Source organism: Cyclopterus lumpus, chromosome 8 (assembly GCF_009769545.1).
Source record: "Cyclopterus lumpus isolate fCycLum1 chromosome 8, fCycLum1.pri, whole genome shotgun sequence".
In the NCBI taxonomy this organism is placed as follows: domain Eukaryota; kingdom Metazoa; phylum Chordata; class Actinopteri; order Perciformes; family Cyclopteridae; genus Cyclopterus; species Cyclopterus lumpus.
This window is the reverse complement of record NC_046973.1, coordinates 18,848,673-18,920,047: the sequence shown is the minus strand read 5'-3', so window position 1 is coordinate 18,920,047 and position 71,375 is coordinate 18,848,673. Positions and strand designations below refer to the sequence as shown.

General features: G+C 45.7%; 2 protein-coding genes across 2 annotated transcripts; both read left to right on the top strand.

Moving 5' to 3' along the window:
- Positions 1–14,036: 14,036 nt before the first annotated feature.
- LOC117735010 (protein sidekick-2-like) lies at positions 14,037–48,336 on the top strand. The gene is made up of 44 exons (XM_034539396.1): positions 14,037–14,116; positions 15,696–15,802; positions 16,069–16,216; positions 18,221–18,354; positions 21,810–21,921; positions 22,330–22,520; positions 22,776–22,859; positions 23,003–23,197; positions 23,670–23,786; positions 24,054–24,221; positions 24,671–24,773; positions 25,602–25,778; positions 26,083–26,219; positions 26,877–27,024; positions 28,225–28,365; positions 28,712–28,893; positions 31,183–31,298; positions 31,538–31,733; positions 31,818–31,916; positions 32,034–32,225; positions 32,570–32,691; positions 32,843–32,952; positions 33,280–33,430; positions 34,531–34,768; positions 34,864–34,979; positions 35,110–35,299; positions 35,476–35,574; positions 35,728–35,922; positions 36,169–36,370; positions 36,487–36,590; positions 36,904–36,974; positions 37,067–37,202; positions 37,336–37,392; positions 37,607–37,708; positions 37,831–37,946; positions 38,053–38,239; positions 39,650–39,787; positions 40,430–40,591; positions 40,714–40,839; positions 40,924–41,088; positions 41,167–41,307; positions 42,447–42,591; positions 44,962–45,091; positions 46,387–48,336. Exons 1-44 carry the CDS (start codon positions 14,037–14,039, stop codon positions 46,789–46,791), a joined length of 6,435 nt encoding a protein of 2,144 aa, XP_034395287.1. The 3' UTR covers positions 46,792–48,336.
- A 14,387-nt stretch (positions 48,337–62,723) lies between these two features.
- LOC117735601 (cdc42 effector protein 4-like) lies at positions 62,724–67,558 on the top strand. Its single transcript, XM_034540309.1, is given in 11 exon segments — positions 62,724–62,917; positions 62,919–63,070; positions 63,073–63,114; positions 63,117–63,295; positions 63,298–63,363; positions 63,366–63,422; positions 63,424–63,474; positions 63,476–63,602; positions 63,605–64,847; positions 65,704–65,909; positions 67,325–67,558. Coding segments are annotated over 9 exon segments (1,038 nt in total). The 5' UTR covers positions 62,724–62,828; the 3' UTR covers positions 63,880–64,847; positions 65,704–65,909; positions 67,325–67,558.
- The last annotated feature ends 3,817 nt before the right edge of the window (positions 67,559–71,375 follow it).

Below are 71,375 nucleotides of genomic sequence, written 5' to 3'. Positions count from 1 at the left end.
CCGGAAAGATATCCGTGTTTGCTGCTATGTACCTTTCCTCGTCTATCTAATGCATCACTCTGAAGGCAACTGGTTTGAGGTTTTTTTTGCAATAAGGAAGGCAGGTTAGCATCAATACGATCATTTTGATATGCACAACAGCGCCTTGGACAGCTATTTGAAGGAAGTGCTGAAAAACACTAATAAACTTGAAGCCACGCTCTCAATAATTAAAGCTGATTTTCTCTGAGAGAAAATATTTTTGAAGGAGCTGGTGAGGTTGAAGGCTTTGATACAGCCCAGAAGCTTTCATAAAAGTTTTAGATGTAGAGAGAGTAATTGACATTTTTCACAAGTTGGCAGTCGGAACCACAAGCGCTTTGCCAAGTGGGGCCTTCAAGTTTGTCTGGTCAGTCTCTCTCTCTCTCTCCCTTATTTTCTCTCCCTCTTACACACACACACACACACACACACATGCACACGCACATTTTCTGCCTCGTGCATTTTCAGTTTGATATGTTTTATGGATTTCTCTCACAACTCAGTTGAAAAATAATTCAATTAATTGAGCCGTGCTGTGAAATATCTATCAGATCCGGATACAGTCGTTTTTTTCAGAGTGTGGACCATGCAGTATTCATATGTGCATGATGCATTGAGTGCAACACACAAGCCATAATGGAACAGCTGATTTATACACATATCTGCCTGATTTATCTGCTGTTAACCGCACGCATTGAGTCTGGCACTTTAGGTGATGAAGCAGTGGACCAGGTTCTAGGTTTTTGAGCCCTGGGCCAGTGGAATGCAACAAAAAAAAAAACAACACTTGTTGTACGCTCTTGCGAAGCCACTTTTATACGCTGCTATAGCCTTCAAGCTGTTTTAGAATAGTCTGCTTATGCTAAAGCTGCCCACCTCGGGGTGGTTGCGTGGCTATTTTACACACACCGGTTGTTGTTTTTTTTCCCTCTTCTTCCCCACATGTATGTTCCCGCAGAGGGGAAAGGTGGAGTTATGAGAGACACTGATAGCCTCTGGCAGAGGTTGTAACTGCGTCTGATCGTTCTCTCTAGGAGCCCCCGTGCGTGAGAGAGCAAAAACACAGCGAGTGGCATCAGAGAGAGAGAGCGAGAGAGAGAGAGCGAGCGAGCGCCTCTTTCTGCTCCGTTCATCCTTCCCCTCCAACTACCTGCTCATTAGGCTGGAGAGCGGCGAGGTGTGCGCGTGCCGAAACAGAGAAAAGCCTGACATTATCGCCTATTTATCAGAAGTTGCTGAACTCGTCAATGCACTACCAGGCATCAATAAATCAGAGATCACCATGGGCGGTCTTGACTTCTAATAGCCTTCTGCCGCCCTGACACACTTTTATATACTCCGTTTTATTCACTTTCTATGTGCTAGGTTGATGTATTTTATCGAGCTAGTTACTACAGAACATAAACTAGGGATTACAACCAAAAAGAAAGAAAAGAAAGTCAGCCCCCTGAGAGACAATGGAAGCCATCTGTTTTTAATATACTCCACTTTTTATTCTTTGCACTGCTTCCACCCTTCGCTTTCAGTCACTCAGTTTGCCGTCCTTGCTGGGAATGTTTGCATGGTACTGAGTAACATTGTTATTATATCTTATTATCTAGAGAATTTGCCTGGGCTCTCACCTCTACACACTTTACCTGTTAAGACTTCCAGAAGCAGATGCTGTTATCTCCCGGCTTTCAACAGCCTGTCACATCCACTAGCTTCTGCCTTCTTCAAAAGCTGTCTCCCACTACCTTGCTGGGTGCACTCCTTGCGGTTGCAGAGACCTGCTGGGAGGCGCAGCCAGAGATGTCAAATTTCTGCGGGCACCAGGGGGGGTGGGGGGTGGGGGGGTGTGGTACTAAAACAAGGGTCAGAATGATGGAAGGAAAGAGAGTGTATAAGTGAAAGACTAAGGGGTGTCTCGGCAATAGGTTTTATTTTGTTCTTTCTCTTTCCAAAGCTGACGTTATGGATTTTTTCCAACCTGAAACACGGCCACAGTAGAACCTTCCATCGTCCTATAGATTGGAATTGATTGCCTTGAGGCTCTCTTGTCCTGTAAATATTTGCAAGTCTTTATTGATTCCATTAGTGGCTGGCTGCTATTTGTGACAATGGTATGGATGCTTGCTTTTGGTAACACTATACCTGAATGCTGGGAGGCCGGCCATTTTTTTCTCTTTTTTTTTTTTTTGCAGCACATTAACATCTCGTTTCACGCGTGTACTCTTGTTTACGACCTGTCCTCGCAGCCATTACGAAGCAAATGGTCACCTACTTGATTTGTGTGGCACCTTTTGAAAGCAAGCTATTCAGGTTGACGACATTATAGCTCACAGACATTACTCCATTTATTTATCTTCAAAAAAAGGCATCGATACTCCTTTTTTGCTGCCAGATTTGTCCCTTTTTATAAAGCCGTACACTGAGCGGGACAGTGAGGGGTTTAGAGGCTGACCTTGGGTGTGCACCTCGCTAGCCCACTACATTAAAAGAGCTGTCGTGCCACGCTCGTAAAGCATGGACACAAGGCTCATATAGGGGCTAATGATGTAATGACTGTGGGTGTTTCATCTAATCTGAGGAAGCGAGATGCCGGGAGAGTGCTGCTTAAGAGTACAGGGGAGAACGAGGTGGACCACGCACTGCTGCTCTGTTAACCCGCATCTCTTCAATACCCCCCCCCCCCAACTCCTGCATATTCTACTGTTGTCTCAGGAACACAAAGACTATTTTCAGGCAGCCAATCCACAGAGTGGGAAACTGCAGCCCAGCATGCTCCTAAAAGCCTTCATGACTTTTTAATCGGTGGCTTAGGGCTCTGCGTCCAGCGGTTGGAGAGTGGACCCCGCCGCCAGAGCTCCACTCCGCGGAGGGATCAAATCCTCCCCGCTTGGATCTGGGGCCTGTCAAAGCAGTCAGGCATGCAGGCGGTGGATGGATGGCATCTGAAGGTGAGAGAGGGAGGTAGAGAGACGGGAGTTGGCAGTGGAAAAGAGCAGTTTGCGGTTGAGAAGGGTTGATGGTAGAAGTCAGCCAGAAGGGAATGTTTGTAAAGGGAGAAAGAATGTATGTGAAACTGCTGAGAGAAGGAATAGCCCTGCACCGAAATAGCAATTTATAAGGTGGGAAAGAGTTTGTTCAGTGAAGTTGTAAAGAGAAAAGTGTTGTGTGTGTGTGTGTGTGTGTTTGTGCATGGTACCCCTACCATGCACACACAACACATTTAGAAGTGATGGATTGTTACAGCATACCAAACGGAGTAGGAAAGGTGGGTGGTGGATTTTATTGGAGAGCTTGGAAAGGTTTTGTGATGAATAATAGTCATGAGTGAATTGGTCATTGTCAGAACCCTCCAGAGCCTATTGAATCAGCGATGCTGGGGGCTTTACAATGAGCTTCAGCCATGAAGATCAGCCTGTTGGGTCGTAATAGATGGAAAGTGAGTTGATGGAGGCAGGAGGTACAATAGATGAGGCTTGCTCTCACCGCTGGAGCAGCATTTGTCTGTGGGGGAAATGGGCCACGGGAGAGACCTCCGTCCCTCCCACACACTGTGCGCAGAGATCAGAGAGCGAAACAGATGCATTTGATGATGGCGTACAGGCATGTGCACCCACACAGATGCACGGGTGCACGCACGCACACACACACACACACACAATGTGGCTCGGGGAAGAGTAAACATGCTGCACGGGTAGCGTGCTGACTAATGATGCCCCGTTGACCCATCGCTAATGATCCCCCTCAACTCAGCCAGGAACATGATGGGCTTTGATCTGTCTGTCATTAAGGGACTGTGGAGCACATGCACATCTCTTTAATTCAAATACACCCGGATCCACTGGAGAGACGCGTACAGAATGCACCCCATGAATATGCATACTGTACATGCACACTTACATGGGAAGACACGCGTAAACAACTCGCACACTTCTGCATTTACTGTATATAATGGCCAGGTATGCAGACGCTTTCATTTTACACACACACACACACACACACACAGTATATGCAGGAACGCATAAAAAGCCCTTGAATCCATGACAGAGATTAAACATGTAATTTACTTGCCATGGTTAAAGAGTACTAAATAAAATAGATGATTTATTAATATCCCAACTTGTAATCCATTGCATTATACGTGTATTAAACCACATTACTTAGCATTGCATGGTGGGCGCTAAAGTGCTTCTAATAAAATTCTTAAGTGCCTACAGGCATTTTAAAGCAGTGGCAGATCTCTGAGCAGTATCTCTTCAGTGTCTCTCTAATGGGACTGATGTAAATATGTTCATTTGTGAATCTTCCCTCCAATTTAGTGCTGCTCACATTGTAGATGAAGATTATCCAGGGATTATGAGGCTTGAAAAAAACGCTATTTGATGTGTATTTATGCACGGCTTATAGATGTAGTAATATGGAATTAGGTCCCAGTCTGGGTGGAAAATACAAAACGTAAAAACATTTTTTTTTTAAAAAGTGTCACTCCCACCTCCCCCATCTGGCTCCCTGTCAGGTTGTCATTTAGTGATATTCATTTCCAAAAGTGGAAATGTACCGGACATTTATAATGTGAATTACAGGCTATAAATCTATGTGGTGTGGAAGGACCGCATTAAGCCTTCAAATCACTCATCCCGTTGCTTGGGCGCCAGCAACATTATCCCTATCCGCTTGATCGTTCACATATTTCAACGGGTGATTGCAGCCAACAACAGTCGATGCCTCCGCTTTGTAGGTCGTTAGAGGCGGAGAAAGTTCAGAGAATTACCACCAAAAAAAAAAAAAGTCCACACATTGGTGCGTTAAGAGCGGAGATGGGAGCATTTCAAGAACATGGCGGGGATGAGCTGCTCTCTGAATACATTAACCTGATGGAAGATGGTGTTCCTATTTAAATTTCTGTAATTTCTAACGATAACCTCCAGGATATATGTGACATTGTGTGAAGACTAAAATTGGCTGTGGTTGGAATTCGTTTTTTAAAAAAAAATATATATATATAAAGAGCTCTTGCATAAGACCGTTTCAAAAAGAGCGCTAACCTTGGTTACTTTCACACATTTTTGTGACTCTCTCGCATTTAAAATGGTCACGTTGGTTTCTAGTGAGTTAAACATTCGAGTCCAGGGTGGATTTCCCATTAAGCAAAAGTTTTAAGCTTAACCCTCAACACAAGTGGAATAAAACAACACTTGCCAACAACACTGCAAGCAATGTTAGCTTGAGTGCAGGCTCCCGAATATAATTAGAAAAACATCATCAACCTCATATATTAGATAGCAATGTTGGCACAGGGCTCCGAGCTGTAGCTTATGCCAGGGTTGTGATAACTACCAAGGGGTATGGTTTGTTTTTTCTTGTCAGACAGCTTGTAATTCTGGGATTGCCATGACACACTCTTTGCAAGTGGAATTGTGGGCTTGTTACTGTACATTCATCATCACATGAACAGATGACGGGCATTTCAGAGGGGGAAGTACGCCTGTGAGTTTGATTGAATGCATAAAACAACTATAATTTAATTTGAATGGACAGATCTGCTACTTTTTATATCTAAAATGGTTTATTTAGATAATCAAGAGGCATACGCACATCTGTATTGTTCTATTGCGGTTTGTCAGAATTAGCATCAAGTCATTCTCAAGCGTGCATAATTTTAAAGGATTCACATAGGAGGTTATTAAACGTGTCTTTCTCGCACTAAAGGATCATGTGGAGAGAGTACAACAATTAGTATCTCCGACTGAGACGTTTTTCATGCTTTGTTCGAGTTGCATGCTTCTCACTCGGCATCCGTTACTGTATCTGATAATTGAGATGAGCAATGTGGTGTGAAGTCATGTAAGAGCCAGCCAAACGCCTCCATTAGCATAATGTCAGGGCGCTCAGATCTGCTGTCTGCCTGCTGGCGTAGAGCTGGCTGCCTGTCTTCACACAATGCCACAGAGTTGTGTTCAGCCTTTCTCTGTCTTTCCTCTGGCTTGGAGGGGGGGGGGCATGTGCACTTCAGAGACAGGAACTGGCAAAGAGGCCTCAGAGGTCAGAGATGTGGCCTGCTGCGATGTCGGTGAGGAGGCTGGCAGCTTTGAGGTTCCATCTGAAGGAAGTGATTTTAGGGAGTGGTGGTGGAGCTCTCACACATCACAGAGAAAGACTCGGTGCTCCAGCAATGGATGATGGGAGAAAGTAGTGGTCAGAGGGCCACTGTAATGCGCCGGTGAGTGAGGCGGTGATGTGACGAGCCCCATTCTGTTAGCTCTCACACTCCAGAGGTCTCAATTAGGAGCAGGGACTCTCACAGGCTGCCCTGCTCACATCACATAGGTCATAATCCGGCTATGCATCACCGCAGACACTCCACCGAAATTAGAAAAGATGGAAATCACATCGATGCCCAATGTTGCTCTCGCGCGATCGGGTGTGACGCATTTTTAAATGTAAAAAAAAGGCTTCCCGAGTTTCCTGCAAAACGTGTAAATGTAGCATTGCCGACACTGATGGCTGTCCACTTCTGGGCTCAGAGGAAGGAAAGTGAGACAGATAGGCATGTTTTGTAAATGTAATGAAGGGAGATAATAATTATTTTCTCCGTCAGCTGCTCTCTGCCATTAGCATTTACTGCCAGCGCCTGCCACTCACTGCTTGTCGCCTATGCACTCACTGCCACAATGAAAACAATCCCATAATCACCAGCCGTTCCACGCGCATACATTACAATGGCAAGCACCCTAAAAATCTCGCACCTAGCAAAACACTATTAGCGTGCCCGTTGTATCGCCGCAATTCAGAGATTCAAAGAGATCGGCTGGGGAGAAAAGCACTGATGGGACATGGCAGTTTGAGTCCATACCTTTTGCTTGATAATATTCCGGTGTCTGTATCTTTTTAAAGACGCACAGTAACAAACACACACGGATGATACGTACTCACGCACCCGCACACACACACACACACACATAGTACGGCCGTGAGGGACAAAGGAGAGCAGACAGGTTGTCATAATGTCAAGCGCAAAGATGACTCTCCTCCAAAAAAAGGTATTAATCTATCTATATGTTAATGGTGGGAGGGAAAGATCCAGATTCTGTCTGGTGCATCAAGGAATTAGATCAAGACCTGTCTGATGTCTTTACGGAGATCCCCACAGAGCTCCCCACGCCGGACAGGAAGCATGGCGTTACAGGTGCATCGGATCATCTTCACCTCCAGTGCGTGTGAAATAATACCGTCTACTAATTAGGATCTAATTATCCAAGCTAGTGTAAACAATCACGGCAGATGGCATAGCGTGCAGTATTAACTCTAATGACCCAGGGCCCTGTGGAATTCACATTTCAGCGCGTTTGTTTATTTTCCTCCATTAGTCTTTGCCCTACTTTCTAAATTCACTTAGGCCTATTTCCAACCTTTCTCATGCCTTGAGAAAAAAAAGCCGCCCGCCTCCTCTTCCCGATGCAGCTCTCGTTGTTTTTCTGTTGGTTTTTTTAGTTTTTTTTTTTTTTTGGTGCTATTTCTTCCACTTACTGTCGTTTATCTGCTTTGTGTTGCTTTCTCTTGTTGTTGTTTTTGTTTTAGTTTTATTCAAACATTGTCAATTAGCTCTCACAAAGATCAAGGGAACATTTGTACCTATCCCCCACCACCTTCCCCCCCCCCCCCCCCTTCTCCCTGGTGAAAAGAGGCGAGTCGGAGAAAGATGTGTAAAAAAAAAAACCTTTACTACTTCTCCCAAACCGAAGGAGCCACCTGTCTCACCTGGGAAACAATACTGTGATGTCAGTCACACACGCACCAGAACACGGGCGGCAAATGTGGATCATTTACCATTTTGTTCTACTCAGACGAGCTCTCCAAACCTCACTTTCTTAGGAGAAAAACAACGTGATATATCTTTGAAAGAAAGAAAGTGTCTGGTTACATTTCTAAGTTGAGACATTGATCTGTTGGCTCCAGAAATATGTTCACAGCTCGCTGCTACAACACATACATCTGGTTTCGAGTGCCACAAAGGCAGACAATAATCCATGCTTTCTCTTTTGCAAAGCTTGGACTCTCCCTTGGTGATCAAAAACATAACTTTCCTACATCTCGCTGCAGTTGTTCATTTGTGGTTCCCCCCCCCCCCCCCCCCCACCCCACCCCCAGTGTTCGTCGTACGAGGCTGAGCTGACTAGAGACGTGATGCTGCAGAGGGCGTGTAATGGTGGCTGTGGGTGTGTGAGGTCTCATTAATTGACGCTGGGCCTTGTGCCTGTGCTCCTCTGCGTGCCGTGTTCTCTGCCAGGAGCTGGACTTGGTAATTAGGCTCCTGGATATCGCAGACACGTCCCTCGGTACGCCGTACAATATCGTGACTCAGAAGGTGCTAAAGAGGAAAAGAGCAGGGCGAGGGGATGGAGGGAGACAGAGACTATAAGGAGCGATGCAGCGAGAGGAGAAAAAGATGGCGAGGCGTCTCGGCAGAGTGCTCATTTGGAAGGGAAGTGGAGAGAAAGGCGCAAGAGATGACAACTGATGAGAGCGCAACGAGAAAGAGTATGAACACGACTGCGTTGGGAGAGATCGTGGCAGGAAAGAGAATGTGCCACAGCGCACCGAGAGGAAACTGATGTTTTGGAGAGGAAAAAAAGGAGAAAGAGGAGAAACAAGAGAGGGTGGAATCAGAAAAGAAAAAGACAGTTTGAGATGGGAGGAGCATATAGCGGAGAGGTAAAGAGGCACTCAAAGGAGCAGCGAGGCAAACAAGGGAAAAGTCCAAATAGAAAGTGTGTGTGTGTGTGTGTGTGTGTGTGTGAGTGAGTGAGAATTTATCTGCGCTGCCCGCTAGTGTGTGTGTGTGTGTGTGTGTGTGTGTCCAGATAATGCAATCTGCTGCCCATTGACTCGCCTCCCGCTCCGTCTTCTTTCCTAATTAAATCTCCATTTGTTGGCTGGATGCTAGCGCTTCTAATTGTGATGCCGTAGCATCTGATAGGCACACCTAGACACACACACACACACACACACACACACACATCGGCCCCGCAGCGATGTGGGATCCCAGACACGTCACCGCGCTACATTACACCTCAATTAATCACATCAATTATGCATCAATTAACCCGTGGAGATCCGCCCGAACACAGCTGCGACGCGGATCGCCATTTCATCTGCGACGACCTGAGGACTTTCTCTGCGACATCAAAGCAAACTCATCATCAGGAAGAAAAAAATCACTTTTACGCCTCTCAACATGAAATCAATTCCCCTAACTGCATCTCTTTCCTCTGAGCAGCGAGCATGATGTTTTGTATGAGTTTTTTTTTTTTTTTTTTTTTAAAAAGCATGTCACTTGTGGGCCGTGAAACCCGTATTGCCACAGCATGGAGACCGGAGAGATGCACACACATCTTCCTCGGCTATGAATAACAAAGGGGGTAGGGAGATGTTGAGCTGTGATGGACTGGCACACGCATGCGGCATGCGGATGCTGATCCATGGGCCATTTCTTTAAATGAGTTGCCGGGTTAGATTGAGGCTCTCTATATCCCATCTCTGTCTTTCGGGCCTGGCCTGCTTGTTTGGCTGCGGCTGTAATGGGTCGCTTCACCTTGCTGCCTGGCATTGGAGGACACCCTCCTCTGCTCTCATTTCACATGCTCCCCCTCTCATCCCTCACCTCACCCCGCCTCGACTTCACTTCTCGATCTCTCTCTTTTTGTCATTAAGCCCTGCATTTCTCCCGCCATCTGTTTCACCGTCACTCTCTCTGTCTTTTCCTGTTCGCTCTCTTTTCCAAATCCCTCCCTTCGTGTCAGCCTGTTTTTCTGACTCACCTAAGTGATGGAGTGTAAATCGGTGGGGTGCCTGTTGTCATGGTGACAACAGTTGGTGACAGAGTGACAGTTCAGCTTGACCTTCAGGATGGATCGTGTTTTTGCGTGGGGGGGGGGCAGTTAAGGAGGCGGGGATATGTTGTGTATCTATGTGTTTCATAAAAGAGCCGCATGTCCTGGACCATCATCTCAACTTGTAAAGCAAAATAAACGTGCGTGTGTTGTGCATGTGTGTATCCATAAGGGAGGTGTCTCAACAGCTTTTAAGATGCTTTTAACCCCTCTCCACCAGCCCAATGGCCCACACCCTCTCACAAACCCATTACTAGGCCAAGGTCACTGCCATGACTGTTGCATAACCCCCATCAGAGAGGCTAACCATGACCCATCTCGCATGTTAAAGTCCAATTGGAGAGGCTAAATGACAGCTCTAAATGTTCCTTGATGACATGATGTGCCACGAGGTGGAGTGGAGGTGGTCGATGGAGCAGGGGAGTTATGTGCATATGTGTATGCGCGTGTCGAGGAAGAGAAAGAGAGGTGGAGAGGAAGCGATGGCGAGGTGGAGTGAGTAGGAAATGTAGAAAGAGTATGCAACATAATAAGGCAGTAGACCTCCAAATGTCTTAGCAGGCAGCGGCTCCACTTTATCGCTGCATCTCGGTGATACAGTTGTGCCGAGGGCCAGCTAGGATGTGGTTACCTAGCCTGGAACACAGGTGCCTGAGGATTAAACGGAGGGCAGAAAGAGCTCCCTGCTGCTGGAGTGGAGCAGGGGTAAGCAGGTCAGGCCCAAAATAAGCCAGAGAAAGACTACAAGACAAAAGCAGAATGCGAACGCCGTCCGTGTGATTGCATGCCAGCATGACGCAAGGGGAGAGCACAATGGGCCTTGGTTTATAAAGCTGCCCTGGTGCCTGTGGTCTTTGTCTCACAGCCATTAAAATTCTGTGTATGCAGCAAGAGACCTGGCTGGAGCCGTGCCACCATTCAACCTCAGCTGTCAGGTCGGAAAAAGGTATTTTCATATCTTTGGTGAATGGGCTGGCGGTGCAGCTTGACTGGTGGGGCAGCTGCTTTGCACAGCAGCCACATTAAAGCCCTCCCGGTCTCGTCCCATGCCAGCTTTTCGTCTTGCCTAGATCTACCGACCCGTTTCAGTTGTTTTTTTTTATCTGCGCTCATAGTGCTACAGGAATTCATGGTCCAGAAGGAGACCTGCCAAAGCCATAACTGTCCCTTCAGTCATCACTGGAAGGGAGGAGGCCACAGTTCTTCCTGTCCATTTCTCTTCAGTTTCTCCATCAACCCTCCTTGTCTCTTCCGGAAAATATGTCAGTTTTACCTTGACACAGTGAAGCCAGACAGCTGCAGTCACATGGACTAATGTCCTCCAATCACCGAAGTTGATTCTATAATCCCCTCCATTCATGTGTGTCTGTAGACATGAGACATGTACTATGCATTGTGAACAGCACGCTAAAACGAGATGACACCCGAGACAAATTATGGATCAGCTCGGCAGTGATGATGCAACAGTGGAGCCCAACACGTCCACCCACTTCCACAGTGAGCCGTCAGACTGTACTTATTAAAAAAAGCTTTGTCTTGATGATGTTCCCACAACAGACTCGTATGCACATATATTTACAGTATTTGTGCACAGTGGCTGACACTCACAGAGAGCACAAGAAACAGAAAACACACTTAAAACACTTGCGGTGTCCAACACAGGCACAAACGCGTATCAGCACTTTTTTGACCCTCGGTGGGTTCACGGCGAAGATCAAAAGCACACCGATGAAGAGAAAGGGGAGCATGTGGGTCAGACAAGAGGCTCTCTGTTGGAAACTCATTAGATGCAGAGGAATTGGTCCTATCCTCCTTCAGCAGAACCCGTTAGCGCTCGGCGGACATTTAAGTTCTCGCAGTGTCTTGAAGGGAAGATCACTTACATGGTGAGCGATCTTTTCCTTGTTATCTTCAACAGTGACTTTTCTCTCTCCCCCGTCTGGCTTTGTTCCTGGAGATATACACTTTGCTCTAAATGTGAAATTGGTCAATAGCGCCACAGATAGCCATTGTTCAGGGATTCATTATCAGGGCTCAAGTGAATGGGTCATTTGAGGCATAAACTGATTGTGAACACGTGAATGGCACTAAAAACGGGTAACCAGATGACTGTGCACTCAATTCCCCGTTAACAGTAAATTGGTATTAAGACAGTTCTTTGCCTTTTGGCATGTGCAGGTCTCCAATAGTGGCTTGTGGATGTATCCACATTGCTAAGTGCATGCAACCGGCTGGAAGTGGTTGGGTGTTGCCTTGGTGCGTTTGTTCAGGCGTGAGTGAATGTTATGGGAGTGTGTGTGTGTGTGTGTGTGTATGTGTTAAATATAAGAAAAAAGAATGCATTTATCAGTTGATGGAATTACATCAAAAACCACCACTCTGCTCCCGGGGAGAAACAATAGGGACGGCTCTTACATTTAGGGTCGGGAAAGGAATCAGTTTCCAAAGGTCTGTTGGGTTTGACAGTGTTTGTTTTTGGAGAAGTCCATGCAGATGGTAAAAAGATTAACCATGTGGTGTGTTTTTGGTTCCCAAAAGGGAAAAAAGAATTGAGAGGCACGTTTTTTTCGGAGCAGAAAGCGTCGAGGTGGCTGTTTGTTTGACTTCGTAAGTGGTCTCTTTTAGGGGTAATAGAAGAGAGTAAGCTGCCGCTTTCAGAGATGTATTGTGTGTGTGTGTGTGTGTGTGTGTGTGCGCCGCTGTGTATGTGTGTGTCCTGGTATGTGTGTATGTATAGCCGGCAGTGTGTGCATGGCCGCCTGTGCCGAAACATAGAGGTGCACACTCACACTTTTACTTACAATTTCAATCAGAGTCAATTTTCTGTTTCCTCTTCCCTGCTTGGCGAAGGCCACCCTCACATCCAACCCAGTTCCACCACACCGTCCTCTGCATACGCCACCGTAGATATTGGGTGTTAACCTGCTTGTGGAGAGAGAGAGAGAGAGAGAGAGAGAGAGAGAGAGAGAGAGAGAGAGAGAGAGAGAGAAGCAATCGGGAGTGACTCACTAGTGTGGTAGAGCCAGGCGTGCTCCAGGCCGTTGGCGGCTTACTGCGACTATTAATACAGACTTTAATTAGCCCGCCACAAACACTGGCACAATCGGCTCAGTGTCGCCCGTGGCTGGCGAGGCGAGGCAGACAGATCAATAGGTCTGATCATGCCTTTTTTTCATCAGCTCAAATAAAAGCACTTTGTCTCCCAGCTCAGCCCTGGACATGGCGTATCACCTTAAAGGCTTTCTGTGGCTGCACTGGCTGTGTGCAGTGTTGCGGCTGAGGCCTGTATAATCTGGCTGCATTAGGGAACTATAAAGATAAATGAAGGGAGGCACAGAGCATAACTCATCCTGTCAGAGAATATGGTTTAAGGCTGGGAAACTTTGTGTTTTCTAAAGCAGCCCCTATACCACTCCCACCCCCCACAGCTTCCTAGTTTTGCACTCTCTCTCTTCCTCCTACTTGCTGGCGTTCTATTTTTTTTCAAATTTTTTTTTTGTGTGTACAATCTCTGCTGTATTTTTCTCCATCTGCTTTCTGTCTATTCCCCTTTCCCTCCTCTCTCCGTCTCCCTCTCCCTCCCCGTCTCTCTCCCCATCCTCTTTCACTGATCTGGAGGTATGGAAGAGTTCATTTACACTTCCTCTGCTGTGCACAAATTGCTCCTCTACCTCTTTGCCAGCACATTTCGGTTTGAAATAAAAGAGTAAGCTGCTTTTGCGGCGACAACTTATTTCATGTGCTTTTTGGCAGGCTTTTCTGTTGACCTTCAAGTTCCCAATCAGTGCGGAAGAGAAATGCAAATAGCTTGTTCCGAGTCCTCATTTCCTGTGAATTTCTCAAATTGTGTTGTGGTGTCCGCACACAGAGGTGACTGAATCACCGAACCACTACGTTTATTTTATTTTTTTACCAACTAACCCCTCCGACGCCGTCACTTTATTTATTTATTTCCTTTGCTATCTTGTGTCTTTGTTGTTTGTTTTTACATCACTCTCACTTTGTTCCTTACTTTCTTTTCTTCTCTTTTCTTTTCTCCCCCCCCCCCCCACAGTAGATGACGTTGCACCTTATTTTAAGATGGAGCCTCCTCAAACCCAGGTTCACCTGGAGGGGAACCGCCTGGTCCTAACCTGCATGGCAGAGGGCAGCTGGCCCCTGGAATTCAAATGGATCTACAATGGTAGCGAGCTGACGCGTTTCTCCTTGGAATACAGGTAAGGAATCCAGCCTTGCCTGCCTCAGCTGATTCTATTATCTTTCTCTTTTCTTTTTTTTTATTCATCATTTATAATTAGCTTACTACATGAGGACATTTTAGCAGCATTTAATTGTAACTAATAGCTCAATTGCTCATTTTTATTCATATTCCAGTCTCATTTCTATGGATTTATTCAGGACTGATTTAGCTGCACGTCTCCCCTGAGACATAACATTTTGTGTTCAGGGGATTGTCAGATTTTTTTTCCTCCGATTTGTATCTCGCACAGTATTCACGATGCAGAGATGGTGCGAGCTGATAACTCTTCTTTTCTCTCTCGCTGTTTGTCGAAACTATCATTGCTGTAACAGAATCTAACAATGCATATGTTCCATCAGATTGTGCCGTGTGGGCGTAGCTACTTTGCTCCGTCAGCACTGTGATGCCGTTTCACTGACCGTGGAGTTCTTCTGGGCACTTTTTTTTGTTGTTGTTTATTGCACTTAGACTTCAGCCTCGCAACACAATGCTGAGGAATTCTACTAACGACGCAGAGTGTGGCAAGAGAAAGCTTCAGCCTGTGCTAACAAGGCCTTTTTGTGTGTGCAATGCATCATGCACCATTTGTCCACGGACACTAAGCTTGTGTGCCGGCATGTGTGTGTGTGTTCACAGTGGGAGTGCACAGTGAAAGTCAGTTTCTATCTAATTCGATCCCTGTTTTCTTCACTCTCGACTCGCAGTCTGCTCAGTCCAGTCCCCTAGACATGGACAGACTCTCTCAGGTGGCATTGTGTGATTGCTATCACTGGCTACGCCCCCCCTCCCCCCTCCCCCCTCTCTTCTCCCCCTCGTCTTCTTCTTCGTTCCCCGTCTTTTCCTCAGTATTTGGCTGTGCTCTCACGTGGCTTAGTCTCTGGGCCAGCCCTCTGCTTGTTATTCTTCACCAGCCCTGATCAAAGAGGAGAACTGGAATCTATTTAATCAGAACCCTCACACACACACACACACACACACACACACACACACACACACACACTCACACCCATTCTTACCATGAATTGCAGTGCAGGGGGAACATGGTAAGGGTGGACTCCAAACTCCTAAGTGTATGTCGCAAACCAATTAAAGGGGACTCGGCTTCTGGGGTTATCCACCGAGCACACACACACACACACACACACACCATTTAACACAAATGCACATCAGGGGAGGGACAGATTTATGGGCGCCAAGGACTAACAGGTGAAAGGTGCTCATATGATTTGATTCTACCGACTGGAGATACAGGATAACAATGGGGGTTTTGTCAGTCCTGTCAGTCAGCCAGAAACTCTTTCAGCTGTTCACTCCACGGCTGGACTTAAGATAACATTCTTCTTTCTTTAGATTGCCATCTACTGTCAATCTGCAAATCACCTCTGAATCACACTTAAGCATCTATGTCTCACGGCTAAGTGTAATGCCATTCAAGCCGCGTTTCAGGCGCCCAATTAAACCTCTCGATAAATGTGTGGGGGAAGCTAAAAAAAAATCTGTCTGCCATGCTGATGATGACTCATGGCATTCTGTGTGGTGTGTGTGTGCCCATTAAGGTATCTGATCCCCTCGTTGGACCGATCGCACGCTGGCCACTACCGCTGCATTGTGAGAAATCGAGTGGGAGCTATAATGCAATGCAGCACTGAAGTGCAGGTTGCCTGTAAGTGCAGACTTCTTACCACACATCTGACAGAGTAAGGGGAGGACACTGTTTTTGTTAAAGGTTTGTCAGGCACAGTGTGCCGATACGTCACTCCGCGTAAAGGAGCTTAGCTTTAAGGTACATAATGTGGTAATTATGACGGTTCTTCTTTTTCATCTTGCATTTAGGACATTTTCTCTTCTAGTATTCATTTTCCTCTTTCGCTCACTTTTCTTTGTCTCCCCCTGTTTTTTTTTGTTACACTCTTCTCTGTATGCCTCGAGATATGGGTGCTTTTGTGGAGGGTGAAAGGTCCCAAACGGTATCCCAGGGCGAGGGCGCTCTGATGCGGGCACCGCGGATACACAGCTTCCCCAGGCCTCAGATCACCTGGTTCAGAGACGGTCGTAAGATTCCCTCCAGCAGCCGCATGTGAGTCCGATTTGGTTTGAGTTGGAAAGAGAGTGTGTGTGTGTGTGTGTGTGTGTGTGTGTGTGTGTGTGTGTGTGTGTGTGCATGCGAGTTTTGTGTGTTTCGGCTTGTGTCTTAGCACCCGTAGAGGAGCTGGTGGTGAACGCTGAGATATCTTTCACTTCAGAGACCTCCAAGAAGTTCAATACTGCTCCCCCCCACCACACACACACACACACACACACACACACACACACACACACACACCACGAGTTGAGCTGAGTAGTTGATGAACAAATGTTGGCGCAGGTCGTGTTCATCATTGACTCACCTCTCAATGATAAAGCGGGTTATTATATCGCCCCTATTGACTTTGCAGGCGGAATAATTGGAGGGTAGAGATGGAGCAGGCAGCAGGGGAACCAATTAGACAACATTGGACAAAAGGCCTCAATTGATGATATCTTTGACTGACAGCTCCTCACCCCTTGGTGGATGTGTGTGTGTGTGTGTGTGTGTGTGTGTGGTGAGCCTCTTTTTCTTGACTAAACTCATGACTGTTCAGGTATGCAATTTTCCTGAAGAGACACTGTGAAGATAATCGCCTGAGATTAATTTTGCCAATCAGACAAACAGAGGTAGGCAGTCCACAACGCCTCATCGTGTTTTATTCAACAGCGAGCTCTACCACGTCGGACCTGACACGAGGACTTTCATCCAGAGTCGCGTGCTCTCTCTCTCTCTTTAAAGGACGGATTGGGTGCGTTTACCGTCTGCCTGCAGGGCTCCGAAAAAAAAGAAGACAAAAAAAAACACAGCACAAGCACAGAGGGAAATTATGAGAAAGAAATCTCAGCCCCTTCCATGAATGTTCCAGAGCAATTCCAGAGCCGGTTACTATGCGGCTGACTCTTAAGTGAAGCGGTGGAGCTTTACACCGTGACAATGAGAGCCACCGGCGGGACACTCTGCATTTACCGCCTGTTTGCTTGCTTTGTGTCAGGCCACGTTGATATTCACATATCGGTGTTTGTGCGTTCGCGTACGTGTGTGTTGAGTCGGTGAGCGCCACGGCTCCTAATTGTCCTGGAGTGTGTCCTGTGTATCCTGCACCCATCAGTCAGATGCTGGCAGATACCGAGAGAATAATCTGTCCGCGTGCTTAGCGTCAGCTCTCATTTAATGGGCCCCTCTCTCAAACGCTTGAGCCCCGTCAGCGACGTTCAGCCATGGCACGAAAAGGATTTTTAAAAGGAAAAAGGGTTTGTTCAAGCCAGCTGCTAGTTTTTTTTTTTACAATCATCCATCCATTTTTCCTCTATTCTGTGTCGCTTGTCATAATTACTGTAAAAGCAATTACTGCGGGACAAATCAAAAATCCATCTTAATCCCAGAAGACACTTCAACCAAGGTAACATGAAGCTAATCCAACTCATTATATTAAATGTACAGCATTTAAAGAAATGTGTCTTGCTGACTCTCCTTCATGTCTACACGGGAGGGCAGGTGGCACAACGATGGGCTTTGGCTGTGACTCACAGCTCACAAATAACTATGTGGACTTCTGAATTCATCCGTTGCTCAAAGCTGTTGAAGGACCAATTCATTTGTCTGGATCTTGTAATTACATAACCAGACCAGCCTCACTTATATTAACCCCCCTAGGATATTACAGCGAGTACTACTTTGTAAAAATACCCAAGAACTGCAGTACGTAGAAGAACAAGAGACACTGTGAGCTATCCATTGAAGACACTGCAGCTCCTTGGAGATGGAAGTGTTTCTGTGTGTTTATTCTTTGGATTTATTGACTGTAAGAAACAGCTTCTCTGTGGTTTAATGATACAAGTGTGTCTGTGCTTGAACTGCATCCTACGCCACCTAAAGCCTGTTTGAGTCTTTTAATAGGCTGATGTTTAGCATAAGTGAGTGCCATGGTGTCAAGTAATGCTAAACCGTGTGTGTGTGTGTGTGTGTGTGTGTGTGTGTGTGTGTGTGTGTGTGTGTGTGTGCATACCTCCTCAGTGCCATCACCCTGGATAACACGCTGGTCATCCTGTCCACCGTGGCACCCGATGCGGGCAGTTACTACGCTCAGGCAGTCAATGACAAGAATGGGGAGAACAAAACCAGTCAGCCAATCACGCTCACCGTGGAGAGTAAGTACACGTGCACGTGCACGTGCGCCCACGCACATTTAGGCACACGACAGGCTTCCTCGTCCACGCGGCGAAACACACACACACACACACACACACACACACACACACACACATCGCTAGCAGATTGTGCCGTAAGCAGATTGCATTGCAACAGGTTGTTGCGAGTAAAAAAAAAAACGTACTCCTCATTATTTTTCAGCTCAGCACACATCTTCATTCAGCACAGCAGCCTCACAACAGGTGGCTCAGCCAACGGATGAAGCGCCCTCTACTGGCTTCATCACTCGGTTCTTCTCTCTCCCCAACAGACGTAATCGTACCCATTATACCTGCAACAGTCGTGTCTTGTATTGTAGTCCTCCGATGACCTCAGTGAGTTACGGGCGTCACTTCTCTGACCGCCTGGATGCCCGGGCCCATAAAGCGGACCTTCACTTTAACCGTTCCTCACAAAAAAAAAGCTGATTTATGAAAATGACACTGGGCAAAACGGGGGGGGGGGGGGAATGATTAAAGATGCTCACGCACACATCAGGGAAAGAAGGTCGACTGCACTTATAAATGCTCACGACTTCAAATCAAGTTTGGGGTGGTTACCTGTCATATCATTAGTGTTTAGCTGACACCTGATGCTTCCTCGTCCTCCCACCGACGTTCACCTTCTTTCACCTGAAATCCTTCCGCTCACTGAGACCTACTTTCATCCCAAATCAGTGGTTCTCATCGCCTTAAGGTGGACACTAAATGTAACTGGCTCTGAAGATATATTTGTGATAATATTTTATGAAACGCGTATAATACAGCCTTTTGATCCAATATATCACAGAGTCGCCTGTGATCTACGTTATTTATCTAGCGGGTGGTTTTGACTATCATGATTTCAACCTTCTCCGCATGCAGAGCTGCACATCAGCTTTTCGCTCGCTCTGGCATCTGCTCATCATCTTGTTAATACGGTGTTTGCAATTCAGTGCTCAAATACGCATGGTTCGGCAATCTGTGGGGACCAGATATCACCGAGCATCACTTAATCCGACCTTGCGGGTCGCACGACCGTAGTTTGCCTTTTTGAAAGTCCACAGTTGTTTTCTTTCGGCTGCATTTGTTCATAATATTGAGGAATAATTATTTGGAGAAAAAGACAAAGATACGCATGTAGAGGGAGCGCGTCGATCCTGAGGGAGCATACGAATGAGACGGAGCTGAGTCTGATAGTCAAAAGCAAACTGACATTGGCTAATGCTGTTCCGCTGTGTAACAATCACTGCAGCTTGGTGGGGTCTTTGTCTTTAGGATTGCTATGCAGGTCACCGTGTTGTTTACTTTGACCATTTGTATTAGAAGATTACACAATTGAGGTATTCTCAACATTTTGAGTTTGTGAACTGCAACACATTAATTAGTCTCTTCTGAGGAACCAATCATGTCTTATAACTTATTTGACTAATGGATCCACTGTTTTCATTGTGTCATTGGCAAACGTAGACGGCGTTCTCAGCCAACTATTAAGGAATGTAACTTTAATTTGACAAGCGTGTTTATTTTGTATATGTATACACATCTGTAGCCCATTTGAAAAACCTTTGATGGGCATTAAAGTGTAAAGCACTGAATTTGAAGGGGACCATTTCAGCTTCAACACGACAACTACAATTAATGAATCATGCATGGTTTATATATTATATATTATTATTATTGTTGACAGTATGTACTGTTTATACCACTATTTTCTGACTTTCTTTTTCTTGCTCTTCTTGGTAGAAGTTAAATATTAGTGCTGATACAGTTATTCTTCTTCCCTCTCCATAAATCACTTTTCCTCCTCCTCCTCCTCCTCCTCCTCCTCCTCCTCCTCCTCCTCCTCCTCATACCATGTACCAGGAGATCAGAGACCATAAGACCCACACCAATCAAACGTTCCACATTATCTCACAAAACTCGTAGGAAACAAAAATGGCATAAACCAGCCTGTGATGTTACTTCTGACTCAAGTCATTTATATTTTTCCTCATAAATCCTATGGAACTACTTTACTTGTGTGTACTCTTCTGATGACTTGACAGCAGGCCATTCTACATGGATTGATGGGCCTATGCAAATGAATGATAACGTCAATAACGTCCTCAAGGTGACACTCGTACCATCACAATAAAAATGTATTCAAAAATATTTCTGTCAGGTGCAGTATTGCAAAATGTATCTATTTACTAGTTAATCAATAGCTCGATCATTTTGAATATGAAAAATTTAGCTTTTCTTTGGGTTTTGAAGCTAGCAGTCTGACAATGAGTTTGTTGTCCAGCAAACATCCCTCTGTTGTACCATGCTGCCTAAGGATTATCATTTCAATGTGTGCTCAGGTATGCTTTGAGGTCATTTCATCTGTCTTCATTTTGAAATGTCCTATGTGCATTCTTTGAATGTGAAAGCAAAACGTCAACTGCAGCTAGTGTGAGTTTGTTCTTCTTTTCGTTCCAGCTGCTTGTGCTTGAAGCTTTAAAATCATAGTTGACAGCGTCTGGATCAGCTAAAACCTCACTTTTAAACACTGTATGCATCTGATTGTAACCAGAAACATGAAACGTAAAGCTCAGCTCCCACAGTAGGTGAACAAGAATGTAAAATGTAAAATCACATGGTACATTTTTACTAAACTGGGTTTTTTTAAATGTTAATTTAATTTATTTAAAACTGTACAGCTGGAGAGCAACGGAGCAATCAACTGGGGAGCAGAATCAAACAGCAATAACCCGTCCGGCTGTGTTTGTAGAGGAAGCTTTGTCATTACGCTGCTGAGATTTCCACATAAATGGGTCGTGGTACGGGTGTGATATATATATAATGAGGTGGCACAAAATAACAATAATGATAATAAAAAAAAAAAAGAAAGTTGATTAGGGGACTTATTAACCTGTGGTAGCCCTGAAAGAACACAAACACGCAGTGCACACAGTGCACACAGTGTAAATATGCTTTAAACGCGCAATCGCTCAAACACATACGAGCGCAAAGGCCCGAAGCCGTACTCCAGGGAGGTTAGGGGGAAAATGAGATCAGATTCAGAGAGAGATCACTGATTGAGGGCAGTGAATCGATGGTTGGCTGGAGGCTCAGTGAAACCCGTGAGTGATGGCGCTGCATTTAATCGCCTTTTGTGTTTGTCTCAATTATGCTACATAATGGCTTCTAACACCTGGGCTAACACCGTGCTCAGGAAATGCTGTGTGCACTAGAAAAAGGATCTAAAGTAAAGACAGGGGTGTTAATAGTCGGCGACTGCGTGCCCGGCTTCCTGCTGGTGATGGTGACAGACAGTCGGTCTCTGTGTGAGAGTCTAGCCGCGCTCAGGTGGCTCTATCAGACAGATGGATGCACATATTTAATCTGAGCTCTGCATATGGTTTATCGATTTGTTTCACCTTGTTCTACTTCTATGTGTTTCTGTGTGATAGATGTGGGAGGACCCGCAGACCCCATCGCCCCCTCCATCATCATCCCCCCCAAGAACACCAGTGTAACCATGGGGAGGAACGAAGCTATCATGGAGTGTGTAGCTAACGCAAGGTACATTTTAACGTGGATACGGAGGAGGATACAAAATACTCGTACGGATTATCAAAACCCCTCCTCTCACCTCCGCATCTGATATTTTGTGATTTCAAATGAAACCTTTTTGTTTGGACATGACAGAAAAGTATTATGCACGTCTTTTGTACCTCTTTGGTTCGTCTCTTTTTATGCAAGGCTTCACTCTGTTCCCCCTATCTCGCGCAATCCTGAATTCTGACTATTGTCTCCAATTCAAAGACTTAATCAGAATGACGGATGCATCCCATTGCTCCTCCGTCAATGCTCTGTAACCTTGAAACAGAATATAAATCTGCATTAAAAACCCAAACTGCGCTCCCGTTCTTTTGCTCTCTTTTTTTTTTTTTTTTTGTGCTTCTTTTCATCTTTTTTTTCCTCTTCCAGGCCCCTCGTCAAAATGAGTATTACTTGGAGGAAAAACGGGGTAGTGGTCAACACGGGGATCCGAGATTTCGGCCGTCGATTGGTCATCAGTTTGCCCTCAGTCAGTGATAGCGGCTACTATGAGTGTGAGGCGTCACTCCGCAGCAGCAGCGTCCCCTCAGTCACCGCTGGGGCCTTCCTGCACGTTCTAGGTAAATAACCCAGCTTAACGTTTTAAACTTGCACCGATCAGCTGAGCCTAAATACTCAAAATATTGCATCAGCGTGATAACCCCCATGTCGAGAGAACATTTTGTTGCCATTTTATACTTCAATGGAGTTGATGCCGTTATCTAGAGGGTTGCAAACTCTAGCTCACCAGCGAAGGGTCAAGATGAGAAAGCGCAGATGATTTGTGAGTTGTTATTAAAGGCTTTAATGCCGCAATGTTTTCTTCTTTGAAACAGAATACCCTCTGTTTGTAAAAGAGCCGCCAACCCACATCAGTGCAGAGATGGAGAAGGTGGTGGATATCCCCTGCCAGGCACGAGGTCAGACCGCGGTGCTTGTTTTTGTTTTTGTTTTTTTACTGTGCTATGTGTGGGAAAGAATAAGAAAATATGAAAACAAATAGAAATGAGAAAAGGGTCACAGTGACAAGGGAAACAAAAATAATCCTCTCCTTCCTCTGCAGGCACGCCGCAGACAGACATAGTGTGGTATAAAGACGCAGTGCCCATCAGCCCGGTAAAGATCCCCAGGTACCGGGTGTTGGTGGGAGGCAGTCTACAGATCAACGGGCTCCTGCCAGATGACACGGGGATGTTTCAGTGCTTTGCTCGCAATCTCGCAGGAGAGATCCAGACAAACACCTACCTAGCTGTTACGAGTATGTCCCCTTAAAGCTATCTGCACCACTGCTGCTTAATTCTGCTCATCTTTTCCCCTCTCGGATTCCCTTCCCCTGTTTTTATTCTTAAATCCCCCCTCCTCTGTTCTCGTCTCTAATCCTCTTTACTCTCTATCGCCGTCTTGCCTCCTACACCCATCTATCTATATACTGTATCTCTTCACGTCGACCGAATTGTCTACTTGGATGCTCGGGCAACTATTGGCTGTTTTTTTGAGTCCGAGGACGTGCAGGAGAAGCTGAGCGGTGGAAGCGGCCTGTCAGAGTCTCAGAGCTGTTCCCTGAGAATGAGACCTGACAGCCAAGTCAAGTCAAGTCTATTAAGCTCTCAGCGGGCGTGTGCGTGATTAGGGAGGAAGCTGTTTATGTCTCTCGTTATCACCTCCGTCTCACCCGATTGTGTTTGTTTGTGTGCTCTTGTGTGTGTGTGGCTGACCCCTCCCCCCGTCAGGTATTGCTCCCAACATCACCGCCGGCCCCTCTGACAGCGCCGTGATTGACAGCATGTCAGTCATTCTGCATTGTGAGACCTCGGGAGCCCCGCGGCCAGCCATCACCTGGCAGAAAGGTGGGTGGGCTAACAACACGAGGTTCTTGAGGTGGTGTGTTCATTACGCCGCATTTGGACTTGTCAAAGGAGACGAGAGCTATGGAAATATGGATTTTCTCTAAACAAGATTCACTCGTTTAACTTTTTCGCCGCACTGTTTTTCCCTCCTGTTTTGTTTTCCTGGACATTTTTCTCCAATATCCTAATCGCTCTTTGTCCCTCGTTACCCCTTTGTGTCCGTCCTCCTCCCCCCATGCCATCAATCACTTCCACCCTCGCCTGCAGGTGAACGTGTCTTGGCCAGCGGCTCGGTCCAGCTGCCCAGGTTCACCCTGCTGGAGTCGGGCAGCCTGCTAATCAGTCCCTCTCACCTGTCCGACGCTGGTACCTACACCTGCATGGCCAGTAACTCCAGGGGCATCGATGAAGCTTCATCCGACCTTGTGGTCTGGGGTAAGCGCGACAGGAACTGAACAGTCTCTGTACATCGCTCGTATACCCCTGTGTCCTCATTTTCCCACTTTGTACTTGAGTTTATCTTAAAACTATGAGTTTTAAGATAAACCTCTGCAAAATATAACAAAATAACTTTTAATCCGTGACTTATTTACTTGTAGATGCAGTAAGCACCTGGTTGCTGGAGGTCATTGTCAGGATGGGTTTAACATATTCTCTAATGACTCATGCGTGTATGTGCATAAATCCACATATCAGTCCCTTGAAAGCCTCTCGACTCCACCGGTTGGAAAACACGGTGTGATTCACCCGGTTTCAGACAGACGTTGAGTGAAAGATGTCCAGTGAGTTCTGTTCAATCCGCTGTTCAAACACAGTCTCTGAATAACAAGCTCTCTGTGTGTGTGTGTGTGTGTGTGTGTGCGTGTGTGTGTGTGTGTTCGCAGCGCGTACCCGCATCAATAAGCCGCCACAAGACCAGAGTGTCATCAAAGGGACCAAAGCTGTTATGACCTGTGGCGTGACCCATGACCCCAGTGTCACCGTGAGGTAGCGACAACGTTCAATTGCAACATCTCTTGGAATTGCGTCTAATTTCTTGTCATTTTCTTAAACCGCATACAATTGTTGTAAATGTCAGACTTCTTTTTTTTTTTTGCAGCTGTTTATTGATGCCACTCGCGTTTAGAAAACAAGCTTGTATATTAATGTTGTACTTAATTAGTTTATGAAATCTGCAAGAGCTCTTGCAGTGTTTATCTACCCATAAGACCTCCTATGGGAAGATTTTTGAAACTCTGAGAGTGTGATTGTGGAATTAGTCCATCGCTTCTCCCCATTCTTCAGACAGTCTTGATCATGATAGAGTGTGTGCACATGCATCTGTCTCAGAGGGGGTGAAGTGATGTCTGTGGAGCCCAGTGATTAGAGTGCCTGTCACCTGTGGGCCCACGGCATTGATCAGATCGTGGGGTAAACAGATGAATATGTAAACAGAGTAATAACTTCAGACAGCGCCTTTAATTAAACGCAACACAGAGGAGATTAGCTGGAAAGCCAGAACAGTCGCAATTAATCACAGGAGCTCCTGGAGTGTATGTGAGTGTAAGGGGGGGGGCATATGTGCGGTTGGGTCTATGATAAGGAGAGAAGTGCATGGAGGAGAGGTTCTGTACTGTATGTCTGACAGAGAGAGATGGTTTTAAGATTTAAATTCCTTTCCCCATCAGCCTCACAGGGCTTTTTATCAGTGTCAGCGCCTTCTGTGTTTTGCTGTATGAACTGACGCAAAGCAAGCAGATTTACTGTCACAACACTCAGAAACAGAGTGTTATAGTGTGTGTGTGTGTGTGTGTGTGTGTGTGTGCGAACCTCCAGGCACGTGTGGGAGAAGAGCGGCTCTGTGATTGACGTGAGCACGTCGCCGCGCCTGCGGCTGGATCCCGACGGGACCTTACACATCTCCCAAACATGGTCGGGTGACATCGGAACATACACCTGCAGGGTGACCTCAGTGGGTGGCAATGACTCCCGCAATGCCCACCTCAGAGTCAGGTCTGCACGTTTGCCTATTGTCTCCCTTGTCTTATCTCGATGTGTGTGGTTTTTTTTTCCTTCTTCTTCTCATATTTATTTCTGACCGGGTGACGTGATGGATGGATGTTTTCCCCACAGTTGTGTTTTATCGCCGCTCGTCTCTCTATTCCATGAAATGCTCTAATATTTACAATGCAAGGCTCTCGCCTGGGCTGTTTAATGCTGTTATTTGCTGCCTCTCTTGTCTGATTCTATTTCTCTTCATCACTTTGTCTCTCTCACACACACACACACACACACACACACACACACGTACAAACAGGCAACTGCCCCATGCTCCAGAAAACCCAATAGCGGTTCTGAGCACCACAGAGAAGAGGGCTATCAACCTCACATGGGCCCAGCCCTTTGACGGCAACAGCCCCCTGATCCGCTACATCCTGGAGGTCTCGGAAAACAGTGAGTGGTTCAGTGTGCTTCTCCATCGCTAAGGCAACAGTGTCCCCATTAACAGTGCATGTTGCGAGAAAGAAAAAAAAATGATGCATTTATTGTTTGTTATATTTTTGTTTTACTTTATGCGACCCAACTTATTAGATTACATTTCCATTGACTAAAATGGTCAGCTGCATTCACTCTTACCCTCGACAATCAGCATAACTCAATGGCCTCACCTGTACGCCTTTTGGTGACTGATCAGGGAAACCACATTGTTGTCGACGCCCAACGCGCTCGTCATTCTCTCGCCTGCCAAAATCAAAGAAGTGGAAATGCTCTCGCCCACAGAATAAATTGTTCATCCATTTCTCATCCGAGCTCAGGCTCACTGAGAAGATGACAACTCATTAAGGGGAAAATGAATCCGAGGATGCAGATGGGATCTGTGTTTTGGATAATTTAATTCCAGTCTGATGTTTAGAGGAAGTGTGTACCAAAATTGATGAATTGCTTTTTATCTGTGGCTGCAATATTATTACTGAAAATGAAACAGCGGTGTGCCATTATCGTCAGGAATGATACTGAATGTGAATTGCCCGAAGAGATTTCTCTCAAGAGTGTTCGTCCCACGCCTGCTGCTCACAGCTCTGTCTCTGTGTGCGTCTTCTCCGACCTCAGATGCCCCTTGGACGGTGCTTCTGGCCAATATAGAACCAGAGTCTGCTGGGGTCAGTGTCGGTGGTCTCATCCCAGCGCGCTCGTACCAGTTCCGCCTGTGTGCCGTCAACGACGTGGGCAGGGGCCAGTTCAGCAAAGAGACCGATCGGTGGGTACTGAGCTGCTCTGCATCTCCTGAATATTAAAGATGCTGCTGACATTCTGTGCGACTTAATGTGTACTCTGGCGAGAGCGGCGCCGCGCCGCAGATCGGGGAACGACCTGTTCCTTTTTTTGCCCTCGCTCTTTTTTTCGCCGTTCAATAGAAAAATGATTATTTTCCTTGCAACTCCACTGTTTGGTCTTCACTCCTTTTTTGGGAGAGCCAGCCAGCTCGGGGATGGGCCTTTTTTTTAAAAAAAAATTATTTCTTTTGAGATAAAAACTGTGAATGAGCTGAAATTGCGCTCTGTGAAGACTTGATGGGTGCGCTGACCCAGCTTCATTTCTCTCACTCCTATTAACGTTCTTTGCCGTTCTTGCATAGTAAATTACAGAGAGGCTTGAAAGAGGCAGAGCTGCACGCGGACTCGAATCTCAAGTGAATTCTCTTGACTAGCAAGACGAAACGGTCATCATCGTACGCGGCGCACTCCACAGTGACACACATTCGTAGCTCATCGCGATTCACCTACACGCGCACCCATTTGTGACCTCGTCCGCATCAGCACATCAGCCATCTGCTGCTTTTATACCCGCCGCAAGGAACTCCCTGAAAAAGCCATCCCTACCCGTCACACACTTCTTGCACCGCGCACTCATTCACAGAGCTGAGTTCCTGTGTGGAGGTGCCCAGACAAGAGTGCACCACAGGAGGGTGACTGAGCGCCAGTGATAGTGCAGAGCTTTTCTGAGGCATCTCTCGGGCACACCTCTTTGATCCTAAACACTCTGCTTCATCTCCTCCAGAGCGGAGCTCCGGTGCACTGGGAAGAAATCAAGATGTCATCTTAAATTGGCTTAAGGGAAAAGTCTGCCTGGATCTCTCTTTCTTGTTCTTTTATATCTTTCTCTTACACTGGCTCTCTATTGTGCTGCTCCATTTTCACCCAGGCCTCTTTGATCCTTGTCATGCCAGAGCAAGATGTCCCTCTGCGGACGGTATTATAGAGAATGTGCTTTGGACAAAGACACAGTCACACTTTTTCCAACTTTCCTTTATGGTGCCCTAAACCAAAAAGCGTGCTTTATTATGATTTGGATGTCTATGATGAAATGGGATAGAAATATGCAGAAACCCGTGTGATAATGAATGCACGGTTTCGCTCTTCTGGCTCTTCTTTCACCTCTCTTTTCCTTGCTGCTGCAGACTAACGCTCCCCGAAGAGCCTCCGAGCGCCCCCCCTCAGACAGTCATCGCAAGTGGCCGCACCAATCAGTCCATCATGATCCAATGGCAGCCACCCCCGGAGAGCCATCAGAATGGGCCACTCCAGGGCTACATCATCAGGTAAAAAGACCATGACGGCCTGCATTATTCCGAGGGTTTGCCTGTCGGGGCCAATTCTATTCAGTTGTGATAATAACTGTTATGTCAGCTCCTTTTCTTCCTCTCCATTTTGCTTCATTCTTCGCTCACCGCGGCAATGTAATAATTGATGCCAATTAAATAGCTTCCCCACCACTCATCTGTCGTCGCCTCACTTTTTGTACCCGTTTCAACACTGTTCTGCAAGTCTTCTACTCCATTATACGCCGCCTCTTCGGAGAACCGGTGTTCAGATATATTTATGGCTCCTCTGCATGTCCGTCTCTCCCTCCTCCCCCTGTCTATCGATTATTCCCTCTGCTGCCAGGTACTGTCTGTCAGGGCTTCCAGTGGATTGTCAGATGAAAAACATCAGCAAACCAGACCAGACCAGTCTACTCCTGGAGGACCTCATCATCTGGACCAACTATGAGATCGAGGTGGCAGCCTATAATGGAGCGGGCCGGGGCACCTACAGCCATAAAGTCACCGAGTGGACACTGCAAGGGGGTGAGGGAAACACACACAGGCTTTGGGTGATGTACTGTATATGAACGAGTCATCCTAGCAGCCAAGTCTGCAAGTTGCCGGAGGCTTTATTTAGCTCTACAAACTCGCCTCATCATGTTAGTCCCCTGGCTAGTTGAGACTGCGGCCCACAACTCGTTTTTTTCTTTTCTTTCTAACGATCTTTTTTTGAACAATCAAATGTAAGAGCAGTAACAGCTCTGTTTTCTGCACAGCAGGCTTTCAAAAAGATCTTCTGCTAGCTTTGAAAAGGTGATTCACACACGGTCGGTAAGAAGACTGCAGCAGTCGTCCAATACTCCTGTCTCGATCAGTCAGCATTTAAAGGAATGTAAAAGACGTGGCCGCGGAAGTGCTATTTGCCCTCTCGGCACTGCTTTTTTGAATTTTTTTTTTATGTTGCTAATTTCTCACTAAGTGCCGCAGTATTGTGTGCAGACATGAGCCGATGGCTCCATCAGAGCATTTATATATATCGAAAGCAAGCCGAGCTTTTACTTTGTTTCAGATCGCTTTCGTCTCGTAGATCCGTTATAGTATCAACTATTTTGGGATGGCTCGATTCTGCACATATATCAGCAGGTGACGCACCTTTTTCGACGTTGCCAAAGGAAGCTTCCCCCCCCCCCTCTCACCCGGTTGACTTCTTTCCTCATTCGACATGCTGAGGAGAATAAATTAGAACACACATTGTGAACTTTCCTTCCCGGTCTCATCCAGCTACATGTTTGTGTGACGCCCAGTGATTCCCGCACCTTATTTTTACTGCCCTGTCTTATTCTTCAGAGAATACGGATTCTTTACTGGCTTTCCTAAAAAATAAAAAAAAATAAAAAAAGTCAATGCATAGATTACAAAATTGTAGCTGCTGCTTGACTTTAACCAACACTAGAAAGAGGATATCGCTCTTGGTTTAGATATGCGGCGCCGGCTGCTACTTTGATTTTAAATTCCTTTAACTTGTATATAAAGCTTTGAAAGGCTTAACACAATCACACATCTCTAAATCCCTGTCATGTTAAATCCACTCCATGGACAGAGATCCTCTACACCAGGCTCACTAAATATTCTCAAGAGCACTCATAAGAAAATTGGGAGTATTCCCATTTCCATATATTCTGTTCCACTCGCTGCCCAGATGCATTTATTAAAGAGGCTGAATCAGCAGATATTTTGATTTCATTAGGTTTTACGAGTGCTTGTGATGTTGTATCTCCGACTGTTACACTGGTTTCAAATGTAAGCTGATTTATTTTTAAAGCTTTTCGTCATGGGCAACTTTTTAAAAAAAAAAAACCCTCCAGAGACAAGAAAAGTTGACAGATAAACAGGAGCATGAAGTCTTTATCATACTTACCTAAACGCAATTTAAAACACGCACACATTTATTCTCTCTGTCCGAGTTGTCTTGTTTTTTTTTTCATTGATTTGTTTTGCTTTCTCTGGTCTTTTTCTCTCTTTTTAATCTTTACATTTCTATTAATTCTGCCGTGTAAAAATATAAATTTTCTCCCGTGCATTTATATTTGTTGAAAGTTGGGCAGGCATGTGTACAAAACTGTCAGTTTATTTTTGCTGGATGATTAAAACACACTTCAGATGCTTCAGAAATGATGGAATCTACCTGAAATCTTCTGCGTACTTTAAGTGATGCTTGATCAATCAACACATTCATGAGCTGGACTCTGATGCACCTGCACATAAACAAAACTACTGCAATTTGTAAAGAAACACAAGATTGCGTTTAATTAGCAAATCTTTGAAAACCTGGAAGGTTTGTCTTTTATTTCCATGTCTCTCTCCCTGCTAAAATAAATAAATTATAATGTCATCATCCAAGTAACTGTCAGTGAGTAACGACAGTGAACAAGGCACTTGTGTTGTTTAGCTCAGCTCTCATTAATGGGATGTTTCCGTCACTCAAGGCTCAAGAGCAGATCACGATGTGCATTTAAATACGTTCAAAGGGAATTGAGGATAGCACGGGGATATGGAGACATGGTGCTGGCCAATCAGCTTCATTAATGCGTGACTGGTGTTTTTTTTCCCCGGTGTTACATCAGAACGGCATGTTTCAATTCAATCAAACTGCTGCAGGGTTCACCTGGAAGCCGCCTGAGGCCACCGCTCTCACACCCGGTTTTGATTGGCATGTTCTTTCCTCCCCAAATGAGCCCAAATAAAAATTAAAAATACATTTTTTTTTTCTCTCTCTCTCTTTCTCTCTCTCTCCATTTTCTTCTCCTTGTTGTTCTCCCTCCTCTGGGCCAGTGCCTACTGTGCCACCAGGAAATGTGCAAGCCGAGGCTGTCAACTCCACCACCGTGCGTTTTACCTGGAGTGCACCGAGCCCTCAGTTTATCAATGGAATCAACCAGGGATATAAGGTGAGCCGCCCCTTTCTGTCAACTGGTGCCCTCTAGTGGCCGGAGCTAGAGGAGGACTCTGAAGGCAAACTCTCATCACGTAGTCAGAAAGCCTCCTTTTCTGAAGAATTCGTGAATTTACCAGATGAGAACAGTTTTGATTAGACTTTTTACCTTCTTTTTTTTTAATGAGAAAAATCTCAGTACGCCTACAAAGTGCAAACAATTAACCCATCATCCCTATTCGCATCCTCTCCCAGCTGTTGGCGTGGGAACTCAGTCGCGCAAACGAGGTCGCCGTGATAGCGGTGCGTCCCAACTTCCAGGACAGTGTTCATGTCGGTTACATCTCTGGCCTGAAAAGGTACACCGAATACTACTCATCTGTATTGTGCTTCACTACCCCCGGAGATGGCCCGCGCAGCACGCCTCAGCGGTTACGCACCCACGAGGACAGTAAGTTTTCCCACTCAGGTCATTATAAAAGTATTTGCGGGCTGTGGTTCAGTCTGTTTACTGACTGTTTTCATGTGTTTACAGCCCCTGGAGCTGTGGGACACCTGAGCTTTACTGATATCCTGGACACCTCACTAAAAGTCAGCTGGAAGGAGCCACAAGAGAAAAACGGTGTTCTCACAGGTAACCAGTAAAGATAATTATGTAACGTCAACATATCTTCTCTTAAATTTGATTGTTCTGAGGCACCGTTCAGAGGCTACCGCATTACTACTATTTGGAATGTACCTCTTCCTCCAGGCTATCGCATCTCCTGGGAGGAGTTCAACAGGACCAATACTCGAGTCACACATTATTTGCCCAACTTAACTCAGGAGTACAAGGTGACGGGGCTCACTGCCCTCACCACTTACACCATCCAGGTAGCAGCCATGACTGCCAAGGGCCAGGGCCTGCTCTCTGCCTCCACTATTTCTTCTGGTGTGCCACCAGGTGAGTGTTCACACGGACAGATGAACCGTTTGACTTCGAAGCTACGGTTGGTAATCTTCAAAATCATTATTTTCTGAAAATGAACTCAATGTGGAAGTGCCAAATAAAGTGCAGTTCCTCAAATGGCCACTTGATGCTGTCATCAAAAGTGAGCCCATCGTGCGTTTGACCCTCGTGTTAAACTTTAAGGCAGAAATAAACGTGTTTAAAGCCAGGTGCTAAGAATGATTCAGGGCTACAACTACATACTATGACTCAACGGATTTCTACACAGCTATCTCAAAAAGAAGTGATATTTGTGAAACGTATTTCATTCCCTTATTTCCTCCATTCCCTTCTGACAGAGTTGCCCGGTCCTCCAACCAACTTAGCCATCTCCAACATCGGGCCCCGCTCTGTCACCCTGCAGTTCAAACCTGGTTATGATGGCAAGACGTCCATTTCCCGTTGGCACGTTGAAGCCCAGGTGAGATGCTTCATATCTATTTTTAACATAATGACAGCAGGTCTGGGTTGTTTGACGTCTTAATATTGGCGCACCGGTTTTACAACGCCAGTTAATTTCTTTAATTTGTTCTGCCGCTGTAATCACCCCCTTTTCTCTCTGTGCATTTCAGATTGGCATAATAGGAGAAAATGAAGAGTGGCTGATGGTTCATCAGCTGTCTAATGAACCCGATGCTAGATCGCTGGAGGTCCTGGACTTGAACCCCTATACCTTCTACAGGTGAGCACACGCACAAACCCGTGAATATAAACAGGTGCTGTATGTGAAATAAAGGCACCATCACTTTGCAACATTTTAAAAATGTTGAAAAATCAGCTAAAATACAGTTGTCACTGATCCAGAATAACATTGGGATTATTTTCTTTATTTCTCTACTCATAAGTAGATCTTCTCTGCTACTATGACCTAGTTTCCTATCATTGAAATTCTATCCAATCTAATGTCGTATAATCTAATGTAATCCTGTCCAATATTACCAGCATGTCTTGACTAAACACCCATCTCTAGATGATGTATATACCATCAGCTGGTTTATTTTGACCCCAGGTTCAGAATGCGTCAGGTAAACATCGTGGGCACCAGTCCTCCAAGTCAGCCCTCTAGGAAGATCGAGACCCTGCAGGCCCCTCCAGATATCTCCCCCGCCAATGTTACCCTGCGCACAGCCAGTGAGACCAGCCTGTGGCTTCGCTGGGTGGTAAGTTGTTTTTTTGTGTGTCCTCCTCATTGGTAGAAAATCATGTTAGTAGTAAATTGGCAACAAAAAAAAAATATTGTATACAACATTGATAAGTTTGTCAAATCAGATTCAGCCAAACGTTTTAATGTTTTACGTTAAATTCTGTCTTTCTCTCTGACAGTTGGCTTCAGCTCAACTGACTCACACGCGTCTCTCTTTTCACAAAGATTTAGAATTTACCGCATTGGGGTTTTGTGTACTTTTCCTTTTACTTGTTCATTAAATACCTCTCCCTCCTCCTATGAATTGGTTCTCGTGCGCTGCACACACTCCTTGATTACCGCCGCGTGCTTCCTGCGTCAGCACTTGGCCAATATATTGTTTGCTACATCTGTCCATTATCATCACTGTGCCAGTCCCCGAGCTCGTCCGGGCAGCGAGAGACAAAGGCGAGAGACGGCTGCCGCTCCTGCAGGATTATAGAGAGTGCATGTCATCTGGATTCAACTACGCAGTCAGCTGTCTGATATGACTCCTCAAATGTGTGAACCAAGCTTGACGGTTGCTCCACGTTTCAAAAAATGTGTGTGGAATTGAAGTGAAACTTTATCATGGCCACATGTATTTCAGTAACACGACATCAATACTTTGTGTATCTTGTATTTATTAGGCAGCTGCATTCGCTGTTGCTTAATCATCATGATATACTACGTATTAAACAGGACGGTCGAGTGGCTGAGTGACACTAAGAGTGTTTGCAAACACCCAGAAAAACACACTTTAGCACAACCGTTAATTTCAATATTAATAAATCACTCAAACCTCCACCTGTGCCTTCCAAGAGCTAAATGGCCTGCTACATATTAGGATTATATTATTATTGATTGAAGAGATAAATGTGCAATTCTTTGTGTTGCCACATTTTATTAAAACCACTTAGTATTAAGTGCTGGGAGGTCTTATCTTCTCTTCCCATATTAACGCCTCGTAGCTGTTGTGTAGTCATCGTGAAGTACAGCTTCTACTGGCTTATTGTTTCATTATGCACTCAGTTATGATGACATATTGATTTTTTGCTTGAACTCGGGGGAATATAAACTAAAAACAAATCCTCTCAGCCTCTTCCAGAGTGGGAGTACAACGGGAATCCAGATCTCGTTGGCTACCGGGTCCAATACTCTAAAGCCGGATCTAAAGGGGGCGTCCTCTCCCACGTCATCATGGACCGACTGGAGAGGGAGTTCACTATCGAGGACCTGGAGGAGTGGACGGAATATGTGGTCAGAGTTCAGGCCATCAACGGTATCGGCTCTGGGCCTTGGAGCCAGCCGGTCCACGGCCGGACCAGGGAGTCTGGTGAGGAAAGAAATACTGTATGCGCGCGTACACATGCCAACCACATCCATGCAGCTGACGTGTGCTGAGCTCCATCCTTTTATGCCTTACTGCAGTACCCTCCAGCGGCCCCGGCAACGTGTCGGCTTTCGCCACCACCTCCAGCAGCATCCTGGTGCGATGGGGGGAGGTCGCAGAGACCGACCGCAATGGACTCATCCTCGGGTACAAGGTCAGCAGTCTCTCAATGATCTCTATTTCAGAATAACTAATATTGTCATTTTTTTGTTGTTGCAATATTAGAACAAAAGCCTAAAAAAAAAAAAACTCCTCGTCCTCCAACTATATAACATTCCCGTCAGGTTGTGTATAAGGAGAAGGACTCAGACACAGCTCCCAACTTCTGGGAGGTGGAAGGCAACACCACCCACACTGTCCAGCTGAGCGGTCTGGGCAAGTACGTCCTGTATGAGATCCAGGTCCTAGCCTTCACACGTATAGGAGACGGAAGGAGCAGCACGCCATCCATTTTGGAGAGGACCCTGGATGACGGTAAAGACATCTTACCCACTTGTGTCATCATCTTGTTATCTTTGCAATTGTTTAAAAGGTATTTTTCCAGCAAGTGATTGAATGAATGTTCTGCACCTTGTATAAATAAACAAGCTATCAAAAGTACATTTTTACTTTGCCTGATTTGCCATTTATATACATTTTGTTTATGGTAGTACCGGGCCCTCCAGTCGGCATCCTCTTCCCAGAAGTCAGAACCTCCTCGGTCAGGCTCATCTGGCAACCTCCCGCGCAGCCCAATGGCATTATCCTTGGTGGGTTTTCCATCTGTAACCTTTGGGTATTAGTGTTTTGCTTTTGTGCTGGTCCTAAAAAAATTTAAAAGAAACTCAAATATTGTTTGATTTTGTACTGCGGACAAATTGTTCTCCTGTGACTTCTTATTGATATGAGGTTTTCCTTTTTAGCCTATCAGATCACGTACAGAAGAAACTCTTCCAACAGCAACGGCGCCACCGTCGACGTGCTGAGTCCCAGCGCGCGGCAGTACACCGCATCGGGGCTGAAACCAGAAATGGTTTACGTGTACCGCCTCACCGCTCAGACCCGAAAGGGTTGGGGCGAGGCCGCCGAGGCTTTGGTGGTGACCACGGAAAAGAGAGGTGAAATACCGCATTTAAATTATGCACCTCTAAATATGACGTTTGAGATGGACTATGAATAGACTGTGTGTGTGTGTGTGTGTGTGTGTGTGTGTGTGTGTGTGTGTGTGTGTGTGTGTGTGTGTGTGTGTGTGTGTGTGTGTGTGTGTGTGTGTGTGTGTGTGTGTGTGTGTGTGTGTGTGTGTGTGTGTGTGTGTGTGTGTGTGTGTGTGTGTGTGTGTGTGTGTGTGCGCGCGCGCCCTTCAGCCCGACCCCAACCGACGAGCCGTCCCGTAGTGCCTCAAGAGGAAGTTCAGGCTCGCAGAGTGCTGTTGTCATGGGAACCAGGCAGCGACGGCCTCTCCCCAGTTCGCTACTACACAGTCCAGTACAGAGAGCTGCCGGACAGCGACTGGACTGTCCACTCTGCGTCCGTCAGCCACGAGACACAATCCTACATCGTCGATCGGTAAATCCCCCCCCCCCCCCCCCCCCCCACCCCCACCTGCCCGAAGCGTCAGCAAATAGGAATTGAGGAGGGCAGAGTACGCTGTACATGACGCACGTCTCTTTGTCTCTCCGAAGGTTGAAGCCTTTCACTTCATACCAGTTCCGCGTAAAAGCCACGAATGACATTGGAGACAGTGAATACAGCCAGGAGAGCGAGGCCATCACGACACTGCAGGACGGTAAGAACGTGCGACTCCGCAGTCGCAGTCGGCATCCCGTCGATTTGTTTTTCGTTCAGTTGTACGAGAACCACTTTTGTAATCGGCTGAACATGCCTGCACATCGATGTTTTGACTTTGGATTTTCACAGCGAATGCTTTTGCGTCAACAGTGCGCTTGTTTACTCTCAAGCTGTTCTCCAGCAGACTGTTTGAATTAAATATATATATATATATATATATATATATATATATATATATATATATATATATCACTCTGCTCTGCTGTGTTGGTTTGCTTACGCCAACATTACATTTGTTGTATGTTCTCTAGCCCCAGACAAAGCCCCAACAATCCTGTCTGTTACACCTCACACCACCACATCGGTACTGGTCCGTTGGCAGGTACGCTGTCGCATTGTGCTCCGTGAACGTTGGGATGGATTCATGTTTTTCGTGAAGTGTTGGGCATTAAGCAAACCCATTCTCTTGTGTAGCCTCCATCTGAGGATCACATCAATGGAGTCCTGTTGGGGTTCAGGGTCCGGTACCGGGAGTTACACTACGACCGGCTACGCAGCTTCACTGTGCGCACAGTTAACAGTCCCTCTTCCAACTGGGCCGATCTCACTGGTGAGTTTGCTTCTTCTTTATTTATTTATTTTTTTAATGTACTTACTTCTACATCCGTGTACGTCAGCTACTAAAGCCACTCTTTCCCTACCCTTGTTTTCCCAACCCTGCCCATCCTCCATCCAAACTCCAGCTCCTTACAGCGTCAGGAACTTGAGTGAATCCTCGCTCACCCAATATGAACTGGATAGTAAGTCTCATATCCCCCGTATGGCTCTCTTCTGTCACTCTCTATCTGTTTGCATGTCATCCGTTCCGTGCAAGTATGCCAATCTGTATAATAATTTACAGCATCCAACCCTTCCACTCATATCCCATATCCGAGCAACTTAATTTTTTTTTTTGCGGGGTCTTTTATCTTAACCGTTCAACTATAATGCCGCTTTTGGGTTCTCTCCTCGCAGATTTGAGTAAACACAAACGCTACGAGATCCGTCTCAGCGTGTATAACGCTGTGGGGGAGGGACCCAGCAGCGCACCACAGGAAGTGTTTGTTGGTGAGGCGGGTACGTTTCATCTCTCCCCGTGCAGCATGTGTGCTACTTCCCTTTCAACTTTACTTCTTGAATGTTAAAGTCAGTCATGTGGAACATTTATATCAAAAAGTGATTGCTCTGCTCCATTCTAGTCCCGACGTCCCCTCCCCAAAACGTGGTGGTCCAGTCCTCAACGGCCACACAGCTGGATGTCACATGGGAGCCCCCTCCTTTGGAGGCTCAGAATGGGGACATACAGGGTTACAAGGTATCAAAATGTCTTCTTTTTTTCCCGTTTTACTGCAAATCAGCCAAACTTGCATCATGCCCTTCTTATTTCTATATTTACATGTATTCTTTTACTCCGTGTGCAGATCTATTTCTGGGAGTTTCAGCTCCAGAATGAGACGGAGCGCCTGCGTACTTTGTTCCTGCCGGAGCTCGGGGTGAAGCTTAAAAACCTGACGGGCTACACCACCTACATGATTAGTGTGGCAGCCTTCAACGCTGCCGGGGATGGGCCCCGCTCCCTGCCCACCAGAGGGCGCACTCAGCAAGCAGGTGAGCGGGGCTAAATCCCAGATGTGTTTGAGGAGATTAAAGTGATTGTTCAAAAGAAACTGGGCATTTATTCTGCCAACACCATCTAGCAATTCACAGTTGTGTCTTTCCTCTTTTTGTCTCCCTCTGTCGTCTGCACAAGGATACTAATTTAAACAAAAAATAATAATAATTCTATGGCGCTCAAGTGCTTGTGTGGAGTAGTATCTCAAAAGTTGGCTTTCTCTTCAGGATAGATGATGAGTACTTTTAGTTTTGAGTCGCTGTCGCTGCAAACTGGAACTGCAGCGTGGCAGCTTTAAGACAAGTAATGTAAGACTCACCGCTCCTATTCAGCAGGAAATAGAACATTTTCACTAAAGAGTTTAGTTTGGTCCTGTGAGATACAGCAGAAAAGGGATCCGAGTGTTCTTGGCCCCTTCATCCAGGACAAGCCACGAGGGTGGCGGAGGAGCAATGAATACAGAGTATGTGGTGGGGGGCACGTGTAGATTAGTTTTTTTTTTTTTTGGCTGCAACTGCACAAAAGACGTCTGTGTTTACGAGCTAGCAAGTCCCTCCTCTGCGGTTTCAGCACAAAAATGGTTTACAGTATAAATTACTTGTGTCTTTTCCGCCCCCTTGAAGGCTGTGACATTGGCGAGGGGTACAAAGTGCTGAGAACCTACCAAAAAAAAAGAAAAACAGGCAGGAATTTTGGCTCTCTGCACCGCGGGGTACTGGGAAGTGAGCCAGCACAAGCTTTTGTGAATTTTATGCAGAATTGTTGTGAAATCCCGACACTTTGCTGGATCTGGGTTGGGTCAGCAGGCAACGTTCTCACAGCTCTCGTTCAAGGTCACAGCAGGATTTTGCACTCGAATGTCGACTTCCTGTTAGCTTGACTCATTTGCTGAAACGGCGATAGAATCATTTTTTTTTTTTTTAGTATTGATCTGAGCTGCACAACACGGTATACCTGTTTTTACACGCGCAACACATTGTATTATTCATGCTCTGGGAAAGAACAATGAACAATGAAACCTCTCATTTTTAATCTCTATTCCTGTTTGCGGTCATCTAGCATACAGGACTTTGTTTGATCTTTTCTGAATATATCAGATGGCATGCTGTAATAGTACTGCTTTCCCTGCCATAAAAAATGTATTGCGTTTGGAGCCGATGGGGAAAGTAACGGCGGTTGAAATTTTGCCAAATTGCTAAATCTATGAAAACTCACAAGAGAAACGTCAATAATGAGTGACATAAAGATTGCTTAAATTCACATTGCTTGCCGTGTTTTTATGAATATGCATTTCAAAAGTGGCGTATCCAGGCAGCTGCTGTATTTAATGTGTCGTCTGCGTATATACTGTGAAGATGATCCAACTTTCATCTCCTCTTTTTTTATCTTCTTTTACCACCAATAAGCACCGAGTGCTCCCAGATTCATCCACTTCGGTGAGTTGACCACCACTTCGGTCAATGTGTCCTGGGGGGAGCCCAAGCAGGCCAACGGCATCATCGAGGGCTACCGCCTGGTCTACGAGCCCTGCACTCCGGTCGATGGTGAGAGACGGTGTCTGGAGCCCAATAAATCTGCCATGCCTTGACATCCTCAGACTGGGATTTACAGCCTCTTGCCTAGTTACCATATTCTTTTTTAACTCATGCTGCGTTTAAGCTCATGCTTTAATCTGTTCCAGGTGAGTGTAGGCCCCGCAGTAACGTATATGGCATAGCTGATAAAAAAAATACGTTGGATTTCTCTGGTGAGAACAGCTTCCTCTCTCACTGAGAGAAACATGGCTAATAGCTGGCTAAATGTGGCTGCCTGGACCAGATTGTCAAGTAATTGGGAGCAGAGGTGGAATGCTGAGCCGAGGCGGCTGTGGTCCCTCGGCTATCCGCTAATGGACCCAGAGCAAAGCCGAACAGAGCAGCTAAGACAGGGAATATCAATTGGTATATTACAAAAAGATCCCAGTGTCTCTATCTGGATATCTACAGGGCTCGCTGGATAATAGACTTTTTGCTGTTCTATATGCAAAGATATGCATGTGTCTGATCTCTGTCTGTGTAGTCTTGTAACTCGTCTGTGTGACTTTGTGTTTCTGTTCATACGCAAAAAGCTTTGCTGTTTGTCGCTTGTAGAAAGCAGCATCTAGAGTCTTAGTGTTTCCTGTACAGACTCCTCTCCTCGCACTCCAGGTGTCAGTAAGATAGTGACAGTAGATGTGAAGGGCAGCGCCCCCCTGTGGATGAAGATCAAAGACCTGGCGGATGGCGTCACCTATAACTATCGCATCCGGGCCAAAACCCTCACATATGGTCCCGAGGTAGAGGCCAACATTACTACTGGGCCCGGAGAAGGTGGGCATCTCTGACTCTGTGACGCGTTGCTGCTTTTGTTCTGATATTCTTACCAATAATAACGTCTTTTAGAATCAGGGAGGGCCACCGTTATAACTATCCACCGTTTCCGTCCTCCCAAGGAGCGCCAGGCCCTCCTGGAGAACCCTTTATTTCTCGGTACGGCACGGCCCTCACATTGCATTGGACCAGCGGTGATCAAGGCCGTGCACCCATCACGCGATACGTCATTGAGGCCAGACCCTCAGGTGAGCTTCATACACAAACAGTCTTTGGCTTCCTATGCCTCAGCTAGTATTTCCTATTTAGATATGTTCTCATCCTGCCTGTAGATGAAGGATTGTGGGATATCCTTATCAAAGATATTCCTAAAGAAGTGACATCCTACACACTTAACCTGGACATGCTGCGAGAAGCGGTCACCTATGACTTTCGAGTAATTGCAGTCAACGACTATGGCTATGGATCACCCAGCGCCCCCTCCCCATCTATATCAGGTACTTTCGTCTGGAAAAATAATGCAACGTTTTGTTTTTTTGTTTCTTTTATTAATGTCTATTATTCGTTGTCTTCAGCCCAGAAAGTGTCTCCGTTCTATGAGGAGTGGTGGTTCCTGGTGGTGATCGCCCTGGTGGGCCTCATCTTCATCCTCCTCCTCGTTTTCATCCTCATCATCCGAGGCCAGAGTAAAAAATACACCAAGAAGACGGATTCAGGTAGGAAAACACGCTAATGTCTCGGTTTCTCTTTGTAATCCTGCAACTTAGGTTATTGACTGGAATTTGTCTTCCTCTTCGGACAGCTCTGCTGAGAATTGCATGTTAACGATTGGCACATCCAAAAAGTGTAGTTTAGAAAATGGGATTGTGAAGGCTCACACAATTAGACAAATTACCGTGGCTTTCTTTACATTGTTCGGGCTGACGGGGGAAAGATGAACGTACGAGGCTACCGGCGATACAGCTGACATAGGCAGGTGAATAAACATTATTGTTCATGTTTAACTGCAGCGAGGATCAATACTGGGATAAATGGCTTGGCAGTGGTTTAATGCTCAGATCATTAGTCAGACGGAGAGTAATTATATAACGACGGCTCTCCCACCACTGTATCAAGAAGCCAATTTTCAGGATTGTGAATTATCCGAAGTGACATTTCTGCTCCTGGAAACTCTTAATCAGAGTTCCAACCCCCCAAAAACACGAGTTAATCAATGTTAGTGGAGCTAATACTTCACATAATGGTTGGCACGTTATCACAGTGAGGGGCATCTGGGGGTAATCTTTGAAAAGTGGACTAGTCACCCAGTACTGGAGATGGGCGGAGTGGTGGGACTGGAAGGAGAGCCATTTAGAGGGAGAAGTGAAGGCGTCAGCTCAAGCCTTTCCAAAGCCTCTTGTCATTGACTTTTTAGCTTAGTCAGCATTTAGCAAGGTGCCAGGGTTACCAGGGTCAGTAAATAGGGCTCGGTGAGACCAGTTGAGACAAGGGCTGTGTTTGTGAGGGGCCACAGAGAGGGCTTCTTGGCCCCTTTCGTCCCCTCCCCAATGTGCTCAGCCATGAAGCTGATTTGTTGAATTGTTTGTCTAGAGGCCATGACTGAGCGACGTCAGAAACAATTTGTACTTCTTTTTTTTTATTTCGTACACGCAATTAAAAGATTTGATCAATTCAAGTTTTTCCTGTTCAGAAAAAAAAAAAATCTAGTTATATATATATATATATATGCCAGTTGAAGCCTTTTTACCTGAGTGTCATTGTGTTGTGTTTGACTAGATCTAGATTTGACTGAAGATCACAAATCACTCATTTCATTCCACAACCCACACAGTGTCGTCCTCATACCCCTGTCCAGGCAACCACTCCAACTGCACGGCTCTGCCTCTGACCCACGGGGAGATGGTGCGCCTGGACGAGGGCCGCTTCCCAGCCCTGGAGCTCAACAACCGGCGCCTCTCTGTGAAGAACTCCTTTTGCCGCAAGAACGGCATCTACACACGGTCAGTCGCTAACTCTCCTGCAACGGTGCTTGTGTTACAGACGGCAATAAACAACCCGTGTTGCCCCTCTTCGAGGAGCTCAGCTGCCCATTTGAGCCTGCTTCCGCTCCCCTCGTTGATATTCGTGTGTTTTGTGCAAAAGCAACAATTTATATGAGGGGGCGGCACAATACCGGCAAATTAGCATTCGTGAGCTTCTGCATTGCCCTTTGTCTGTCCGTCACCGCTTTAGACAACAAGGGTGCTTATGGGTCAGAGCCGTCCATTTTCTCTTGGTCTCCAGCCCAGAGTTTCTCTCTCCAGTGCAGTGCCGTGAGAGCCGTCTCAACATAGAGTACACCGCCGTTGGTATGGGAACATGTCCTCCCCCCCCCCCCCCCCACCCCCCCCCCCCCCCCCCCCCAGCCAGCAGGACTTTGACAGGCCGGCTCTTTGGTCATGTTTAGGTAAACATTAGATAAGAGGAATTTACACAATCTCTGGAGCACAAGCAGCGAAGGGAATGTCCCGCGTAAGGACACGGGTCACAAACGATCGGTGATAGGGTGGCCGGTCATGCGGTTGTGTGTTTGGGGGATGGGAGACCACGAGTCTGCTTCTTGTCACAGCAACAACGAAAAGTTGTTGTCTTTTGCACATTACGGTGGAATGTGCTAGAAGGGGGAGCGGAATATGCGCTGTTTTCTCCTTGACCAAAGAGGCCCGAGAAGGGGATCAAAGGGTCTTGACTTGCTCCGTCTCTTTTGAAGAGATCCAATCTGGTACTGTACTCCCTGCTAATGATCTGTGGACTGAGGAAGAAGAGTGGGAGGGCTCCCTGTGGGATATTTGAAGGGGTGAGGGAAAGAGGGATGAAAAAGACTGATAAGGCTTCCTAAATAATTCAAAGCTCGCTGGCAGCAATTTTGGAGATGGATGGGTAGCGGGATCCATCGTCCCTCCCCTACGCTCACGTTGCCCCATCCTTTTAGTGTCTGACTCGACCGCGTCTGAATTCTAAGTAGGTGGTTGTTGTTGTTTTGTCACAGTCCGCCTCCTCACGTCATCCTCTTTAACCCGGAGGAGACGTCTCTTTGTCGCGTCAACCCTTTCATGGTCGTCGTCGTGTTCCGTCTCCTAAGCTTCCTGTTCTTTAGCATTCCCAGTGATGTTTAGCTCCCGCATATATCTTAGAAGATATACATTTTTATTTGAGAGGCCGACCAATTTTGTCCGCTTTATGCCTTAATATTACACTTGACATCACAGTGTTTTAATGGCTGTCTTTTCTGCCTCCCGACCCCCACACGCAACGTTTTTCCATCTCAGATCATTTAAACATTTACTTTCATGCCATGCCTAGTTTATAAAATTCTTTATAAAAGTCTTTTTCTAAAAAAACAACCGAGCAAACTCTTCTCTTAATGCTGTGTTAGCCTACTGAGCCCACTGATGCAGTTCAGTGATGTGAGGTCCAGTGTTTGCCCTCTGACCAATCCAATTCAATCCCAGCAGACCTTGAACACAGCAAAGTCATTACTGCAGAAGAAGAAAATAATTGTCTGCACAGATGTTTCTCTCTGCTTCACTTTGTGGACTTAATGATTGGAGATTAAAAAAAAAAGAAGCACGCAGTCTTTTACTTGACCGACGCTCATGAAAGAACTCTGGGCCACGCTTAGTTACACAGCCTTTCTGCAGGAGGTCTACATCTCTGACTGACTCAATCTGTGCTGCCGTTCAGTTCATGAAGATGCTCATATACGTTTTTCATACAGGATCCTGTTTGGTCGACGTGAACCGAACTCAAGCTGAACTTAAGTGGCAAAAGAATAAGACCGACGACCAAAATGCGTCCAGGAATGCATGAAAAAAGAAAAAAAAATACGTTCTGTGGTCGTCCGAACACAGCAGCTCATTTTAATGTTCACGATCAAAGACCGTATGCTGAGTCCGTGCATATTGATGTGCGATGTGAAGCGTCTTCATTTGTACGCCTCTGTGTCGGCGAGCGTGATTTGGGGTTGTGTGTCTGGTCTCAGGAATACTTTGAGCAAAAAAAAAAAGTCCTCTTGCACTGAAAGTTGAACAGATTAGAAGGTGACCTCACAAAGGGAATACGTGTTTGACCATAACTCAAGAACTCATGCGCTAACGTCACTCAAATGCCTAATGACCTCCTGGACAGACGTGGATGTACACTTCTCCTGAACCATTAAACTCATCAGATTGGTGACGAGGCGTTTTGTGAGCTTTAGAAATACTGATATTGATTATCAAATATTTATACAACCATTAGCTCTCTCTCTCTCTCTCTCTCTCTCTCTGTCAGCTTTGCTCTCTATCTCTCACAGACACTCTTTCTCTGTCTCATTTACTCCATCTTTCCAGGTCTCCACCAAGACCCAGTCCTGGAAGCCTGAACTACTCCGACGAGGACGTCAGCACTAAGTACAATGACCTGATCCCGGCAGAGAGCAGCAGTTTGACCGAGAAACCCTCTGAGATATCGGACTCTCAGGTAGGCACTGACCCTGGCTCGCAGCCCATGTCCACTCCAGGTCTGGAATATAAATTAACTTAATTAGACAGTACAATTAGACAGTTTGAGTCGTAACCTTTCCAAACTCTAAAAAACTTTTTACTTGTGTCTGTCTTCTTGATAACCTCCTAATTATTTATTTTTTTGGGGGGGGGGGTCATAATTACTGCTTTTCTAGATGCTAAAACTATATGTATGTCTAATTATTAAGCAGCATATTTGAATATGACGGTCAAGCAAAACATTTGCCTCAAGTGAATAACGTCAAAATTAAATATGCTCTGTTAGTCATGGCTGACATCTCTGGATCTGACTTTTAATAACGATCTCTCTTCCCACGGGAAGGAAGTACGGGGGCCAATTCGCAGGTCTCGTGTGTCTTGAAATGTCTTCACAACTCATTAATTTTCCTCAAACAGGAAATGTTGTATTAATCTTGGCTGCTGGGTCTCCGCTCAGTGTGTATGTATGTGTGTGTGTGTGTGTGTGGGAGTGGGGGAGGTCCAGTGAGGGGACAGGGAGGCTACAAGTGATGAGGGATAATAAGGCAGAGGAGCTGATCGTAGCCGTTTGTGAACATCTGTCTTCCCACACACTCGCGCCCGTTCCCCTTCGCCAATTTGACTGGTACCTGCAGTCAAAACATTGTTCTGAACACACACGCTGCTCTCGCGGGAGACACAAACTAATGCTATTCTTTTCCTTCTGCATGGCCTCCCACTGTTTACCCGTCACTTGGGCAAATGAATGGCGCGTCGAACATCTGTTAAGCTGTCGTGTCCCAACAGAGCAGGAGATGGGCAGCGAGAGAAATTTGCTTTCTTTTTTTTTCCTCTTTCTAAAACTGTTTGTGTTTCTCAGCCAGTTCCGTGTGCTGGAAGGGGCGACAGGACACACATTAGTAACTTATTATTACAGCAAAAGCAAATGAATCCTGTGAACTTTGTCTTTGTCCAATTCTAGGTCTCTCTTGTGTACACGTATCACTTCTGTGCTCCACAGAGGTATGAGCTCCGGTGTGTGAAAGATGCTCAATAGAAGTGATTATCTGCCCCCGTAGAGTTGCACACAGATTAATAGATTTCCAGTTGTCTTTCAGTAGATGTATCCGGCTGTGTTATGACCCCCTGTTTTGTGCAGTCGTAGAATTGGCCTCGATTTGATGGCGTAGCAATTTCCGTCCTGCCTGTGTAGTAAACATCCGAAAGGTATATGTCTGTTTGGTGGTCTCACATTCTCAAAGCTCTCTCTCTCTCCCCCTGATTGACTCGCAGGGCAGCGACAGCGAATACGAGATGGACCAGAGCCGGCAGAAGACCCACTCCTTCGTCAACCACTACATCAGCGACCCCACCTATTACAACTCGTGGCGGCGGCAGCAGAAGGGCGTCTCTCGTCCGCCGGCATACGGCTACTCCCAGCCCGAGCCCCTGGTGGAGCAGGAGTCACGGCAGCACCCACCACCTGTGCCCCCTCTGCCCCCCCTCGTCCCCCAGAGCGCCCCGTCCCCACAGCCCCAGTGCCAGAGCACTCTGTTCAGGTCTAAGGAAAGCCGGACTCCCACCCCTTCCCTGCTGTCCTCTGAACCCCCCAGCCAGCACAGCACCCTCTACCGCCCCCCCAGCAGCCTGGGCTGTGCCGCTCAGGCACCTACCGCGGGCTTCTCCTCTTTTGTTTGACACACAGCTCTCCTTCCAATAACAACAAGACCCTGAGGACGAGTCTTTGATTTTTTTGTTGTTCTTGGTTTGTTTGTATTTTGCTCTTTTTCTCTTTTTTTTTGTTTTTTTTGTTTCTTTTCTGTCTATTTGACAGAGTCGTTGCTCAATATTAAGCATTGCAGGCATCTTGAATAGCGTTTTCTCCTCTGTGAAGAGTGTGTGCGAATGACTGTGTGTTGCCCGTATGAACGGTTAGTCGATGTGCATTGTATTTTATGAAAAGACAATCATTTGAAAGATTTTATGCATTGCTTAAGTACATTTATTTGAAGGTACAACCATATAAACAAGGGTGTACAGAACTTACGGTTCTGAAAAAAAGAAAAAAAACTGGTTTAAAAACACTGTAATGTTGTTTAATATGAGAGCTTTACGAAAAAAACAACCACCTGAGAACCAGGTAGAGTATGGACCACGTGGCTTGCTGAGACAATGGAAAAAACAACTCTTATGGAATAATGTTTGGGGCCCTTTGGGGCAAAGGACGAACTGATAGCGAGAAACGGACTCGCCGTGGCCCTCGGCTGCATTTGACCTTCTCACTCGGCCTAAACATTGTTGGAACTGCATTATGTGTTTGCTATATGTGCTCATATTGTTTACCAGATATGTATATCAGTCAGCTTTCAAGATAAACATTTTCAGAGCATCACTAGTGACAATGTTATGAATCACATTAAAGCATCATGGCACATTTATAGTAATGTGTTGATCGTGTGCTGGTACTCATGTCGGTAGATGTACAGCCTTTTGTAATGTGCATCCATTTTCTTTTTTGTTATGACAGAATACTGAGGACCAAAAGCACAAATCTTCTTGGTTCAAATTATTATATCCCATCACAACCACATAACAATATGCTATTAATAGCTGTCAAAGAAGAACAAGAGGAACTGTCTTTAAGTGGGTTACTGCAACATAAAGAACAGTGAACCGACTGAAATATCTAATTTTCAACGCTTTTTTTAAAGGAATGTGTTTTCTTGACGAGACAAAAAAAAAAAAATAAGACCGCGTGAATCTCACGGAGAATAAAAATTAAAAATAACAACGGTGATATTATGTATTTGTTCATGAGGCTGGAGAAGAGGTCAGCCTGATGGTGTATCTATGTTTATTTAATCAACTTTATTTAATGATTGACAGCAACAGGACACAAGTATTGTACATGAAATACATCACCGAGAATCGTCATGTGAGATTATGTGTTCATAAGGCATCAGCATTGATATGATGACAATGTGTTTCATGCTCAACATGCAAACGTATGCACATGTTATGACGAGATTGTTTTCTACGAGTCTTTTTGAATATGCTGGTTCTTTACAAAAGTTGAATGGGACATTGCTGTGCTGGAGTTGGACCCATTAGTGTATAAAATTAAGACAGTCTCTCCAAATTATCATCTGTCAAATTTCCAATGTGAACATCACTGTATACATCATGAAGGAAACATTATGGACCTATTCATGGTAGCTCTCTACAATAAATTATTCTATTTTGTAATGGGTATTTTTTTCATGCCTCATATGCGCATTTTAGAATATAATACAGAATAATATAAATTGGCAAATAAGACAGGTGACTTATAATTCCGACATTTGAGCGAGAGTGGTAAAGCTTTGAAACAGTGGTACGAACCAATTAATTTAGGACATAGAAACCATATCTGACCCTGCAGACAACTATTTCACACAGACCGTCCTAAGTAGGCCTATTTGCATGGTCTGAAAGACAATGTGATTATACGTGACCCTCGACAGTAGCAAAATGACCGGATTTGCTCAAGCACAACAGAGACGTAATTGGGATGCATAAGAGCACGAGTTACAGAGAAGAATTGGAAGAAGAACCTGATCTGAGCAAGCCTGCCGTAAAGCTGAGGGAGGGTGGGAGAGTGCGCCATGGGTAATCTCCTTATTTCAGGCCGGAAAACATTGATCTGAAGCGAGGCAAAGAGGGGTGGGGGTGGGGGGGGGGGGGGACCAAAGGGATCAGGCTGGAAGGTTTTAAGGGAAAAAGTGAAAGAAAAGTCAAGGGTACAGTTAGTTTGCAATTTTTATTTACCTTTTACTTTGACAAAAAAAGAAACACACGGCAGTGTAAATGAATGACAGGTTTTATATTACACCGGAATTACGTTTCAGGTGCATTTCAATCGCCTCTCAACACGCCATTAGCGATGCTAACGGACGGCGTTATCAGCTGCAACCACCATACATGGCAGCAAGTGCTGAGCGTCGGCTGTGAGCTAACCGCAGGGGCAACGCTCACGTGCACGAACATGCACTAAAACACTTCATCCTCAGACATCTATTGAGGAGGCATTACACGGAAAGTAAATCATTAAAGGTTTTCTTTGTGTAACATTGTAATCAATAGGCAGAAATGGAATCAAATAAAATGTTTTCATTAGTGTATATTGACCTTAAACTGAGAATCAGCGTGTATTATTGGGCTTAGAAAAGGCCATTTATATCAGGGAGCAGGGTCGTCTTCCACGCAGTCCGCCATCTTGCACCGCCATGCCCAGAACGGACCATGAGAGCCATTTGCATGTTTGCATTACCTAAAGGTACCAAAACCTGGTATTAAAACGGGCCCTGGATCATTAAAGATCGAAGTATTAATGAGCTCCGACGTTACTGGTGCTTTCCATTAGTACTTTTGAATGTGTTGGTGTAGTTTAATATCACCTCCAACGACACAGGAAGCTAAGATGGAGGAGGTGAAGTACAGAATGCTCGAGATGACGGCAACTACACTCCTGTTTGTTTGTGTCACTGCAATAAAACATGAAGTAAAAATCTGACCATATATATGTTCAACAAGCATGAACATGTAATCTAATTGAATCAGCCGCTCTCGTCTAGTTCTGTAAAGGTCCTGTTTGTGCCTGCTGTCTGCAGCCTCAACTCGAGATGCACACACTGTTCCTTTAAAGTATTCCCCAACAGGAAGTCTGGAATTTCAGAGGATAAATCATATCACATCTCATGTATACTTCATAGCCCGACTTGTTTCTTCAGCTAAATAATAGCTGCGCTTTAAGAATAAAATATAACATATTCCTTTGTAATATTTTTTGAATAATTCTACTTTGTAACTCAAAATCATGATAATTTTGTACACTTAACTGTGACTATGGTTCACTCTCACTCAATTCAGTGTGAGGAGGCACACAGAGTAATCCTCTGTGCGCACACACACACACACACACACACACACACACACACACGCACGCGTGCGCACAGATGCGTCTTCACATCAGCAAATCTGTTACATTTTTTACATTTCAATTCAGTATCTCCTCATGGGACCGACTTATGCAATGTGTCCTAATTCTGACTGCGCTTGTTGGAGCGCATCAGAGCACATTTAAACGCAGCTAACTCAGCTCGACTGGTGACTGCAAAAAGAGGACAAAATCATGATGTATGATACGGGAGGAAATTGGAAATTACAGCTTTTAAAAAGTCCTCCGGTGTTATTTCACTCACAAGTCAAATATCCATCCGTATGCAGTCAATGCGGGCTTCGTCCTGACAGTCAGGGCCGTCAATAAAGTGGAGATTATGCATCATAATCCATTTTGTGCAGCTCGGCTCGCTAATAGGTTTCACCACTGCCCTCTCTGCCCTGTGCGCGTACTTGTTCAACCCATCCGGCCTGTGTGGAACTGGTATTTGTTCATAAAGCGCAGACACGTCAAACCAATATCAAAGGACTGTCTGCAACAAAGGAGAACTGCTGCGTGGCCTCACGCCGCCTGTGTCTTAGTCAAAAAGTTGCATCTTTTGCGATCTATCAGCACTTTTAAGAATAAACTAAAAAGTCAGTTGAGCAAAATTATTAGGGTTCGTATTTCTTACTTTTAATGGTTTTTATTACTTACTTTTAATAGTTTATATTACTTACGTTTAATGTGCTGTACTGTAGCTTTGCATTGTGTGTATTGTGTGTTCTCCTTACCACATATACTGTTGTATTGTGTCTTAATCCTGTACTGTTTGCTATTGTTTTATGTTTGTTATGGTCTGTCAAGGGACTACATATGCTAATTAGCTGCAGCTACAATCTGGTACAGTGCATCAAATGGTGACATTTATGTTTTAACTGTACACGGTCCCTTTTTAAACAAAGATAGAATAATAAGGAACACATCGCAAAGACAACATCCAATGGCCGACTAGCACTCACACCCTGCACCTGCAGGAGAGGACATAACTCTCCATTACTGCAATTAGCGGTCGTCATGTGATTGTCATTAGGAAACGGAAGCGTTTGCCTACCGTTTTCACACCACTCTTACTCACTTAGTTTAATACCAGATGGTGATTTCGTTGTGAAAAGACAATTGTTTTGGAGTGAGAGGATCCTTCTAAGCGTGCCACCTCGACATTGTCATTGTCATTTGCTAAAAAGGTTAAAGGGCGCAGATTTCTCTCCCCCGATGTGTTCTTTTTTAGGCTCAGCGGTGAATCCTTATTTCGCTCGCTCTGCTGTGAAACAACAAAAATCACAAGATTGACAAAGGATATGAATGATTACGTCACACAGCTTCCTCATCTGATCCTCTGGCATCACAACAGCCATTCTTAAGAGACACACAACACCAGACTGCCGGTGCTGTAAACCGTTGGCAAAGGTTTAAGGGGCACCGTGTACAATCTGGGAGAAGGTTCAACACCAAAAAAGCCAGACAACTAAAGATGTTCCTGAATGTCCAAGAGTAAGAATGGATTTTTTTTTTTTTCTTATTGAAAAACATCAAAAGCATAGTTTGCACTTGGTGAAGCAAAGGCTGAGACACCATTGCACAAACACCCTCTTCTGCTGGACCACTGAACAGAGCTGTCAAAGCTGTCGATGCAATACACAAAGCTGCAACAATAGGAGACTGTTGCAGTACTGGAAGCAGCGCATAGAACCAAGCAGACTGGATTATTGCTCTTCATGGGTCGCTGAGAAGTTTAGCTTCCTGCTGCTTATGTTCAACTTTATTGCATTAAAGAACTAAATGAGCACTGGCTGCATGAAATGGGAGTATTCACTCTGCACAGCAGGATAATGGCCAGGAGAAGAAATGTGATTGCAGGCCAGCTGAATGTAAATGCAGGTTTTTGCATTAATCGTGTTGAATCGTTAGAATTGGAAGCGCACTCTCAGATTTCACTCAGTTTGGAGAAGAGGGAGAAAGAGAGAGAGAGAGATAGATAGTCATCTTGTGGGGAAACTTCCTGTTAACACACTCATTTAATATTAATCTTAAGTGAAGTGTTTTCAGTGTGTCAGTCATTATAGAGGAGAGTGGTAAAATTTATACTTTTTGGGGCGTGGTTATACGTTGGAAAGAAAAAAAAGAAGCAAAGTTGTACAATTTGAATGCAGCTTGTTCCTGGACAAAAGGTCACACAGTCAAATGTCCATCATGAAGAATCCTGTTCTCCCATCAGCTGGTGGGACAGACCATACTGGGAATGCAGCCAAAGGCAGGAAATGACTTTTGAATGTGTGTGACGGCCACTCTGCATGCATCTCATCACATTACAGTGAGTTTCAACAGCAGCATTGGTAGGTAAACGGCTGTAAAAGACAAAAGAGGAAAGCCTTTCTATCCAGGTAGTGGAGGGGTGTGACATATGATAATTGTATTCACACATTCCTTTCTTTCGGGGCTCAGGGTGAAGCGTGCACAGCCTCGGGGTGTATAGCTGCTTCCCACTCATTTCCATTGCAAAAGGGACTAATGAACGGTCAGACACGAGGGCAGTTGATCAGCCTGGAATACACACGGTCATTCAAAAAAGGTCTTCAGCGATTGAAGAACATGACAAATCCACGAAAGCTTTTTCAACCGCTTTCCTCACATGTGTAAATAATGAGTGAGGTTGCTTCCCGTGCACTGCATGCATGCACATCCTCACTCTCCCACACTTCCTTTGTGTCCGCTGTTCTCCCAGAGGATGACTTGGCGTGTTTCCTCTCTCTTTTACAATTATCACACAGAGAAAAGTGAAGTGTAAAACCCTATACTTTGGTTGAAAGTATAACATTGCTATGTTTTCTTGACTGGTGGTATATGTTATTTATGTATTTTTAGCCCACTGAAATAGTATGGAGAGGCGGTTTAATTGTTTGTTTTTTAACTTGTTATTATTATATTTTATTTTTTTAATATGTCATCAGTGTTAATGACGCCTTTAACTTTGAGGGGAAGTGACGCCCATGGGGGCCCCACGCTGGCAGCCTGTGTCTTTAAGGAGCCATGTAAAGAGGGCGTGGTCAAACGCACCACCCCGGCAGGAGGCATCGTAGTGAGTTATTGCACTCACGAGCGGCGGCACCTCCTCTGTGGATGCGGTGACAGCACAGGTAACATTTATATCCATAAAATAAGAGAGAGAGAGAGAGAGAGAGAAAGAGAGAGAGAGAGCTCAGTCTGTCCCACTCGTTCGGATTTCCTGTTTGATCTCACCGCTTCACGTCTCCGTCGCTTTGATGAACGCGCCCTCGTTGTCAACCTGCTGGGGGGGGGGAGGCTCCCGGCTCCCGGCTCCCGGCTTTATGAATGGGGGATGCTCGGTAAGCGCTCGCGCTGCAGTGTTTGTACTTGTACTTAAAAACTCGCCCCCCCCCCCCCCCCGTATAAAATGCACCCCGCGTGTTTTTGTTTATGCAGCTCAAATATGTATTGAACAGCTGCTGCTTTATTCTGCGGTTCAGCAGAGCGCACCGGTGCACACGGCAAGCTACTTATTGTTCTCCAGCCATTGAACCCACCCAGAGTCACAGCCTGCTCCCAGTGCGCGTGGATGACCGCACCGGTCGATGCAAGAGGGCCGTCAAATGGACACTTATTGGAGGACGTGGTTTAGTCGCTGCTGTCGCGAGAACTGAGCTGATTTCGTCTGCAGCTACTCTCATTTTTGCACACCTTTTTCACCTAAAAAGGAGAACATTTTCCAGGCCTCAATGTTTGAGGAAAATGCTTTCAGCTTCAAAGTAATTCCCCCCCCAAAAAAATTAGGTCAATAATGGTGTTTTGATTGGCGTGTTGCTTTTTGCAGTATTACGTGAATGTGCATATGTTTTTTTTTTTTCCTCAATACTATTGCATTTTGAATCACCTGTGTACACTTAGTCCAGAGTGAGTGCAATTGGGACGCGCTGACTGGATTTTGGCTCGTTTTACAAGACCTGATTTGACTAGGAAACAAAAGATCACGCATTGCAAACTTTCTGCCGTACAGTGCACACGCCTGTCCGGTTTGTTCCAGTTCGTGACCGCGTATCCTCGAGCCTTGTTGGCCTACTTGGCAGAGCTGTTCAGAGGCCTTGGAAGGGGTGTCTCGATGGCATCTGATGAGCTCATTACACTCGGATCTCTAAGGCCATCACTACATCATCGCCACACTGATAAGAACTCCTCTGCAATTGTTTGAGGAGATAATGTTATCAGATGCCTCTGCTCGTGAGGCAAATTGGGTGGCTTTCTTTTGTTTTTAAATGTGACATTTGACCTGTCTCGTGCACAACATGCAGAAGGGGGGCCTTCTGAGACGTCAAATTGTTTTCCGCCGTGATGGATTTAGGTTACGAGCGAGCCTCATCGCCACGATGTATGTGTCACAGGCCTCTGAAATGCTTTTCAAGACTTGGTGACACTCTCAACCAGACTAGACGGGTTCTGCTCCCCCTACTTTCCTCTGTGTTTCAGAAATTTCAAAGCATCTAATCGCCTGCAGGGTACATGTGTTTAGTGCCTGAAGGTGAAAGTTATCCTTCCTCCGTGTGGTGTTGGACACTGTGCCAACCGCTCTGTTATTCGACAAAGTGTAGACGGCGTTCGCTGGCGCACGGCCCAGGAAACAACAACCTGCTCAGAATTTAGTTTGCAGCACCTCAAGATCCTTCTGCGGTGGCACTGAAGTGCAACTTTTAGAGCGTTATTTGTGACCAGTGAGGGCATGGTCCTGCAACCATGTTTGAACATGTCTACAGTTTGTGTGCTCATTTGTGTGTGTGTGTGTGTGTGTGTGTCCTGCTCAGCCCCTTCACATTCCAGGAAATACCAATATAAACTGTTATTTCTTTCCCTGGGAGGCCTCTTTGGATGCTGACAGTACAACTGCTGCATTATTATCGAGGATATGAAAGTACTTTTTGAAGGATGTGTAGGATAAGTAACATGTTGGGCTGTTGTCACTTTTCTTACTACCACAGGCCTGACGATGTTACAAATCCCAGTTCAGTGGGGAATTAACAAGTATTAGAAAGTGTTCATTCTCTCGGTACACAGTTTATTGTTTGCTAGTTAGACTTTTAACGTAAAGCAACAGTTCTTTAGTACGCTGCCACCTACCTTCTTTTTTTTAAATATTTTTTTTTTATATATATAACCTTGTTGACCCAACATCAAATTCTAAGAGCGTCTCGTGTTTCAGTGTGTGAATGCTGTGTTTGTTCCTGTGTCTTTTGTTTGGTGGCATTGTTTTCTGGTCTGATGCTTTGCACTGGGAGGCTGGGCTTGGTACTACGAGCAGGAGGAAATGTTTTTGTTTGTTTTTTTTCTGTTTCCTTGTTGTGCTATTGAGTGTTGTTGATATCGGCAGTAGACCATGCCACTGCACACATGTTTTGATGGCTACAAGAAGATTTTTTCTCCCTGCCTGAACCCTTATTGGGTACTTGAATTGTAAAAAATTAAATAAAAATGGGTTGTTAGCTTTTGAGAGAGAACCCGTGCACGTTATACTTATTATATTCATTCGAGACTGTTGTCATGCACAAGTCGACTAGTGTTTTGTATTTTTTTAAAGAATACAATCTTTGACTGTTAAATAGCTACTTCTTTGGCTTCCCTCGGATTGTGCAATTTCTTGCTGTTCTGACCCCTTGTAATTATAGCACTTTCCCACTTTAGAGCAATGTTCTCTGAATCCCATAATATCCCTGCATACACTCTTTCAATTGACTACAGCGCAGGTTTCCACTCGAGTGTTTTGAAAATGCAACCTCACTCCTCTGTGGTACCTGGCCAGTCTGTGCCGGTCTGCCCCGGCTGACTATTGCGACACCTGGGCCCGAGGCTAGAGCTGTCATCAGCTGTGACTCGGCTGTCTGCTGTGGAGGAGATCTGGTTGTGTCCAGCCTCTAAAATGAATGTCGTTGAACCTGCGGCGCTCCATGTACCGATGCATGTTGTTGTTGTTGAACACACGGTCCCAGCAGGGGCCCCACGACTCTGTGGGGTTATTAAAACTATCAGTCGATGGAGATATGAGCTGCGTTTGTTTGGTTAGCCCATCGGTAACACAGTATGATGGAAGACATGGAGGCCTTGTTTATATTACGTGTTTTCAGGAAGGGCAGACTGAGTAGATTTCCGGAGAGATGGGAGGTTTTACTGCCTCATTTGTCTCCCTTCCTGTGGACGTACCCCCATAACATGCGAACAAGACTCCGTGGAAACCCTTCCATCATGAGAAGCTGCGCCCGTTTGATCTGCAGCGGGCTAATCGCTGCGCTGAGGTTACTCGTGTCGGTCACTTAGCTCGGTGGTAATTTGCAAGATTCATGCGCAGTTTAAAGAGCGCACAGACATCTTTTGTGGAGGCGGGAGCCGGTACTAATGACCTGGAGCTGGTCGTTGACCTTGCAGGTCCAGCTGGACGAGAATGGGTAAAAAAAAAAAAAAGGCATGTATCATTACCAAATATATTCAAAGTTAAGTTAAGTGGACATTTCTGACGCGCTCCGTTGATAACGATAACGCCAATGTCAACCTCTTTTTCGGCTCACTCTCTCATTATGGGGGAGATGCTCAAAATGCCGGAGTGGTGCCAATGTCGGTCCATTTGTATTAGATGCCATGCCCAGTACACAGATGACGTTGATGTTGACGAAATGCCGGCTGCCAGTTCAGTGGCGTGTTTGTGACTTCCATTCAGAGACACTGGCACGGAGCTGGAACAGACGATATTGTTTGTGTATAAAAAGGCATTGTAGATCTGTGGAAGTGATTTTTGTAGCGGTCTTGTTTAGCCCACAGAACGCTGTTCATCCTGGAAAGCGTTGGAGCACGACATTCTGGTCTGCCATCCGCTGTTTGCGTTCTGTAATAAAAACTGTCGGCGTCACCAAAGCGGAGGACGGGGAGAAGGAAGTGGGGCGTCTTGTCTGGAGGCTGTAAAGGTAAAAAGAGACGAGTCATCTCCTCTCGCGTATCAGAGGTCAACTGCTACACGTCGAGGTGATTCGCTGCAGGCCTAGTCTCTGCCAGCAACCATGTAATTGGTTGTCGGGGGTTCATTTGACATTGTCTCTGCTCTGTCCTGGTCATCGTCTGTGCATCACTTCCCTCTTCCTCCTCCTCCTCCTCCCGTCTCGCTCATCTGACCTGCGTGTGTCACTAAAACTGTTTTTGCTCTAGACAAAAAGCTCCAAACATCCACGCACATCTGGCTCTTGCCTTCAGTGGGAATGGTTACAATTGGCATTCATTCCTGGGCTAAATTACTCTGCAGTAGTCGCAGGTATTTATCGGCTCCAGCTTGGCAGTGATGGAAACCAGACACTCACGTAATTTGTGCCTCTTTTCCGGTGTGATGCTATGTGATTATGTTTAAAATCAACAGGGAATGGGACCTTTATTATATATATATATATATATATATATATATATATATATATATACTTCAATCTGACAGAAACTAAATAAAGCTGAAAACTGTCTTTGTTGGTCTTTCCCACGTTCCAACTATCCCCAGCTCTGGTTCAGAAGAGAGACTGAATGAGTAACGGATGTAAAACATTATAATTTAAACTAAGTAACCGCTGTTAACGTTTTCACTGTTTCGTAATTAACTCTTTCAGGTCTGCAACGTTGACTTTGACACACCGGGGGGGGGGAACATCCAGTGCTCCTGCACGACATGCTCGTAATGAGAAATCAGACCCATCGCATATTCATAGAATCCACATATACGCTCCATATTTGATGCGGAACAGGTATATTATAGACCCTTTTTTTAAATAGTTGGCCTATTGATAATGCCGCTGCAGCTCTGCACTGTTTGTATAGATTAACAGTCTGTTTACCTGTATAATCGTGTACCAGTAAACTGAATGTTTACTGCAGAGTTTGTTTGAGTTTCTTCTTCCGGCCCAATCTCCTTACCTCAAATACTCCACCTCGCTGATCAAAGGATAGCTACAGATTTAGTACTCATTGATATGAATGCCAATTCAAAAACTCAGCAGGCACTTTTGAGCTGGGAAGCTCTAAAAATCAGTTGTGCTTTGATCCTCACCGAGCAGAATGTCCTGCTGGGAGAGGTGTGACATTAGCATAACAGACCGCCTCACACCAGCTTGCCAGGTATGAGTGGAGACGGCAAAAACACTGATATGCGATTTTTATTTTTTTTGCTGTCTGTGCCTAAGAAAAAACACACAGGCAGGCTTTTTAAATCTCTTCCTGTCCTCGGAGGCATTATTTTTGTTTTTTGGAGGAACTGTATTGGCATCGAGGTGAAAGGGGGGGGAGGAAATAGCACTGAAGCTGAAACAACTGTTGACAATTTTTTGGGGGGATTATAGATTAAACCTTGTTTATCAAACGAAAAAGCCAAACGAAAGTTTTTTAATTGAATATTTAAGGGTCTCCCTTGTCTTTTTAGGTTTGGGGGAAAATGGGTTGGCTGTTTTGCCGAAACTCAATTACTTAAGAAAATCAATGACAGATGATCAATATTAATATAACTAAGTTGCAGCCCGACATAGAAATGCATTTAAATCAGGAAGGCCGAAATATGATTAAAGGATGTTTTCTGATTTTTTGTAAAATACTTTTTCAACAGTTGTTTCAGCTTCAGTATGAAAGAATCCCAACGTGAGTGTGGACGCGGTCGTTATCGAGGCCCAGCGTCCTCCATCTTTTATTTTCAACACTTCACAGGAGCATCTTTTGGATTTGCTTTGCTCTGGAGACCACAAAGGGATTTCCAATGTGATCCAAATGAGCCCGCGGCTTTCTTTCTTGTGCTATTGTGTAAGTGCAGAGTGGTGAGTGAGTGAGTGGCATGGAGAAGGGGCGGGCCCACTCGAGATGCCCCGTAGGTCAACAACTCTATCTGAATCGGAAACACCACGAGACTTGAGTGCAATAAAATGGACCGTTTACTGCTAAATCTGGCTCTTATGCAATTGGGATGGCTTTATTTGTCCTTTTTTTATTTTTTTTTATTTGAGCCGTGCGTTTCCTCTCATTGCTCAGAGGGCAGCGTCGGCTTGTATCTTGTTGTCTGTCTCCCCGTCTGTGTGATTGAGAGATAATGTGATTTCCACTGTTTGTCCTTGGGCTGCTCCTTCCTAAATGAGACGTTCAGCCGCACTAACCAAGTTGCATGGCAGATACCTATCTTCGAGAGGCCATTTGTCTGCTTAATTATTGGAACGTGTGTGTGTGTGTGTGTGTGTGTGTGTGTGCTAGCCCTATTACTGTTGCCCTTCTTTTTTTTTTAAACGTATGGCCATGAATGAGAGTTTTCACCAACAAATGGGGCGTTTGCAAATGTTTTTTTGAGGGATTTTACAGGCAGAGCGTTTTTTTTTTTTTTTTTTAGATGCCAGTAGGACATTTGGGTGCATGTGGCCTCCCAGCCCCCAAATGCCATTTCACCCCGAGGTCACGTGGTTGTCCGTCCAGGTCAGTGACTTCAAATGAGCCAGACAGAGAGCCTCCATCAGCCACCCTCTCCCAGACAGCAAAGTACACACTGGACTGATTGAAGCACACGTGAGATTCAGCGATACTCAATTAGGGAAATGGTCCATCAGCCACCTCGAGTGTGTGTCTGTGAGGGAGAAGTGACGAGTGAAAACTCCCATTTGACTAATTATTCGGGCCAGGTCTTGTGTCGCGCTTATGAATTCTGATTTCTCTTCTCTTTTTCTTGTGTTTGCTGAGTTTTAAAACCTAAATTGACGCATGTTGATGCTATGGCTGCTTTCTGAGTCATAGCTCAAGCCCTTCACTTCCTGTGATGTAGCATCTCATTCCCGTTAGGATGCACATGTCTCCTGGGTGAATACACTCCGGTTACAGTTTTAGTCCTCTCTTTTATCACCCCCTTTTTAGTAAAATAAAGTTTGTTCTGCTTTTCCCTCACAGAGGTGGGTGTGTGTATTCTCGTCCCGCAAAGTAGTGTCTATAACCGTATGATATTTAAGCAGCTTCTGAACCCTCCTCAGACCCAGGCTAGGTATTTATATTGACAATTGAGTTATGTGATCTATAAACAGAGCTAAGATTACATTTCGCATGACATAAATCCATTTGGGTGAAATGGGTTGGAATACCAATTTGTGTGTGTGTGTGTGTGTGTATTGCTGTGTGTGTGTGTGTGTGTGTGTGTGTGTGTGTGTGTGTGTGTGTGTGTGTTGCTGTGTTTTACTCAGCAGTTGAGAAATACCACATTCACATCAAGACCGGTCTGTTCCATCGTCAAAACCATATGTCATTCAACGTGCTGAAGGTCAGTGTGCGTGTGCGTGTGCGTGTGTGTGTGTGTGTGTGTGCGTGCGCTTAAAGCGGTTTCCGATTTCGCTGTCCAAATGAAAAGAGCCCGTTGGCTCGTCGTGTCCGTTTCCGTCCCCCATTCTGCGTTCCCAGTTGGTTTCTGTGCTGCAGACCTTGAGTGTTGTGAAAGTCTGTTTCTAAAGTCAATCCTCCCGCTGCGACCCTGTCGTTCCCACGCTAACTGCTGCCTTCTCAGGCCCTTTTTTTTCATTTTTTATTCACGTGCACACTTACTCAAACATACACAGAGCTATAAATATAGCAGGGCTGGTGATCAGGTTAGATTTTTAAGTGTTAAAGGCCTGAGCTGGATCGGGTTTAGATTCCGCTGATAAACAATCCGCCTGGTGGTTTTCTCTAACACCATTTCTGTACCCAGTGTTCCTGCAATGGGCACTGTCGAGCTTTCAGCTTTATCCTGGCCCGGGGGTGTTGTGTGTGTGTGTGTGTGGGTGTGTAGGGGGGGGGGGGACGTAGGAGTGGGAGCGGGCTTTCTACTGTCTCCCCTTCATCCGCTGGTTGTTTTTCTTTGCATGATTATGCCACCCAGAAGCAACTAGTCATAAACAAAAAAATGACTTGGCTTGGTGTGAATTATTTCCCTCATTATTTCCCCAAAAAAAACAAATCAGAACATGCAGCTTTAATAATAACATGTTTCTGCGAGAGAAAAAAAGAAGACAGAAAAAAAAAAAGAGTGTCCTTGTTTGTGTGTTTTTGGCACGAAAGCGTTTGGAGTTCATGGAAAGTTTTCACATTTCAAGCCTCAGTCAAAAATGCTGCGGCCCTCGTTTCTCTCGCTATAGATACCCGCTGTTTCCTTGCCTACAGCACCAGAACTTCGTATATATTTTTATACATCCCGAATTTTTACCATTTAAAAACAAACAAAACAAACACCGCACGGATGGAGTGAATGATTGAAAGCATAGCCGGCCGTAACATTAAAGGGTGCATTGTATCACTTCCTGGTTGACCCACAAGGAGGCCATGTGTTCGGCGCTTGTTTTGAACCTGAAGCCGTCGACGGGAAACGCTTTTGCTTGCTTTGCAGGAGGGCGTTTCTATGGAAACCAAAGCAGGTGAGGCATTTACAGGAAGAAGAGACGAGGCTTGGCTCGGGGGGTGGGGTGGGACGGAAGAACGAGGTCAACGTGCAACAACAACAACAAAAAGAAAAAGAAAAGCATGAGGCGGCCTAAATCTCCCTAGGGCACTTTTACCAAAAGCAACTCGGAACTTAAATTTATTTTGCTGACTTACTGATCTTTTCTGTGTTGGCCCTGGGCAAACAAAACAAGAGGCACTGAGTGCAAGCCAAGAGAGGTTGCACAATGCAGACGGCAAGCTTAGCGCTTCCTGCGGGCCTGCTTATATGTAACCATAGAGACTTTCCACCCACAAGTCAGAGGCGCATGTGCTTCTGATGTCTGTGGCTGCAGAAACTGGCATGCATTTAATTTTTGCAGACCACCATGACGGTGCTCCCTTTTTTTTTTTTATGTGTACTTTTATTTATTTTTTTATATGCTGGCATGTATTTCGCTAATGAGACGCACTGCTTCCGTCCTGCAGTGCAGCACCTGCGGAAGCACCAGTGACGAGCTGTCAGCGTGCGGTGAGGTTTTCTTTCCGCCGCTTTGGGGCTGCGTGTTTTCAATAATGCAGAAACACATCGTCTCTCAACTGTCAGTCACAAACCTCGGCTTGCACCCTCGTTGTCGAAGAAGAGAAGGAGGAGGAGGAGGAGGAGGAGGAGGAGGAGGAGGAGGAGGAGGAGGAGGAGGAGGAGGAGGAGAAGATGGCTAGGGACTTGTTTCGTTCTCATATGTTCACGTACGTTTGTCAAAGAAGTCTGAGGTGAGAGCTTTTGGTCACAGTTCAAAACGTTGAGTTTAGTGTCAGAAAATCCAAGAAAACCCTCAAACTATCTCTTCTCCGATTCGTGTCGGTCTGTGATTGGTGTTTTGCTCTCACTTATAAAGCAGAAGAATCCTGTGTTTTTTTTTCCCCCCAGTCCATGTCAGAGGTCATCTCACTGAGTGCTTCTTATCATTATGAAGCTGCATAATAAGTAGCGTCAACTTTTGTAATTAGTGGATCATTAGAATCTTTTTTTTCAAGTGTTTTTATTGCTTGATGAGTGAATATTGTTGTAATGTATATTACTCTTTTTTTTTTTTTTTTAATTTGAGGGATTCATTTATCAAAAATAATTAAATTACATTTTAATTAAAATTCTGTGTAACTCATTGTGTGTTCCGTTTTCAGTTCTTCTTCAGGTTTCTCGGGCCTGACTTGCGATTTGAGGCGCCTCCAAATCATTCCACGGCCTTTTAAGAAGGATTATATTCAAGAATTTTGAAGTTCTTTTTTTTTTTTTTTTTTTGCAAAACAAAAAAGCGCCACCATGCCGATCCTAAAGCAGCTCGTGTCTGGCCTCCTCGCAGACCAAACGCCGCTCACAGCCCTGGACCTGACCAGGGAGATGATCAGCGTCCACTGGCGACTTTCGCCACACCATGCACGTAGGCCGCAGTGGTGACGCGTTCGGTGACACCTCCTTTCTTCGCACGCGCTCAGGGGAAACGCCCCCCGATTCCAATTTCTCCCCCCGCTCTCCTCGGCCCGGCCTCCTGTCTCGCACCTTCAGAGCAGCAAACGCTCCCAGTCAGTGACCCGAGTAGACCAGCAGGAGAGACAACCCCGGCTGGGTCGCCCACCTATGTGAAGAACGCCATGTCGCTCCCCTTCCTCAACGATGAGGACAGAGGGCACGGTAATGTGGCAAAGAGTTTGTCCTCGAGTCCTATAAAGCAGCACGGGGAGGTGGACGGGAGAGGCGCAACTGCAGCTGCTCATTACCTGGAGCTGGAAAGAGCGCAGCTTTGGCGAGCATCACCGAGCTCCCGGAGAGCTCCCACCACTACGGCGGTGGAATGAAAGCACGCCGAGTCGGGTAATGTCTTTCCATGTCGACCTGGGACCCTCCATGCTGGGGGAGGATCCTGGGCGTGATGGAAAAGGAGGATGACGATCTCGGCTACGAGGAGGGCAAAGAGCAGCGAGGGCCACGCCTCCCCGCCTCTCAGCACCCACGGCGAGGAAGAGGATAGTGTGGAGAGAGAAAAAGACGAGGAGGAGGCGGCGGAGGAGGAGACGGAGGGAGGCTCTGCAGAACTGCAGCGCGGGCCTCTATGCATGCAGCCAGCTCTGTGGATCTGGGGCCTGAGAATGGAAGTCCCTACACCCCAGAATACACTCCCGAGACTCGGCCCAAACATTTGCAGCACCTAGACAGCTGCTCCATGTCCAGCTCTGGCTCTGCTGCCCTGGACGAGAAGCCCAACAGCCAGACCTATGCAGGAGATACAGACAGCGCCACCTTCAGTGCCCCGCCCGAGGAGGAGAGCAACTTCTCCTCTTTCTTGGAAGATGAAGACGATGAGATCCGCGTATGAGATCTCCTGAAGTCTTCTAAAGAAAGAAAAAAAAGAAAAAAAAAAAAAAAATAGGACAGAGCTCTGGAAGGGTTTTATGTGAAACAAGCAAGTCCTTTGGCGGCGTGGATTTGCAATTGAACAGAAATGAGACACAGTTGTCGGGTACTGTGGGGATGGGACTGTGAAGGAGACGGAGGGCGCTTCCTTTTGTAGGTCTGCAAGGAGAGAGTGACTGCTCCTTTTTGGAAGAGCCAAACTCCATCTGTCAGAGAGCCGTAGCCTCCACTGTCTGTCAATCCGTCGCTCCCTTTTCGAACACTGAGGGAACTGACACGGAAAGAGCAGCCACTCGTTAGAAAGAAACTTTTGGGAAAGACACTTTCATAACTAAAGCTCAGTTCACGCTTTGTCTCTCTGTCCACATGGCTTCTTAAATTTGGTTCGCCTCCCTTCTGTTCTGCTGGCCGTGGGACATCATGAGGCCGAACAGAAGGCCTCTATCACCACAGGATTACTGGTGGGTATCTTTGTAACAAGAAAGGGGGCTGTGTTTGTCACTGGAGTGTGAAGCCCTGCCTTGAGCCCCTTTCATCTGAAAATAATATAGTACAGTGCCATAGATCTGTTGGTTGTGTCCCTTATGTAACTCAGGCTGCCTTTCCTCGCTGTAAAGCTGGACCACGAAGCCCAAAACCAAAATTCTCCTGTTTTCTATTCACCGTGAGCGTCACACAGGCTTAGCCTCAGTGTAAATTAAAGACCCCAGGGCTGTAAAGCTAATGGAGATGCATTAACTAAAACATATGGTGTTACTACAGGAAGCCAGAGGTGTGACGAGTGGTGTGTGTGTGTGTGTGACCCACTGGGGAGAGATTGTACACTGTATTTATTGTCTCTCAAAATCATAATAATGCTGATCTTACAGATTTCTGATGACTGACACGGAGTGGCTATCTTCCACATACTAACTCAGCTGTCATTTCAAGGTGAAACTGCAAAAAAAAAAAGGAGTTTGACAACCACTTCCTTCCTTGTTTTTGTGCCTCCTGAGCAGCTGCAGTGGTGCAAACTGAACAGCGTGAAAGACGTCCCGCTCGTCATTAGTCCCGGCGCTGCCTTTATGTGTAAAGAAGTTTCCACTACTTTTGTGAGAAGGGCTTTAGGGTATTTATTGTGGAAAATCAGCAGGCACAATTAAGCCAGGCACTACTAGCATTTGCCGTTTAATACCTGTTTATTGTTCAGTTTTATCTTTAAACCGAGTCTTTGCTACGTTATGTTAAGTCTGTTTCTAGAGTAGATTGAAAAAGGAAAGACGGGGGCCAGCAAGAGCTTTAAAACATGTTAAAGTTGCAGCTCGACGATCTCTCGCTTCATTAAAAGACGTATCGAGGCTCAGTTGCGCCGATTGATTTTTACTGCCTTAACTGAAACTGACAGATGTGCCAAATCATCATTTTCTAGCCCCCCCAAAAAAAAAAAAAACTTGTGAAGCTCACTTTTTGGGAGACCCTGTGAAATCTGTTTGGCATTTCCTTCTATGTATTGGTATCACTTTGAGTTAGGTTTAAGGCTGAGTTAGGTATATCAAAAAAAAAAAAAAAAGTAATGTTTTTGCATAACTGGATATTTATATTTCCAAACACTACATAATGTATTCAGGTCATTTCGAGGGTTAACAATGTGTGCGACTGGGAAGTTATCATTGTTGCCCTTTCTGTATAATGTTGTCTTACTTCTTTACATTTCCTTTTTTTTCTGTATTATCCCAAATAACCTATATATTTTTCAATAAAAATAAATCCTGACCATCTTTACCGCTTCACATTTTGATTATTACAGCTCGGAGAACGCAATCCAAGTGCTACTCGATCAGCTCCATTAACAAAAGGAATTCCTAGACGGCCATCTCTGCTTCCTGTCACTTCTTCGGCTCTCCCAGAAGAGGAAGGAAGGAAGCAATTGAGGCCTTGTTGGATGCGTCTCTTACGTTCTAGCTATACAACCTGAGAATGCTGTGATGGCGTGTGCGTGAGAAGAGTCAATATGTAAGAAAACATCCCTTCAAACAGGCAGCAGCATTAGAAATGTACAAACTACAGAAGATGTGAGAGAAAAGATTTTTTTTTTCTTTTTCATATATGTAGAAATGAGTATAACTTGTTTGGTAAAAGTCATAGTATAGTCAAAATGTATGTAAAGAAAATCATAAATAATGTATAGTACAGTATGTCGAAAACAGCGATGGATCATAGTTTTACGGAAAAAAGGAATCTTTAATATTTCTAAGAAAGTCGTGGAGTCAATAAATGTGTCTCTTCTTAGATGACTGATTACTGTCTTTAGGGTTTCGATTTTTCTTTTTAATGTCCGTACTTTTATTTTTTTGTACTTTTAAACACGTCCGAATCTCCCATTTCTGTCGCAGTTTAAGAGCTGCACTGCGACATGTCATAAAAAAATACTAGTATAGAAGGTCAAAGCATAGCGCGTAGAAAAAAATGACTAATAAGCCAGAGCGTGGTATGTGGAAGAAATGCATTAAAAAAAATTAATAAAAAGGTTATAGTGAAGCATTTCAAGACATACTATACTATTATGTCAAGGCATACAGTATAATGTATTTTTAGGGTAGACTATACTATCACATTATTTTTACATTTTTATGGAAGTATACATCACATCTTAATAGCATAACATTTTACATCAACTATTTATTTTAACATTCTAAAGTAAGACTTTTTAATACAACTTCATATATCATATGACCTATTCTGTCATTTTATGATATACTATATATTTTATGACTTTTATGACATATTATATGTATATATGTGTATATATATATATATATATATATATATATATAATATATATAAACCCAGACGCACAATTCAAAATAAAATAATTATATTTTAAAGGAAAACGAAAAAAGCAGAGTTGTCACATTAGTTTGACTGTAAAAAAATACTTTACAGTGAATAATTGGAGTAAAGTCATGAGCAAGAACAGCTGAGTGGGTGACGTCATCAAGTCAGACCCTCCCCCCCTCCCTGCGTCCTCCCGTCCTCTTGAGTCTGGACTCCAAAAGTACTCAAGTCTGTACTCGGCGTACTTGGTGTTGAGAAACGGCCATTGAATGTCTTGGACCTCAAAGGGTTAAAAAAACAAAATACACAAGCGTCTGTGTGCGCAGTCAGAGAGATATTAAAATCAAATGGATTTTTACTCCTCACTTTACCGCACCACCTTTTTTATGGTTTTTGTGCAACATTTATTTGTGCCTGAAATGTACCATCTCATATTACTACCCTAAGTAAAAGTCACTTTTATTTGAAAAGGGTGTCTTTTTTTTGTATTTCAGGCGCTGTACTTTTATATAAACACATATTATGATGCTTTTGTTCTTGTTTTTGTATGTGAAAAAACTAAGCCCCCCCCCCCCCCCTTCTTTTGTTGAAAGATTAGTCCCTGAAATCCAAAGTCCAGCCCTGGACGGAGGAAGGGAAGTGCATCACGATGGAGAGCCGCATGCATAAACAGCGCTGACAGGTAATCCTTCTGGCCCCGCTGATTGGAGACAGATGCGTCTGGCAGGCGTGTGAGACCAGGACCAGGACCAGGCGTGTGAGACCGGGACCAGGACCAGGCGTGTGAGACCGGGACCAGGACCCAGGCGTGTGGAGACCGGGACCAGGACCAGGCTGTGAGACCGGGACCATGACCAGGCCGTGTGAGACCGGACCAGGACCAGGCGTGTACGACCAGGACCAGGACCAGGCGTGTGAGACCGGGGACCAAGGACCAGGGCGTGTGAGACCGGGACCAGGACCAGGCCGTGTACGACCAGGACCAGGACCAGGCTTGTGAGACCGGGGACCAGGACCAGGCGTGTGAGACCGGGACCAGGACCATGCGTGGGAGGACAGGACCGGCGTGTGAGACCGGGACCAGGACCAGGCTGTGTGAGACCGGGACCAGGACCAGGCGTGTGAGACCGGGACCAGGACCAGGCGTGTGAGACCAGGACCAGGCGTGTGAGACCGGGACCAGGACCATGGCGTGTGAGACCATGACCAGGCTTGTGAGACCGCGGACCAGGACCAGGCGTGTGAGACCAGGACCAGGACCAGGCGTGTGGAGACCGGGACCAGGACCAGGCGTGTGAGACAGACAGGCGTGTGAGACCAGGACCAGGACCGGGAGGCGTGTGGACCGGGACCAGGACCAAGGCGTGTGAGACCAGGGACCAGGGACCAGGCGTGTGAGACCGGGACCAAGGGAACCAGGCGTGTGAGACCAGGACCAGGCGTGTGAGACCGGGACCAGGACCAGGCGTGTGAGACCGGGACCAGGACCAGGCGTGTGAGACCGGGACCAGGACCAGGCGTGTGAGACCAGGACCAGGCGTGTGAGACCGGGACCAGGACCAGGCGTGTGAGACCAGGACCAGGCGTGTGAGACCGGGACCAGGACCAGGCGTGTGAGACCAGGACCAGGACCAGGCGTGTGAGACCGGGACCAGGACCAGGCGTGTGAGACCAGGACCAGGCGTGTGAGACCGGGACCAGGACCAGGCGTGTGAGACCAGGACCAGGCGTGTGAGACCGGGACAGGACCAGGCGTGTGAGACCAGGACCAGGCGTGTGAGAACCGGACACCAGGACCAGGCGTGTAGAGACCGAGGACCAGGACCAGGTCGTGTTAGAACCCGGGACCAGACCAGCTGTGAGACCAGGACCAGGCGTGTGAGACCGGGACCAGGACCAGGCGTGTGAGAACCAGGACCAGGACCAGCGTGTGAGACCAGGACCAGGACCAGGCGTGTGAGACCGGGGAACCAGGACCAGGCTGTGAGACCAGGACCAGGACCAGGCGTGTGAGACCAGGACCAGGACCAGGCGTGTGAGACCGGGACCAGGACCAGGCGTGTACGACCAGGACCAAAACTCACAACTCTTCTGTCACTGTTGATTTTAACGGACCACACTTTGGCTTCATCTCTTGTTTCCTTCTTCTTCTTTTGACATGAACCTCTCACAGCTCGGTCAAAGTTCAGTGCACAGAGGTCCACCCTGCATTCTCTCCCTCCGTAGTATAAAACTGCATGCTGTAAACACGGATCCATTTTTCCTTGGTGTCTTTTTTATTTTTTTTATTTTTTTTTCCAATTCAATCTTTCATCTCCACTCCGGGGGATCTTTAATCTCCTTCCACTTTCAGTTTTTCACAGTCACATTATACCAGCATCCAATCTGCCAGAAGGGCTAGAAACAAGTCATTATTCTTACACTTGGTGGTAAAAACAGGGCATTTATATTGATTGGTGTGGTCAATACAAACCAGTGACTTTATTGATCCTACTTTTCTCTGTCTGTATAAAGTCATTATTCTCTTTAGAGATTGTTAGTCTTTTTTTTTTTTTTTTTTTTAAGACAAAATCTTTACCAGTCCACCACTTTTGCATTGGTTTCAAAAAGCCTTTAATTATTTTCTTCTTTTTTATCACTGCTTTCAGTTGGATTATTTATCTCACGGCCCTAGAGCTTGTTATCTACTGCCATCTAGTGGTTCTGTGGGGCTCACATCTGGTGATGGGTGTGTCCTGTGAAATGAACTGCTTTGACTTCAAGGGGTTGTAAATGAATCTACTTTATATCTTGATATCATATTGAACTCCCAAAACAACCATTTTGATCCTTGAGTTTTGGTCTTTTCTCTTTCTCACTCGTCAGTGCTCCAACCACCTTGTACAATGTCTACAGAAAAATAGTTTAAAAAAAAAAAAATCTAATCTCCAACGACTGTCAAAAGAGATTATTGGATGATTTGCAGGAATAGGCAGGATGTGAACACACGACTGTCGAAATGTTCCCCGCACATTTGAACTTGATACCGGAGACGGTGGATTTGTTCAGGAGGCTGAAGTCGCCTCCCTCCCCCATAGAAACTCATTGTAATGTAAGTCTGCCTTGCAGCTGTTTCTCCTGCTGGATGCAGTTTCTCATCTGCTTCAGAGGCTGTCATTTCCCTTTGCTTTCACACTCACTTTGAAAATCATATATGTATATATATTTTTTTTACTCAAGCCACCAATGGGAGGCGCTCATTGCATTTTAGGTTTATTATGTCACAAGGCCCCGGCCTAGACCCACAACCCTTTTTCCGCCAAATTCCATCAGCAGACTTGCAGTTCTTCCAGGAGGCCGACGGCATGCTGAAATCTGGAAAGTATTAAGCAAACCTGCTGGTTGGAGGGGACTGGGGGGGGGGGGGGGGGGGGGGGGGGGGGGGGGGGGGGGGGGGGGGGGGGGGGGGGGGGGGGGGGGGGGGGGGGGGGGGGGGGGGGGGGGGGGGGGGGGGGGGGGGGGGGGGGGGGGGGGGGGGGGGGGGGGGGGGGGGGGGGGGGGGGGGGGGGGGGGGGGGGGGGGGGGGGGGGGGGGGGGGTGAAGGAGGGAGAGGGGGAAGTAAAAAAAAAAGTGGGGATGGGGGAGAAAAGAAACAGAATAACAAAGTGTTCATATACCGCCCTTTGCTTGGCTCTGCTCCCTTTCCCTCCCACACATTAGCGTGTGAGCTCCCCCCCCCCCCCTCCCCAAAAATCCAGACCACTCCCCAAGCAGCTAGAGCATTTTTCTTTTTATGTTTGCAGTATTTTGCTTTCCTCCTTTTTTTTTTTTTTTAAATGGGTCATAAACAAACACCCATTTCTCTGCTGTGTTGTTCTGCACTGAGGGAAAAAGGTGTGTGTGTGTGTGTGTGTGTGTGTGTGTGTGTGTGTGGTTTTCCTGGCGCTAAAACTGAAAAAGCGAGTACCGTTGGTCAAAAGCCCCAACTGTTGTTTGTGGTTAGAGGCGAGAATGAAAAAAAAAAAAAAAAAAAAACTGGATGGCGTCCAGACGTCTGTTCCCATGCTGCTTTGATGCACATATCTTTGACCAAATGTATGCACAGTATTTGGGAGGGGGCACCCTGTAACCCTGGGTGGGGAGAGACGGGGCCCGCCCCAAGAGAAGATGTACAGAATCTCAACGTGCCGAGTAACATTCTTAAGCATGCAAGAAAAAAAAAAAGAAAAAAGAGTCTTCCAGGCAGTAAGATTATCTTCATGTTTTCATTCAAAATAAACCTTTCTTCAGGAGGAGGAGGTTCACGTCGTCTTTTGTTGACTGTATTTCATAAACGTTAATAGCACTGATGTCCATCATGTGTATGCGTAAGTAATACAGTGAAGACATTTCTCCATTTTTATTGATTACATATCAACACGTATTGCCAGAGTCATTTATCCTGCCTTATTTAAACGCTCCACGTCCGCCAAGTAACAAAACACATTTTAAGACGGTCAAACCCAACAAATGTTTTTCATTTGTTTCCCCTTTGTGTCCTCCGAAGTAACGGCTGAGGGATTCCTGCATTCGAGACGCAGCAACCACAGATATTGGTGTTAGCGGGAGCAGCGAACGTAAACATTCCAGTACCCAGTGCTGACCTCTTGACCTCTAAACCCTGGA

Excerpts from the sequence above, each read along its gene's own strand:
- LOC117735010 (XM_034539396.1), top strand. The coding sequence starts at position 14,037 with ATGGCAGAGGGCAGCTGGCCCCTGGAATTCAAATGGATCTACAATGGT. Across the intron at positions 31,734-31,817 it reads GTTACGCACCCACGAGGACA|CCCCTGGAGCTGTGGGACAC; the intron begins GTAAGTTTTCCC and ends ATGTGTTTACAG. Across the intron at positions 35,923-36,168 it reads GGTGACCACGGAAAAGAGAG|CCCGACCCCAACCGACGAGC; the intron begins GTGAAATACCGC and ends CGCGCCCTTCAG.